General features: G+C 36.8%; 4 protein-coding genes across 4 annotated transcripts; 2 read left to right on the top strand and 2 right to left on the bottom strand.

Moving 5' to 3' along the window:
• LOC109834478 (guanylate kinase 1-like) lies at positions 3,758 to 7,416 on the bottom strand. Its single transcript, XM_020402501.1, has 11 exons — positions 7,136 to 7,416; positions 6,746 to 6,792; positions 6,574 to 6,648; positions 6,403 to 6,479; positions 6,186 to 6,315; positions 5,366 to 5,728; positions 5,153 to 5,274; positions 4,928 to 5,063; positions 4,778 to 4,823; positions 4,165 to 4,270; positions 3,758 to 4,075 (listed from the first exon to the last, which is right to left on the bottom strand). The coding sequence occupies exons 2-11, from the start codon at positions 6,746 to 6,748 to the stop codon at positions 3,991 to 3,993; spliced, it is 1,143 nt and encodes a 380-aa protein (XP_020258090.1). The 5' UTR covers positions 6,749 to 6,792; positions 7,136 to 7,416; the 3' UTR covers positions 3,758 to 3,990.
• LOC109835436 lies at positions 20,999 to 22,663 on the top strand. Its single transcript, XM_020403418.1, has one exon. It carries the CDS (start codon positions 20,999 to 21,001, stop codon positions 22,661 to 22,663), a length of 1,665 nt encoding a protein of 554 aa, XP_020259007.1.
• On the top strand, positions 28,502 to 30,000 carry LOC109835435. The gene is made up of 3 exons (XM_020403417.1): positions 28,502 to 28,791; positions 29,132 to 29,196; positions 29,615 to 30,000. Exons 1-3 carry the CDS (start codon positions 28,502 to 28,504, stop codon positions 29,782 to 29,784), a joined length of 525 nt encoding a protein of 174 aa, XP_020259006.1. The 3' UTR covers positions 29,785 to 30,000.
• On the bottom strand, positions 51,259 to 53,402 carry LOC109832387 (cytokinin riboside 5'-monophosphate phosphoribohydrolase LOG1-like). Its single transcript, XM_020399768.1, has 7 exons — positions 53,052 to 53,402; positions 52,861 to 52,958; positions 52,728 to 52,758; positions 52,261 to 52,360; positions 52,129 to 52,199; positions 51,862 to 52,005; positions 51,259 to 51,523 (listed from the first exon to the last, which is right to left on the bottom strand). The coding sequence occupies exons 1-7, from the start codon at positions 53,184 to 53,186 to the stop codon at positions 51,407 to 51,409; spliced, it is 696 nt and encodes a 231-aa protein (XP_020255357.1). The 5' UTR covers positions 53,187 to 53,402; the 3' UTR covers positions 51,259 to 51,406.

The raw sequence follows: 53,921 nt of genomic DNA, 5'->3' as shown, positions 1-53,921 counted from the left end.
ATGGCAAAACATTGGTGACGGCCATTACTCATCGCCAATGTTTGTATTGGTGACGGATGCTAAATCCGTCGCCAATACCCCGTTGCCAATGCTCTGTTTTCTACTAGTGAATGTAAAAATAGGACCAATTATAATGTTAAAAGTACATTAATTATTAGTTACATAGTCATTTTAGAGGACTGTAATCTCTTCTTAAATTTGGGATATCCGAAATTTGAAGGTTAAACAAAAGTTACTGGCACTTCACAAACACCGTGATTTTTTTTTTTTTAACATTTAATTTAGATGCTGGAACATTAGGTCATGTGGATCAACCTTTTATGTTTACATCTTACTGAAAACATTCCTGATGTTTGTGTGCATATAAGATAAATCTTTTAGTAGTGAACATGATTCGTAATGCACGTGCAGTTCTGGACAGTTATGTATCGGCGATATATCAGGAATATTTAGTGGATTTGCTCTTTGTTACTGTTTTCTTGCAGGAAGAAGTAAAATTGAATATGAGTACTGCAGGATGACAGTAGTCAGTAGCCAGGAACAAATCTGCTGCTATAAGGTATACTTAATGTGTAAAATGGTCTTCAAATTCACCAGATGATCTCGAGTAAAAGCAAGAAACATGTTTGACCGTCGGTTGACCATTTTCGTCACTCAAGGATGCAGAAAGGACAGCTAGTGATTACATTAGATTAGATCAAATTAAGATACAGTTAGTATTGGAATAAGATGGAGAAAGGGCGCGACATTATTATGATAGAATTAAACCTCCCTTTTTCTTTTGAATTTTGAGAGACAAAAGGAATAGAAGTGCATATTCACTCAAGGGCATCTATCTGTGAAAATAAAATTAGGTGTAGCAAATTCAAAAGAGGGATATTACCTGCACTTAAATAATAAAAGTATTAGCTATTAGGGAGTACTAGCTAATTACATGCGACACTTAGCTATGCATAGGTGAGAAGTTTAAACCCTGATTGCACCCTATCAAACTTAGAATGTGCAGTGATAGATTCAAACATAATCATCATCGATGCTACTAACAGCTTGCGCGTGACTATGAAATGATATAGAACGTGAAGATGCAAATCGTGCTCTTGTAATTAACCGCTACATATGATGGTAGCTGAGCATGTTAGTTGTTAGCGGTAGTAATTATAAAGACCCTACTCTACTCCTGTGTACTATCACTATTGTAGCATTATGTACCATTATGTATGATGGTAACTGAACATGTTAGTTGTTAGCGGTAGCAATGCACCGGTAGATGGTATACAAGTGCTGTTTACACTAGAGCCACATTTTAATGTGTATCGTCACCAAAATGTTCTCACGCGAAAAAGACCGACGCTGACACTGCTAACTCTAACCCTGATCCTCAAAAGGGCCAGTCCAGATGCATCCAACGACATGAACAATCAGCGGGCTCTTACGATTTTTGAAGCTCTACCATCTTTATGAATCAGGAAACACAGGCTCAATGACGATGCAGAACACGTATAAAACCTCTCTAACACCGAAGCAACGATCACGAGGCACATCAACAACAACAGAAACAGTTAGGCTTTCAGTTGCCGTTATTCCGTTTAGAAAGGGCCGTTGCAAATTGCAAGTTTCTACTACAACCACAATAAATGTTTAGTATTCTCTACCATTTGGGTTATATGGGTCGGGGAACCCGTTTAATAAACGGGTCGGATCGCATTGACCCATTTATTAAACGGGTCGGGTCAAATTTTATATGGGTCGGGTCGGGTCGGGTCGACCCATTTGCCACCCCAAGCTGCAATGCAGTAAGAAATTACACTGGTGTTTCAAAGACAAATTTATTCTTGGCCCTGAGATCCAGTTAGTCTTTGTTCTGATGTCTTCTCTTCTCTGTCTGTTAAATACTGAGAGTGACACAGAAATACTGAGAGTGACACAGGAGATTGAGGTCTTTCTAGCTGTGACCCCAATTATCTCAACAAAATAGCATCTAGATGATTGATTGACTTTGTTAGATGATTGTAAATTACATTACTGGCAACGTCACTATATTGATTATTTTGAAAGTGCAAAGTTTATAAACTATTCAAGAAAACTTGCACATTATTCCAAGAGGGATCTGGTCTTCAATCAATTATTTTGAAAGTGCAAAGTTTATAAACTATTCAAGAAACCTTGCACATTATTCCAAGAGGGATCTGGTCTTCAATCATTGAGTGTCTCTGGTTGGCTTATCCGTCACTATATACCAAAACAACCTTGCAGAATTTACAGGTGACGATTGTTTTATCAATTTCGTTATATTTGCGCTCGATAGGAACTTATTGGCATTTGAAAGTTTTGTTTCGGAAGTCTTTAATATTGCAAATAAATAAAAGAGGCAAACAATAATTGACATGGAATTGTGATACTAGTCTTCAGAGGCATTGAATATTTGCTCCATCTTTGACCCTTTTAGCTCTTTATCATGAGACAACAGCCCCTGTGCGCTCATGTGAGCTAAAAGCTGCTCATCTATAGAATCTTGAAGGAGCTGCCAAGCTGCCTAGACAAAATGAGTCTACGTCATAGAACAAGGAATCTACCTCAGCTTCATTGTGACTTTAGATGAAACTTGAAAGACAATTTGTATACATTTCTTTTAAATGCAGCCTTTAAATCATCATAATTTCTCTTTTAAGATTCAAGTTATACATACTCATCCCTCATTTTACCTGTTGTGATCTTTAAAAAAAGTTGAATTTTTATAGCACGTCAAAATAATTTTTTTTTTATAGATGATTGAACTATCCCTAGTTTAGTTGATTATTAAAATATTGTTATATTATTAAAATAATTAATAATCATTTTAACTTAATTAAGTTAACTAAGAGTAGTTTAGGACTTGATCATTTCTCTAAAAAGCAATCATTTTAATAAAATATTCAATTTTAATCTTTAAAACTAGGAGTAGTTTAGGACTTGGTCATTTCTTTAAAAAAAAGGAATCATTTTAATAAAATATTTAATTTCAATATTTAGAAGTTAAGGTAAGGGGTAAAACTAAATGGTGACTAGTTGACTACAATTCACGGATCCATAGAACTATGGTGATTTGGAAGGTCGTTTAAAAAAAAAAAAAATCCACAAGCGTCTCGCTACAAAAGAGATGAAACTTCATCGTAGATTTCCTTATAACCTACCCCAAAAATTATTGTCTCCTGTTGGTTTCAATATAATTGACATTAAGTTTATTTATTTATTTATTTAATATCCACATTCGGAAAGTTTCTTAGGAGCCTCCCTTTCTATTATCACATTGTTAGTGCCCCATGGTCTGCAGCCACCATTTGAGACGTTGGTCCATGATAATGACAGTGAACCTATCGACTAGCATCAGCAAAATACATACACAGACAAATCAACAAATGAGCAACACACGCTATTTGGTGCATTCCCATTCCCATACCGAACTTTTCCTGGGATAACGCCAGAACCCCCAACAAGTGCTGTGCTTTCTCACACAAATAGGATTCAAAAGCTTAGGTAGGCACTTAAAGTTTAGGTAAAATTCACAAAGCCCCAAAATTCAGGTAAATTTCACAAAGCCCCACAAATTTTTGGGGGCTTTGCAGTTCATAAAGGCAATTACTAAATACTAGTAGTGTTCAGCAATAGCTGCAGGCATCACAAAGTTATAAAGTCAGTTAAAACAAATTTGCCAAAAAAAACTGTACATTCCAATTCGATCATTTAACTTGCGGACAGTGGATACGCAATAAAGAGAATGTGTTAAAAAAATGGAGAAATTTTATTTAGAACACTAAAGATCCATCTGAATTACATGAACCTCAATGCGATTTTCATCATCAAACAAAAGAATTATCGATCACAATGTCTCACTTGAACTTTGAGGATCTCTTTGGTGTTTAGAGTGTGATCTCGATCATCTCAAGGTCAATCTAAAACATAACGTGTCAGTGACATTCAAGAAATCTTGGCCAATTGCTTGATACACGGATGTTAAAGTCGTTTGATCGAAGATATAAGCAGTCCTCTTGTTCGGCCAGGAGCACCTCCTTTGAGTGAGGATACATCAAGTTCAAACCTATGGGTAGATAAAATCATGGATGAGTTTGAAAATTCTTAATTATAAACTAATGAAATTGTTAATGGTACAAAATTAGAATGTATTACATATCAGGCGTCGAATTTTTGGATTGGCTACCATTGCAGTTGATTTGAATCATCGCATCTTTCCTGGATATCGAGTGATTGAGAGGAACTATGAAGTTCTCAATAACTGCATGATATTAAGAAATTTTCAGTCCAAAATAAAGGAGAAAGTGTATAAATATTGATCGTCTTGCAATTGAAATAAGGGTTAATTGCGAATAGACACCCTATATTATCGTCAAATGCGCTCTATATTATCGTCAAATGCATATAGTCCCCCTATTTCTATTGTTGCAGACAGACGCCTGGATTATCAATGTCGTTAGTCTTCTCGTTTGAACTAGTTCTATGTAATGACATTATGCAAGTTAATAGTAAGTAAATCAGTTTATGAAGCTCATATGTTTCAGATCATGAAGCCTAATCTTAACGTCAAACTAATGGAGTTGAGAATGTAAGGGGTATATTTGCAACAACAGATGGTACAGGGATTATATACGCAATTAACGCTTTGAAAAAAATGGAAGAAATGATGAATCATACTCCACTTGAAGGTAACTGACATGGGAGAAATTTATTTATTAATTTTTTCCCCAAACATAGACTCAACGAAATTTTCAGGAGTACAAGTTACCTGGTTCATAAGAAGCATCAGGGATCTCATCTAGAGCAAGTAACTTCTGCATGAAATATAAGTTCTATTAGACCATGTTTTGCAATATAACTAGTATTTAGTTAGGAAACGGCTGCTGTTTTTTGTATATAAATAACCAAAAAAAGGCACCTTCAGATTCTGATAGCATGTTTCGAGATCATCATTAACCAAAATATGATCAAAAAGGCCAGGAGTTCTCCCTTGCTCAATTTCAGCTTTTGCATTTCTCAACCTCTTCTGAACTTGTTCCTCAGTCTCTGTTCCCCTACATAAAGCAAGTAACATATGCTTCTTTAACACTTATAAAAACAAAGGCATCCCATATTGCATAGTATTAAAAAAATGCTTATATACCGAGCACGAAGGCGTTTCTCAAGCTCATCAAATGATGGGGGAGAGATAAAGATAAAAATCGCTTCAAGAGAGCTAGCCCTCACTGATCTAGCACCCTGAACATCTATGTCGAGAATACATCTCTACAATAAACAAGTTGAAGATAAAATCTTCAATCTAGCAATTTTTCTACTACACAAAATTCTTATAGAAATAGAGCATATTTGAATTTACCTTCCCAACATCTGTTACAGTTTCAACTGCCTCAATGCTCGTTCCATAAAGATTTCCATGAACCGATGCCGATTCAAGAAATTTCCCCTCCCTTATATCTTTCTCCATTAGGCTTCGTTCAGTGAAGTAGTAGTGAACTCCATTAAGCTCCTTCTCTCTTGGAGCTCTGGTAGTGTGGCTTATTGAAAAGCCAAAGGCTGAGGGGTACTCCTTCATTAGTTTGGATATAAGAGTTCCCTTGCCAACTCCAGAGGGACCACTAATTACTATTGGCTTTAGGCCATGTTCTCTCACTCCTTTACTCCAAGCTACCACCTCGGTGCCAAGTAGCTTCTTTTGATCTTTTACATAAGGAGTATCCACCTAAAAAAATAACCCCAGTGTAAGAGTCAGGCATAAGAGGTAAGAAATCTTAATAAGAATCAGATCTAAACCCTACTAAATATGCAAACTTAACATTGTCAAGTGAATAATTAGCTGACTATATTTTTTGCGTAGGGTTAGTTGAACATAGACCCCCTGTAGTATCACAGTTTTGAACTTACGACCCCTATAGTTTCATTTTTGCAGATAGACTTCATCTATGTTATTTCATATGTTACATATTATGCATCAGATGAATAACTCTTGAACCCATGCCCTTAAGACCCTTTAGGACTCATCTTCGACATACCCGCTTTAAAGTATATTCACAAATCATATATTCTCATTATGACCAATTTGTCCTGGTGTAAATCAGATCAAGCAAATAACTAAAAAAGATGATCACTCTTTGGCTTATATTGTAATTCAAGATGAAAATATGATGAAGACTAAAAACCTCAAGAAACCAGGCACCGTCGCTCGCAGAGGACTCCCTCTTAAGGATCAAGATCTGATTTTTTTTAAGAAGAACAGCTGAGTGGCCTTTAGATAGAATGGGTTTGGTACCCAATACAGTAGGAACAGACCTGCCAATTTCAATGAAAAGTAAATAAACAAACACTAATCGCTAACTAGTAAAGGAGCAGCAGAGAGTATGGCAACGAATCTCTCACCATTTGCCCGTCAACTTATCAAAGATTTTGACACCAACCAATGAGTCAGCAGATTTCTCAGATCCTCCAACTACATACTGAACAAAAAGCGTATAATCAGTTAGATCTTGCGAAATATTTGTTTACATAATGTAGCATAACAATAGAGTTATATCTATCACATGAACTTACAATCTTATCACCGATATCGGTCGCTGACTGATATCTATCTCTGCTATCTACAAGATATTCTGGAGCTTCTTCCCCCTAGAGATAATCAATTTAGGAAAAATCATTAGAATAAACCCACCCATCATATTAATCTTAACAAAAATACAGCCATATTTCTCAAGGATCAACTTACCATGAAGCTATAAAAGATTCCTGCCTGTCTTAATCAAGCTCCAAATTCTGAACATGAAAAAATTGTGTAAAATACAATTAATACAAAGAATCAAAAGCAATGGCTTTAAAAAAAAGCAGGGTAAAATCTCAGATACCAAATTAATAAATGTATTCTACTACAGTATAAAATCTTCAACCAAGATCCAATGCAAACGTTGTAAATCTCTCTAATCTACATCTTTTTAAGTACCAATCAAAATCCCATGTCTAAACGTAGATGGCATCGACATAACAAAAACCCATCAGCAAAATCCCCACAAAAAAATCACCTATTTATGTTAAAAACAAAATGAACCACACCAAAGATGCAATTTTCACTACAGGAACAAGAATCAAAAGGGAAACCCACCTCAATTCCCGTAAAAACTCTGGCCTCCAATACACGTTTCAACGCTGAAATATGAAATCAATGGAATAACGGCAAGAAAATTGCCAAAATGATGAGGGTCCCCAGAGGAGAGAACTTAAGATAGTAAACCCTTTTTGGGTCTTTATAATAGAAACCCAGGTATATAAAAATAAGAACAAAGTAGATCAGATCAAATCAATGAAATAGAAAGAGCTAGATTTCTATTGGGTTTTATTGTTGATTTGCACTCGAAAGGCCTTACCCTTTTTTATAGAGGAGGAAGGCTCTTTACTGAATCGGAGAAATAAACCCTAAAATTGAACCGGTCTCGTTGTTTCAAGGTTTGGTGGGCAAGCGGTAGGGGTGTCCAAAAAGCCCGGAGCACGGGCCCGGCCCGATCGTGCCCGGGCCCGGGCCCGGCCCGGGCCCGGAAACCCGGGCAAAACCCGGGTCCGGGCCCGGGCCCGGGTCGCCGTACCGTTTTGCCCCTTAAAACGGTCAAAAAACGGCTATTTTTCGAGGGTTTTTTGGTCATTTACCTAGGGGGCTGCTTCTATAAATAGAGGGGGGGTTTCAATTCATTTTCTCACAACAAAACTCATCTATTTCTCTCTCTACTACTCTCTTATACAATCTTATACTATCTCATACTAATATACTATCCTATAATCTTTTGTATTTTCTAATACTTCCAACAAATGGCTTCTGGGTCTGATTATGAAGAGCAACATGCAACTCCTACCGATCCAGAGATGAGTCCTCCTACAACAACTCCTCATCCTACCGGTGTTAATCCTGAATCTGGTGGCGACGAATCTACGGCACCAAGAGCTCCAAAAAGGCCGAGGTCTGATGTATGGAATTTTTTTGAGAAGATAGACGTCACCAAGGATGAACACGGTAGGATCATCTCTCAGAATGCGAAATGTGCGTTGTGCGGCCAGATATTCAAAGCTCATCATAAGAGCGGCACCAACCATCTCAAACGGCATATTGAAAAACACAACAAAGGCCAAAATCTACAAGGTGATATCCGGCAGTCTATGCTTTCCCAATCATCCTCTTCAGGTACCCTCGGCAGTTGGAATTATGACGCTGCCCGAGCCCGGAAATGCGTAATCAGGTTTATTGTTCTTAAAAACCTTCCTTTTAAATTAGTAGAAGATGATGAATTTGAAGATTTATTTAGAGATGGTTTTTATCCTGCATTTACAAAATTTTCTCGTCAAACCTGTCAACGTGATATTTTAAAATATTATGTTGAGGAACAGGGAAAAATAATTTCTTATTTTAAAAATTTAAACTGCAAATTTTCTTTAACTTCTGATATTTGGTCATCTAGAGTGCAAACTGGTTATTTATGTATAACAGCACACTGGATTGATGAAAGTTGGAAAATGTTTAAAAGAGTTGTTTCTTTTATTGCAATTGAAGAGTCACACACTGGTATTAATGTTGCAAATTTAATTGTTGAAGAACTTATGAAACTAGAAATTGATCAAAGAATATTTACTCTTTCACTAGATAATGCAAGTAATAATAATGTAGCTGTTGATTTTCTGAAAATAACTTTGTCATTGCCATGTCATGGTGAGCTTTTTCATGTTAGATGTATCTGTCATATTTTAAATTTAATTGTTCAAAGTGCATTTTCTGAAATTAAACCCATGATAGAAAAAGTTAGAACAGTTACTAATATGCATAATGCTTCTGAAATGAGAATTAAAAGATGGAAACAATGTTGTAAAAGAAAAAATTATAAGCCTAGACTAATTCCAAAAGATGTTGACCATAGGTGGAATTCCACCTATGCAATGTTATCTGTAGCAATAGAATATAAAGAAATTATAAATGATTTTATAAATTTTTATGCTTCTAGTTCTAGCTCTGGTAGTGCTTATGGAATAACTGAAGATGAATGGACAGTTATATGTAAATTAAATGAGATGTTACAAGTTTTTTATGATGCTACTATGTTATTATCTGGTTGTTATTATCCAACTATTACTTTAGCTGCTTTACAAATTTTAAATATTCAAAATTTTTTTACAAAATATCGTATGGATGATATTTTTGGAAGTATAATTTTTGAAATGGAGAGTAAATTTAATAAGTATTTTAGGCCTATTCCTCATATTTTTGGTATTGGTGTTCTTATTGATCCATGCTTGAAGGAAATTGGCCTTCGAAGTTTGTTACAATCATTGTATGGTGGACAGATTATAGACTTAGATGATGGATCCACCCTTACTGCTACTACTCATTATTTAGCTATTAGAAATTATTTTCAAACCTTATATGATGAGTATGCAGCTAGATATGGTGTAGCTACACAACAGTCTTCAGCTTCGGCACCTTCAGCTTCGAGCACAGGTCGAGGTAAAAGTGTAAGTTTTGATAGGTATGCAATGGTAGCTGAACTAACTGGTGGATCTGGAACTTCATCAGGATTAGATGTTTCTGAAATAGATGAATATTTTTCTGCTTCTTTAGTTAGATGTCAAGGAAATGCTTTAGATATTTTGCAATGGTGGAAAGTATATGGATCAGTTTCATATCCTATACTTTCCACCATGGTTCGTGACTTACTATCAGTGCAGGTTTCGACTGTAGCCTCGGAATCCGCTTTCAGCACAGCAGGACGTTTGATCGACGACCACAGGACATGCTTAGATCCGTATACTGTACAAGCGGTGATGTGCTTACAGGATTGGTGGAGATACGAGAAGCGAACACAAGGCATCGAACGGATTGCTATGATTGAAGATAAATTTGAAGAGTTAGGACTAGCAGATAGATATAATGATTAGATAATATTCATAAAATTGTAATTTTGTTTTCTTAGCTTTAAATTTGAATTAAATTATTTCGAAAAAAGTTGCAAATGATAGTGATATGGGTGAGTAGGTGCCAACCTAGTTGGGATGTACTCATCTATTGTGATGCGACGAATTTCGAAATAAATTTATACTTGTAAAGGATTTGTAAAGGATTTACCGATTATTAATAAAGAAATTATTTTTATCATTTTTTGTACTTGTAATTTATGTCATTTCATTTCAAGCTATTAATTAAATTTATGACATTTTTTATAATAATTTATGGTTTATGGTTTTGTTAAAATTTAAAAAAAAATTTCTAAAAAAAAAATCAAACCGGGCCGGCCCGGATGGACAGCCCTAGCAAGCGGTCTATTATTTATTTTTTTATTTTCATTTGCCTTTTTTTATGACTAATTAAAGAAAGTGTACCCATATTTCTTGTATGATATTCATTTGTAGACAAATCCTTGTAGAAGTAGTATTTAGTTATGATTACATGAATTTTAGTTTTTGTCTTTATCTAGTTATGCAAATTTAGTATACTATGGATTGTTTTTAAAAAAAGGAAAATAAAACTAAAACGGTGATTAAAGACCACATGAAATTAATGTATATTTTTTAAAGAAATAAAAATGAATACAATAATTTGAACAATTTTTCGCAGTTTGGATGATAGAAAATTCCTGCAAAAGTTTAGTTGGAGCATATCATAAAATACATAAATTCTAATGATCTAGAAAAACTAAGATAACATGAGAGAATATGCAATCCATGTTAGCATGTGTTGTGCACTAGAATATAAGATAATTAGAAGGAAAAAAAATTTGGGTTAATATACCTATATCATGGATACCGAAAGAATAAATGAAACAGTTAAGCGGCATTTCCATCCTGAATATGTCTTGGAATGGATAAATGCAACAAATAAAAACCTAGGGAGGAGACACCTAGAAACCATAAAGCCTTTTCCAGTTATCATATGCGGTATTGCAACGCTAGTGTCATGCATATTTGTGTCGACAAAATAGTATACCAATACAACTTGAAGAAGAGGGAGAGTTGGAAACAGATCTAGGAATAGAAAGAGACATAAGGGTACATTTACAAATACAATTCATACCTCTTTAGTATTAACTATTTTGTGTACATCAATCAAAACCTCGTAAAAGTTAGAGGGGAGACTGAATTAACATTCGAAATGTGAGTATGTAGCTAAAATCACAATGGAGTCTTTGTTTACATGCAGTTAGACCCACCTCTTTGTTTTCTTTCTTTCTCGGTTGTTTAATAGAGTGGTGGATGAAAGAGGAGAGTTTGACGGGGCAAGCTTTTAGCCGACGTCCTTGGACCGCACGCTCAGTGGACCCGGCCCAAGTTGGAGCATGGGCAAGGAAAAGTCCACCTCGAATTCAAGTGGAAGTGATTGGAACAGTACTAATTGAAAGGACTTTTTGGTATTTTCTACAGAAAAAAATTAATGAAGGACAAGCGCAGAGATTTTTATTTTTAGGAAAAAAATATGTAAGGCCCTAAAAACAAAGATGTCATATGGCCCTCCAAAAATATATGTAAGCAGTCATTTATGATGCAGCCGATTTGATGAATAGATATTGATATTTGGTTGCTCTGGTATCGGCTCAGTTTTGAGGAAACTTCACCGAGGTGGAGAATTGTGAACGTGAGGGGGGGGGACCACGTGAATGAAGGACGTGGTTTTGTTTCCGCGTGAGGATTTGTTTCCGCGTGAGAAGATTGCGGGCCAAACAGACTATAAATATCATTGAATTTTTTAGGGCTTTGTGCAAAAGGGTTTGGATGCAAGTACGAAAGCGTGCAAGGATTTTTGAGGTTGTGGAGAAAAAGCAAAAGGAGAGTTTGTCCAGGAGTAAGTCGGCGGAGAAACAGAGACTCCTTTTGCTGTTTTGAGAGAAAAATTGAGATCTTGTTTGAGGGTTTAATTTGTGAGACTTTGTGTGATTGTAAACCCTATTTGTATTCTCTTTGTCTCTAGTAGTAGATCTCCCCCTTCCTTACCCTTTGGATGTAGGCAAATTGCCGAACCATGTAAAATTGGTTGTCTCGCTTTTGTGTGATTTGTAATAGCTTATTTAGGTTCCCTCGATAGGTCAGTCCTAGAACTGATGAGAGGAAGAGCCGATATCCCACTTTGTTGAGATATTTTGCTTAAGGTTCTTGTTTCCTTTGTGAAACATGAATTCCTATTGCGACCTGACTCTCTTGTTGTGCTGTCGAGGTGCTGCCGAAATTTTCGCTGCGCGCAATAATTATCATAGCGAAAATAATGAGAAAATAGGTTATGAAATTAAGAGCCTTCATACTCCATAATCATAATCATAAAAACCATTTTAACTAATTCATCTTCCTAATACCATTATAGATCACAATTAATCTCTTACAAAATGAATACAACCAATCTCTTAGAAGCTAACTTGACATATGTACATGTAGTATACAAAGTGAACGCTTGGAAAGTATTCCAATTTTTCAAGGTCAGTGTTTACTCTAGTAGATTTTTTAGTTATTAATCCATGCAATAATTGAAACAAGTTTTTAAATGATTTCTTGTAGTCCGTGAATGATTTGCTTGCTCTCACAAGTCCAGCTCCTGGAGGAAATCCTCTTCCTTCATATTACTGGGAAAGGTAAACTGGTCTCTTTATCTCATATATCCAAATGTTGGTTTACGCTAGTAATTTCACATTTTGATTTTTTTTTTTTTTGTAGCCAAGAATAATTTATAATAAATTTTCCTATTCGTGTATCAAATTGTGTGTGCATGCAGATCCTACATATACAAGATCAAAATCATTGTGTTACATTTTGATTAAGTAAAACAAAATTAAAATGTGGATTTAATGGAAAAAGGTGTTTTATGTACCCTAATGCTATTCTATATCCAAATTTGCGCATGAAATCCCAAATGTTTATAAAATCATTCATACAATACATTATCTTTTTTTTTTTGAGCTGAAAAACGGGGACTAAGCCCTGCTCATATATTATAAAAGCACTAAGCAAACTTACAAGGTGGACATACGAGAGTATACCCAACAAAATAAAAATAAAAAAAATAATAATAAAATAAAATAAAATAAAATAAAATAAAATAAAATAAAATTAAAAAAAAAGAGAGAGCCTTCACCAAACAACCAAAAGCCTACCAGAGTTTTACCAAAACATCAAAATCAACTACCCTAACTGCCCATCAGAGGCCTAGAAAAATGTACATCAAAAGTAAAGAGGCTAGAAAATTTAGATAAGTATCTTGACAACAAGAATTGATCTTGAGATCCAGAGGTGGTAGCAATCCAGTTACTTCTTTCTCTTACTGGAAGTTGTCTCCAACATCATCTTCAGCTCTCTTTTTAGCTATTTCGTCGAACTTGAGTTTGATGGCTGCTTTGTGGATTCTTCTTGCCATCCGATCTTCCTCCGCACCTGTCCATAGTAGGGTGTATCTCGCTATATTAGCGACAAGCTTATTAGGGTTAGGCATAATATCTCTAAAAATAAGATGATTACGACAGTTCCATATCCACCAGCAGCAACAAGGAAGAAGCACTTTCCACACTTTCCTAATATCAAAAGAGATTTCTTGATAATCATTAAGGAGGATCAGGTCGTCAAAATGATGGTACCGAGAGACTGGGTTACTGTTAGGAAGAAGGGCGGCCCAAACTGATGAAGCAAAAGGGCATTTAATGAAAAGGTGGTCCATATCCTCAAGACATGAAGAACAAAATGGACATCGAGGGTCACCATTCCATCCTTTAGAGACCAAGTTTGCCCTGGTGTTAAGCCTCTGCTTACTAGCAATCCAAAAGAAGACCTTAGTTTTAAGAGGGATCGGGGATATCCAGATGAAGTTGTATAGAGCAGATTTGATACCCCCAGAGGTCAGGGCAGAATAAAAAGATTTGACAGTGAAAATCCCAGAAGAATGTAGGGGCCACCACAAACTATCAGAAGCCAGGCTATCGTAGACAGAGAAGTTATCCAGAAGAGAATGAAGATTAAAAGTTTCCTGTCTATCTTCTGTCGTGATGCCTCTCCTGAGGGTGGCATGCCATTTCCACTCGTTATTGAACATAAAGCCTTGTGAGCGGATGACACAATCAGGAGAAAAAGCACGATAAAATGCTTGGGAGTAGATGCTATTAAGAGAATTTGCTCCAGACCACTTGTCTATCCAAAATCTGCATGCTCGACCATCGCCAATGTTCCATCTGGCAAAACTAAAGAACGTTTGATGGATGGAATGCAGGTCTTTGATGAATTTGGAAGCTTGTGGGGAAGGGGAGTTTCTCCTTATCTTATCTACAGCTTTGATGAGCCACCTTGGTAGCTTGAAGAATGATGAGTAATATAGGGGAATGGTAGATAGAACAGAGTTAAGGAGGGTCAATCTACCACCCAAAGATAGAGTTTTACTTTTCCAAAGGGAGAGTTTTTTAGAGAAGGAATCTAAGAGAGGTTGCCATTCTTGCTTGGTGAGTGAACCAGACTTGAGGGGGAGACCTAAATAGGAGAAAGGGAGGGACCCTAATGAACAGTTAAGGAGATTAGCAAGCTGGGAGCCCTTGAAAGGGATTCTGCCGAGGTAGAACAGATTGGATTTGATATGATTGATTCTGAGCCCAGAAACATTAGCGAAGATAAGCAAGATGGCCTTTAAGGTGATCATATCCGAGGGAAGAGCTTTAGAAAAAATAATGGTGTCGTCTGCAAATTGAAGAGATCTAATCTTATTCAGTTCTCCTCTGAGGTTAAGCTGAGATAGATCACCTGCAGCGATGTTATTGATAAGCATTCTGTTAAGAACATCCAAAACCAGAAGAAAGAGCAATGGGGAAAGAGGATCTCCTTGTTTCAGGCCCCTATGGCAATTGAAAAAATTTGTGGGAGAACCATTGACAAGGACTGCCGATTTGGAGGAGGATAAGATGTGTTTGATGATAAGGCACCATCTAGAGCTGAAACCTCTAGCTTTTAGAAGGGATAAGAGGAAGTTCCAGTTTACACAATCGAAGGCCTTAAAGAAATCAACTTTTATGGTACATATTTCCTTTTTACCCGAGGAGCAATGATTGATCATCTCGTGAGCTAAAAGAATAGAATCTAAACTAGATTTTCCTTTTTGAAAGGCTGATTGAGAGCCATCCACGAGAAGGTGAAGGAAATTACTTAATCTATTAGCCAAAATTTTAGAGAAGATTTTGCAAGTGTTGTTAATCAAGCTAATAGGTCTAAAGTCCTCGGGAGAGCAAGCCCCTTCTTTTTTGGGGATGAGACAAAGATAAGAATAATTAATGTTGTGAAGAGACTGAGGATGGGTGAAAAGATTTAGATAGAAAGAAGTAAGATCTGATTCAATGGTGTTCCAAAATCTGTGAAAAAACAGGAGGGGAAGACCGTCTGGTCCTGGTGACTTTTCGGGATGAAGCTGAAAGACTGCAGTTTTGATTTCCTCTGGAGAGAAAGGGAGGTCAAGGGATGAAAGATCAACATTACTGTCAGGATAGAGGGACTGCCAATCAATACTAAGTTTTGAGTCCGCTTGGCTATTGAACAGATTAGAGAAGTAATCAAAGAAAGACCTCTTCATATCTGACTCGTCCGATATGATAGAATTGTTGATCATGAGATGGGGGATGAAGTTCTTTTTCCTGCGGTAAGAAGCAAATCTATGAAAGAATTTAGTATTATTGTCACCTTCTTTAAGCCACTGAATCCTAGATCTTTGTTTCCACTTTATCTCCTCTGAGTTAGCAATAGATAAGAGCTGATCTTTGAGATGACTTCTAGTATCCAATTCAGAGAGGGTTAAGCTTCTAGATTCCTCAAGGAGGTTAAGAGAATCTGATCTTTGAGATGACTTCTAGTATCCAATTCAGAGAGGGTTAAGCTTCTAGATTCCTCAAGGAGGTTAAGAGAATCCAACTGCGCCATGGCTGAAGAATAAAGTTGGTGAGAAGAGCCGAGGCAAGACCTCTTCCACCACTTGATTCTTCTTTTAATGAGCTTCAACTTGAGAAGGAAAGGAGGGGAGGAGGAGTTATGGTAGTTGAAAGAAGACCAACTGGAGATAATGAAATCTGAAAAGGAAGGGAAGGATAACCAGGATTTTTCAAATCTGAAAAGAGGAATGGGTTTTGGTACATTTGTATCTAGAATGATAGGACAGTGATCAGAACAAGGAGCTGTGAAAGCATATTGAATGAGAAAGGGGAACTTAAGATCAAATTCAGAGGATATCAGGAACCTATATATCCAACCTAGCCATGACTGGATTGGATCTACAATTTGACCAAGTAAATTTTTTGCCGCTAAGGGGAAGGTCAGAGAGGAGGAGGGAGTCAATGAGATTTCTAAAAACTGACATATCTCTGAGAGAACCCGTTCTCCCACTTCTTTCGGAAGAATGAAAAGTCATGTTAAAATCTCCAAAGACTATCCACGGGAGAGAGAATGAATTTCTGAGTCTCTTAAGTTCCCACCAGCAGACTTCCTTGTCGGCAGGATCACAAGGAGCGTAAACTGATGTGACGACAAAAGACCAGTTAGAAGGCTTGTGAGTGAGAAAAGCTGAAACAGAGAAAATATCTGAAGAAGAGGAAGAGCAGGAGAAGAGGTCGTCGTTCCAACCCAAGAGGACACCTCCCCTAGATTCAGAAGCCTCTAGAGAAATCCATGAAGAAATAGAACCCCCACCTAAGGATTTCAAGATGTTGGGTCTAGAAGAGTTTAACTTTGTTTCCTGCAGACCCACAATGTCCACCTTAGCCAACTTAATGCAATCCCTGACAAGACGACGCTTGGCAGGGTTATTAATTCCTCTTACATTCCATGAACCAAAAATCATTATAACATGGAATAAAGGGAGACAACTGAGGAAGAAAGGAAGCACTATTTCTAGGAATTGTTCCCTAGATGTTCCATATTAAGAATGTCTTCTATATCTGAAGGATCGATCGGTTCCTTAATACCACAATTGATAGATATTTCACCCAACTTAGCTAAATTCATGGAATTGATAGGTAAAGTAGAAGCAGAAGTTGATGAGGAAGATCTGCTCTTGGAGATACCTGGATGCTTGCTGATTCTCTGAAGGGCTAAATGTCTCTTGAAGGGATGAATTGATAACGATCTTTTGGAGGCTTTCTTCTGAGCATTCTTTGAACTAGCCTTGACTTTCCCAAAGCCTGGAGGGGGACCAGAAGAGGAGATGTTGTCCATAGAGTCGGATGTGCTGATATCAATTGACTTATCTTGGTTAGGGGGAGCTCGAGGAGGATCTTGCACACTATCCTCTTCAGGAGATAGAACCAATTGCAGTTTCTCCCAGGAGGACTTAGCTATTTGAAGCTTAACACCTTTATATGAGACTTCCATCAGGTCTGGAATAACAGCAGTCTTAATTGCAGAGGGGTGAACTTGAGGGAGGTCACAAGACTGCATCATCGGCATTTTGCCTTTGGGATCCTGAGTAGGAGGAAAGTTGCTCTGAACTGGCTGGACGACCTCGTCGTATCGAGGAGGGGGTGGCGGTGGAGGTGGCAGGTCCTCTGAAGGGGAAGAAGGAGCCCCTTCTTTTCTGATGAAACTTTCGTAATACTCCCTGCATCTGGCTTTGGAATCTGACAACGCTATACCAACTACTCTCAGACGAACGGTGCCTTCCATGATATGGATATTATCAGGAGATTCGTATCGGAACTTGACGACACGAGGGATCTCTGAGGCATCTCTAACATGCAGCATGGCTGAACACTTTGAGGCTTCCTTTTAAAACATGATATCATCAGAAACGGTAATAACTTCACCCACATCTCCCAGTAACGAGGTAATAAAGGCCGAATCCCAAAGATGGATGGGTAGATCTAGAATATCTACCCACACATATACAAACTTGGGAAGAGCTTTGAGGCCAATGTTTTCCGACCAAGGCGAGAAGACACCACCAAAATTACCCATACTAAAGAAGGGTTTGGAGCAGGCATAATCCATCGTTTCCGTATCAGGAAACTGGATGAAAAAAGAAGAAGGGGAAGCTCTCCTCACAGTCGTTTTCCACTCATCAACTTTTAAATGGAATTCTAGATTCTCAATAAGTTCTGCATATGTGGGGTTCCCCACATGGAGCTGAAAGAAGGCATAGAGGATGAAATCGTCCATACTGGATACCATTGTTTCAGGAAGAGGAATGTTGGGGATGAAAAGGGGGGGCGGGGGGGGGGGTTTGGGTGGTTTGGCCTTGGAGGTAGGGACGATGCTGTCGGGTAGGGGATGGTTACTATTAGGGCAGAAAAGAGAATACAATACATTATCTTAAATTATGAAATAAATAGAATTGTGTCTTTTAGATTTAAAAAATAGAATTGCGTATTTTTGTTATTCTAAAAAAATTGCAAATTTTCATAGAGAATTCTGCAGTTTATAAAAACTCCAAAGTTAATAAATTTTATAGAATAAACCTTGAAATTTTGCAAAAAAAACCATGAAGTTTCATAATTATATAAAATAAATATGAATTTTTATAAAAAAAGCCTAAAATTTTATATATTACAAACAGAATCACAAAACTATATAAGCTTTATAGATTAACCTTTAGACTTCAAAAATAAACCTAATAAAAAATTGAGTGAAGTACCGCTTGTGTTTTAATGATGAGAAAATTACAAATAAATCCTCAAGAATTGCTATGATTATATTTAAAATCAAACTTTTGGATAAATTTTATAAAAAAATTGCATAAAATATATCCGTGTGCAATGAACGCGCACTATACTAGCGTCTATATATACTAGCATCTATATAATAGCAAAATATTAGTCGCCCAAGTCTTGATATTTTGAATTATAGTCATCCAAATTTGATATTTTGAAATTAGTGGCAAAATTTGAAACTAGCTGCCACAATATTTTAAAAATCAGTCCTCCAAATCTGCTAAAAGTTTTGAAATTGGCCTTTCTAGCTAGTAGCTGATTGAAAGATTTCGAGACTAATTTCTTTAAAAATAATATTTAACGGACTAATTTTAAAACTTTTAATAATTTCAGCGACTGATTAAACATCAAGATTGCAACACCGTAAATTTGAGCGTGTAGACGAGTGAATACCGGTCGAACACGTAAACTTTTGCAGCGGTATATCAATTACTGACACGTTTTTCAGCCCAACAAATTTGGGCCTACGAGCTACAAATGGGCTTTCGCTGGTTAGCACATTTGTATTGTGGTACGCTATATAGCCGAACTAGGCCCACTTGGTCCATGACGCAGTTGTGTTTGTTGTTGGGAGTACAAGTGTTCTGGTTCCATTTGTAATTTACTAATTTTTGGCCAACCCAAATTAGGACTATGGAGGCCCAAATAAGAAGTTCGTCTTGTCCATTTTCAGACCATACATTTCAATGGGCTTGGGCGTTAAGCAGGCCTCCACTTTAAAGTAATAACTGGTGACCAGATCTATTTTCTCTCCCAGTCAAACACGCTTCCGGTGTTCCCAAGTTTTGCGAGCAGTTACTCACTCACCGTAATTTCTCGCTTCCACCGTTTTTAATTTACCTTCACACCGTTTTCAACGTATCCATGGAATTATCAGGAATTTTCGCTGATATCTGTCTGACAGGAAGGAGAAAAATATGAAAATATTTTGTTATATTTTCAGAATTAAGCATATTCTACTCGTTTGTATCGGCGACATACACTAGTAGAAAATCGCGTATCCTAGACGGAATATTCTAGACGGAAAATTTTCTGTCTAGTTTGATATTAAATTAGACGGAAAAATTCCGTCTAGAATATTCTGTCTAGGATAAAACATCATAGACGGAAATTTTCGTCTATGATAATATTCCAGAGAACAAATTTTCACTGTAGCCACTTTTTAAATTTTTATTATCAAAATCGACTGTGTATCGTTTTATTTACTGAAATCGACCGGTTTTCTCGCCACGTCAGCGTCGTGGCGAGAAAACTGGTCGATTAATTTTTAATCGTCTTCGTAAACAGTCGGGGTTGGCAACCCCGACTGTTTAGTTCAGCGCCCGCTAACAGCTTCTCTAAATGGTCGGGGTTGGGAACCCCGACCAATTCGTAATAGGACTATTACGAATTGGTCGGGGTTCCCAACCCCGACCATTTAGAGAAGCTGTTAGCGGGCGCTGAACTAAACAGTCGGGGTTGCCAACCCCGACTGTTTACGAAGACGATTAAAAATTAATCGACCAGCTTTCTCGCCACGACGCTGACGTGGCGAGAAAACCGGTCGATTTCAGTAAATAAAAGGATACACAGTCGATTTTGATAATAAAAAATTAAAATCAGGCTACAGTGAAAATTTGTTCATTTTTTTCTTAAAAATAATTTGCTAGGGTTTTCATTCATAAATGAATTTCGTGGGCTAGATTTATCTGTGAAATTCGTTTGTATGATGATTATTATCGATGTAATTAACTTTTAGGGCATATAATGTTCAATTGTTCAATTTTAGGGTTTAGGATTTACAATTTGGGAATTAGGGTTTTTGGTTGAAATTATGTGAGATTATTTGCATATTAATTTAATTTTTTATATTTAAATGATATAATTTTCTTTTGAATAGGTTGAACAATATGATGTTTATTGTTTGTTCTTATGGTGGGCAAATTAATTATGGGATGAATAATATGCCAATGTACGTCGGAGGGGTAACGACGCCATTAATGATCTCGGAATCATATAGTTACTACGACTTGGTTATGGAATTACACCGAGTTACGGAAATTGACCCACGAGAATACCGACTGAAAATTATATGCAATTGGCCCATAGCTATTGATAGAACATCCGCAGTGGAGATCTCGAACGATTATCATATGAGTATTATGTTTAAATTGGGCAAGTCGCAACAAACGGTAGAATTGTTTATTGAAAAGTTACCACATAATCCGTGCCAAATATTCAAACCTCCAGGAGAATTCTCACGCATGTTAGATATGAGAGTTAATTCCGATGGGTTTCTTTCTTCTTCGAATGAAATGGAGCGGGCTCAATTCGGTGGAACGTCAAATGTCATGAATAACGAAGTCTCTTATGGAAATATGGGGAGGTTAAGTGGGGCAACAATTGAAGAGGATGAAATAAGCAATGACGCGGGAGGTGAAGAACAATATAGTGCACCAGTTGATAGTATGCAATTTGTTACCCAAGATGTCGAAGATAATCCGGAATGGCCTGATGAGGCTTACGTTAATAATGACTACGTTGAGTACGAAGAACCACCCCCCGACGAGTTTGAAGATGATGAGTGGATTCGTTCTTCCGCAGTAAAAGATATGTGTATCGTTGAAAGTTCAACTCGTAGAGGAGATGATGACGCCCCCTTTAAAGTTGGTGATTTATTCGAGACTAAAGACCAATTGGTTGATGCTATTCGTGAATACTCTTTCGAAAAGAATTTCAAGTTCAAGCAAGTTAAAAGCAATCGCACAAGTTATGATGCAATATGTTTTATGAACACACAAAGAACAGGTCTGACCGAGGGAAATGAAGCTGATTACTCATGTCCTTGGAAGTTATATGCATTTGCAGGAAAGAAACACAATTTTCAATTTAGGATCAGTGAATACTGCGGTGTTCACACATGTGTCAATCCAATATTAGAGCAAGATCACAGTGGTGCATCTGCCTCTTACATAGCGCGGTTGATTATGCCAAAATTAAGGAAGAAGCTTGATCTAACACCCGATAATATAATTGAGAAAGTGCTTGATACCAAGTTCATTAAAATATCGTATATTAAAGCATGGAATGCAAGAAGAATTACGATGACAAAAATATTTGGTGATTGGGACAAGTCTTACGCGACACTAGCTCAATATCTTGATGCGATCAAAAGAAGTAATCCTGGATCTGAATACAAACTCATAACCAAAGAGATCGATCCGGGAGTTCATCAATTCACCTCTGTTTTTTGGGTATTTGGGCCTTCGATTGAGGGGTTTAAATTTTGTCGGCCTATTCTTAGCATTGATGGCACACACTTATACGGTAAATACAAGGGTGTACTGCTTGTTGCTACAGGAGTTGATGCAGATGGTGGCTTATTTCATTTGGCCTTCGCCGTTGTGGAGCTTGAGAACAGTGAAAATTGGGAGTGGTTTTTTTCTTGCATTCAATTATATATTTTTAATATATTGCCTCTTAGAAAAATTACTTTCATATCTGATAGGATGAAAGGTATTCCAAAAGCATTGTGGAGGAGATTTGGCTCTCATCACCATCATCGCTATTGCTTACGACACATTAGAGCTAACTTCAAAAAGAGCTTTAGTCAGATTCATTTACAAAACCTTCTGTGGCAAGCGGGTTGTACGCCGGAAACATATGTGTATGATCGGATACGGGATCAAATCAAGGCAACATCTCAAGCTGCACATGATTGGATTGAGAGAAGTCTGGGCAGTGATTACGTCGACCGGTGGGCACTCAGTAAAGATGGAGGGAATCGGTTCTGCATGATGACAATAAATTGTTTTGAAAGCTTCAACGGCGTACTTAAGGGGGCTCGGGCAATGCCCATACAGGCGTTGGTTGCGAGGACATTTTATAGGCTCAATTACTATTTTGTCAAGCGGCGAGAGGATGGAGCAATGTGGGCCTCGTTCTTGACACCAAAAAATGAGGCGATTTTAGGAGCTTGAGTTAATCAGGCAAGGGGCACGAAGATTGTTAGATTTGCTGTAGATGAATGGGAGGTTACAGACAAACATGGTCACAATTACACCGTCAATTTGGGAGGTGCACATTGCACATGCACCTGTAACATACCAGAATTGCAAAAATTGCCTTGTCCACATGTCATAGCGGTTACGTCCAAGCAATCGGGGGGTGCAAATATTTCATATTACACATACGCTTCTGAGTGGTATCAAGCAACTATAGAGAGGCATATAAGCAGTGTTTCCACCTCGTACATGATAGTCGTTATTGGCCACACTATAACGGGCCGCATGTGGTGCCTCCAAGCTATAAGAGACAAGCCAGACGCCCACGATCAGTACGCTTAAAAGGTACTATGGATGAAGGACGGGAAGGAGCTCTGAAAAAAAATAGATGTGGATATTGCAGACAAGCCGGGCATAGAAGATCTCATTGCCCGACCAATCCAAATAGATAGCAATTAATGGGTACAATTTTATACATTTGTAATTTCATTCTAACTCATTTATAGATCAATGCAAACAATGCTTATAAATCAATGCTTATAGTAAAATCAATTTTTTTCTAACTCAATTATAGATCAATTAATGTATCATCGTTATATGTGCAGATATTTCAGTTATGGAGGCAGGTCCATTGACACGTGATGTTCTTTATGACCAAGAGCGCCACCGATCCGCGAAGATAGACGCTGGGGAGGTAAAGTGCAATTTTATTATTTTCAATTATATATAAATTTCAATGTAGTTGATTGTTACTGAACATTTGCACTGTTTACTACATGTAGGCCCCGAGTATTACTATTGTCGATCATACCCGTGCACACTCTGGCTGGGAGTTGACGGATCCACAGATACAATATTATGTGCGTCAAGCCGGCTTTTTTGAGTGTTCACAAATTAAATGGGTAAGACTTGATTGGGCACTTTTGACGGCATTGGTTGAACGATGGAGGCCCGAGACAAATACTTTCCATCTGCGCCAAGGAGAGGCGACGATTACCTTACAGGATGTTGGGGTTATACTTGGCCTCAGAGTAGATGGTGATGCAGTGACGGGCACCGATGACTTCAATTTACTTCTAATATTGTTTGTCTAGTGTTTGTGTTTTATATTTATTCTAGGCAAACAATATGTTGGAGGTTGGATGGATTGAGCCTACACGATCATATCAAGAGGAGGTTGGCGGAATTGTGGAGTGAAGCATCGTACAATTCAAAGTTAAAGATCAAGTTCAAGCTTCATCCGCTTTCGCTCTCTTATTCTTTTTGTCCCCTTTTTGATGTTGTCAAAGGGGGAGAAATATTGTGAGTATATCTATCTTGTTTGTTTATATGCATGTGAGTTATTATCTTGTATATGTTCATTTCCTTCATGCATATATTCTTTTTTGTAAATTGTTTGTCATCATCAAAAAGGGGGAGATTGTTGGCCTTCTTGTTTTGATGATGTTTAACAAACAATTTATTACTAATGTTGTTTGTCTAGTGTTTGTGCATTCCTATGTTTTGTAGACAAACAACGTGGTTGGAGGATGGATGGAATTATGCTTCAACGATCATATCCAATGGAGGTTGGCGGAATGTCGGTGAAGCCTTGCTATTCAAAGTTCAAGATCCAAGTTCAAGCTTCATCCGCGAGATTACCAAGTCAAGCTTATTGAAGATCAAGATCAAGCTTGGGTAATTTAGTATAGGGTTTATATTATGTGTGTTTAATACGTTAAGCTCAATATCTATACACACACATTATATCGGTTTTCATATATATATATATAGTGATACATATATATATATAATATGTTTTTTGGTTTTATAGTTTTCGGGCTTATATATGAAACAAATGCATAGAATTGGAAAATACTATTTTGTTTCATGCTTATATATGATTTCATCTTTAACAAGCTTATATTTAATGAAATCATATTTAGTGTTTTGAATATATTGCATAGAATATGTAATTTTGTGAAAATATTGTATTCTTAGTTTGTAGACTTGAATATCAGTTTATACATGTTTTACTAAGTCTATAAAAACACTTTACAAAGTTTCAAAAGTTGGTTTATGTCAAAACATCAAAATTCTAAGTCAAAATATCAAAATATCAATTTTCAGGTTTTCATGTTTTGGACTATTTTGTAAAATGATGATATTTTTCATTTGAAAAGTCCTTTTAGAAAACCAGTTTTTGTAGCATGTGTATTATCATGTCTACAATCATTTCCCAAAGTTTTACATTTTTCTGAATTTATTTGATATTTTTAAACAGTGTTTTAAAATCAGCTTTGTTTTTTTTAGGATGCTGTCATATCTGTTTTCGGTCGACCGCACCGGTCGACCGAACCTGAGCGGTCGACCGACGATTGTCCAGACCGGTCCGGTCGACCGAGAGCTCAAATCGGTCGACCGACAGAATTTCCGGTCGACCGACGTTAGTCCAGAAAGTTTTCTTCGTGTTTTTGCTCTCATCGGTCGACCGACGGGATTTTCGGTCGACCGACAATGTGATCGTTGGACTTCCAACGGCTATTTCTGACCTGACTTTTCTGGGGCATTTTGGTCCTTCTGTTTTGGGGTTTTTGCTGAGATTTCTAGTGGGTATATATATACCCCATTGCTGATGTCTTTAAAACCGATTAAGATAGTTTTAAAAACAAGTTTAAGAAAGTTTTTAAACAAGGGTTTGAGTTTGTTTAGTTTGTTTTTGGGGTTTGCTGTTACAAAGAGGAGTTTGCATCACCAGTTGAGGATTTCATCCTCAAAATCTTCTCATCCTCTCTTTGTGTTTATAGAGAAGTTTTCTAACTCTTTTCCCTAGCAATTTCATTATTGATTTATCATATATTAATTATTGCTAGTTTGCTATTTGAGTTAGATTTCATTTTACTCATTGTTACACACACCCACATTGAGCTTTTAGTATTTACATACATAGTATAGTTGGGTGGTGAGAGTTTGTAACTTTGAGTTGTGCTTAATTGCGTTCTCATCCATAGTTGAGAACAATCAGTTGTTATATTGTGCTTATTGTGAGATTCACTTTGTAATACACTTGTACACCGAGTGAGGAGTGTGTGGTGAGAGTCGGGGATCGTCCCAAGAGGAGTGGCGTCGGTTGACGTGCCTAGGGAGAGGTTGTAACCGAGCACTTGAGGGAGATACGGCTAGGTCCAACACTTAGTGGGTGTAGAGTGGGATTACAATAGTGTGTTGATTGTAAAGTTTTCGGTTAGCTAGAAAACCGAGTGTGAGGTGTAAACGTTGTTCGGGTGAACGTAGAAAACCCGGTTGATAGTGGATTTCTCCCCGGGAGTGGGGAGCGGAGACGTAGGACGGAAGGTCCGAACTCCGTGATCATCTTTGTGTGTTTGTGATTGTCTTGGCGTATTTGTTTTTGCATTCATCTTATATCGCCAATTGTACATTGCTCATTTATTTCATCCACTATCTTGTTTAGATTGTTTACCCCTTGTATTAGTTTATATATCCTTGCATATATATAATTCATCATCTAGGATATATCTCATTGTTTATATTGCATATTCTTGCTCATTATTAGTAGTATATCCATCTTGCAAGAATATACTTATTAATTAGTTTTAATTGGTATTTAATCGGATTAGATTAGCATAAGACCCTAATCACCCCCCCTCTAGGGTCTAACAATTGGTATCAGAGCTTGGTGCTCTTTGATTTAAGGTCTAATCGCCTTGAGTTAAAGATCCAAGTTAGCTTATTATGCTAATCTAATTTTGAGCTTTATTTGTATCTTGCTTGCCTTTTATATTATGGATATGCATGGTTTAGGTTATGCCATTAATATTGCTCCTAGGTTAGATAATTTCCCTTATGCCCAATGGTGTGTTAGATTTAAACTATTTGTTAGATCTAAACATTTTGATTTATGGGAAATTATAGATGATACTTATATTGTGCCCACTTTGGAGAAATCCAAATGGAATAAGAATGATCATCGTATGTTTACAATGAACAATATTTTGTTAGAATATTTGCTAAATGCTTTTAATTCATCTATGTCTAACAAGTTTGTTCATTTTGATAGTGCTTACAAAGTTTGGAAATTTATAGAAGCACATCAAGGGGACTTGGAGGCGATCCGAAAAGCTTTGGAGGATCCCGCTTCAAGTTCATATGGAGCATTATGCACACGTGCACTAGGCGATAGCCCTAGTGAGGTTTGCGAGTTCGAACCCGATAATGATTTATCTAGTGATGAACTTGCTTGTGCTAGTGAAAAATTATTGCATACCTTTAATAAATTGCAAAATGATTTCATTAATTTACAATGCAAGCATGATAATTTAAAATCCGATCATGAGAAGCTAGTGTCCAAATTTGATGTCATTGAAAATGAAAATACTATGCTTAAAGAAAGCAATGACTTATTAAATTTGGAAAATAAAAATTTGATCTCATCTATTGCTAGCCTATATCATGCTAAGATTGATGCCATGTTAGAAGTAGAGAACATAAAGAATGATACAGCTTCTTTTATAAATAACTATTTATGTTCTACTTCTAAAAATGCATATGTGCCTAAAAATGAAGATTTGAATCTTATGAAAAATAGTATTTCATCTTTAGATTCAACTTTGAAAATATGCATTAATAATCATAAGAGGCTTATGGACATGTGTGCCAAGACTAAGTCAAAATCATCCACTCATTATGCACACATGTATAGCAAAACTTATAAGTGTTCTATTTGCGGCCGTCAAGGTCATTTAGCTAAGTTTTGTTATGATGCACACAAACATAAGAATTCTAATGTTCCTTGTGCATCTCATATAGCTTCTTCATCTTGTACACTTACACATTCACATGCTCATTCTCACAAAGTTCATCATAAGCATGCTAGTGTGTTCAAGTGTGATTATTGTGGTCGTTTTGGTCATTTGGCCAAATATTGCTTTGATTTGAAAAGAAAATCTCATTTGACAAATGCTTCCAATAGACCACATGTTTTTAAATGTGATGTTTGTGGTAGGTTTGGACATCTTGCTAAATTTTGTTTTGATATACAAAAAGCTTCTAAATTGCAATATGTTCCAAATAGACCATTGTTTAAGAATGTTTCTCATTTGCAAAATAATTTTAAAAGAAAATCTTTATTTGCAAATGATTCCCGTGCACGAGCTAATGGTCCACAAAAACAAATGGATCTCTTTCATTGCACAAATTGCAATCGGAAGGGTCATTTGAATGAATATTGTTTTGACCATGTTAGTGCACCATATGTGCCTAAGAGGGTTCATAACCCTAAGGCTTTGAGCTTTAATGATAGGGGTCATGTCCCTAAATCTTTTGGTACCAAGAGTTCTTGGGTACCAAAACAAATTTAAATTTTAAACCAAGAATTTTAGTATTCTTATTTTTCCTTTTTCTTGGTTATTTGAAAATTATGCTTTGAAACTTTTTATGAAAACAAATTTTCTTTGGTCAAATTCTTATGTTTTCATAATTCCTAGTTTTGATTTTGATGAGAGGTTTGTATTTATATAACCCTCCGGATTTATTGGGTGTTTATTCCCAAATCATGTTTACCGGATGCTAAAATGTTCATATGGGTTAATACTAACTCAAGAGCTAGATAGAGTTGCCTCTCTTGATTTTTAAAATTCAATGATGATTTGGTTTCATGATTTAAACTTTGATTTATGATTTCAATTGGTTGATTTGTTTTCATTTGAAAACTTTTTTACATGATTCTCATGTTTCTCTTCTTTTGATTTCATAAATCTATTTTATACATTGGCTTTTATGATATGAGACAATATGTTCATCTTGATATATTTATATATGTTCTCATTATCTCCTTCCTCCGCCGCCGCGACCGACACCGCCACCGCCACCAGAACACCGCTCTCGTTTCGTATTCCTTGGCTCTGCCATTCGCAAAGAGGAGACCGCCGCCGATGCATTCCTCCGCCGCCGCGACCGACACCGCCACCGCCACCAGAACACCGCTCTCGTTTCGTATTCCTTGGCTCTGCCATTCGCAAAGAGGAGACCGCCGCCGATGCAGCCGGCGAAGTCTCCGTTGATCCTGACATGGATGCGGTACAGAGGCGACTCATGTTTGAGGGCGAGTGAGTCGATCTTTTCTGTTCTTGTTTGATTGAGCTATGATGATTTTTAGGATTTTGTTGTTTTGAATAATTTGTGCATTCAATTTGTGCGTGTTATGTGTTCGTGATAAGGTCTGAGTGAGACTGATGAAAAAGAAGGGATTTTGGAAATAGAATAGGATCTTGAGCAGGTAAATGACACAGGGATCTCAGCCAACTCTGATAAGTTAAAGTTTTTATTGCCTGGTCAATTAAGTGTAACCCTTGCAATTGATAGAAAGAAGTTATTTTTTTATTAAATTTTTTTGGGAAATATGAGGTATTAACTTCTCTGAACTTATATTCTTTGTTTTGCTTCTAGAATTGTACATTACTACGGTGGAATTGTATGTTCCAGGTTCAGCCAATGGTTATGCTCCAATCTAGGTACTTCCCTCTTTTATATGGTTCTTGATTATTTCTCTAGTTTGCTATGTCATAGGTAAGGGATATCAATTTGCATAAAATCTGTGATAATATGTACACAATGTGTGAATTTTGGATGCAACGTTTATGGATCCTTGTCTAAGAAGGAAATGCAAGAGAATGAACCAGTCAAGTACAAGCATGAATTGGTTCTCTTGGATACATGAATATTTTTCATGAACTTCTTTGGAGTTAGGTGATTGTCTACTTTGTGACTTCTACTTATATATATGTGTTTAGACCTTTCTTTGTGGCTTTTGTTCATTCAGTAGTTAATCTACAAAAATTTGGTTCTTCTCTCTTTTGGCTACTTGTGAGGAAGTATATGCAATCAAGGATTATTTTTTCCTCACTATAACTTAGTATATTGTTCATCCAGCGCTTGACCTGATTGTGCTTCTCGTTTCACATGCTTTCCATTCTCATACTGCTCTCTGCAAGTATAATTTTTACGGGAGAAATGTTGCCAGAATTTTTAGTTTACTATTTCTTTCATTAGTCTTCTATGCAAGCTTGATTTCTATTGTGTTCTTTTATGAAGAGTACTAGCTTTGATCGGGTGCAAGGAGCAATGAAAACTTTTGTAGTAGATGAAACCAGTGTCAGCGGGTGAGCTTCATTCTATCCTCTTGAGTGAGATTCAGATAATGTTTTAATGTATTGTGGATTCGAATGTTGTTATATGAGATTCAGACAGTGTAATATTCAAATGAATGCATGTACAGATATTGAAAGAAATGACATTTGATCTCTCTCATTTATTTTGGGTTGGTATAGCATATGGCTCTTTACTTGTGTAAGTGATTTGTGTGGGTTGCTGATTAAATGTGAATGAATATGATTTTCTTTTTTCTCTTTGTAGTCTCCTTTTATGTTTACATAACATAAATAGCACCAAAAAAATGTAAAAGATGATGGAATATTGTTTCAGTTTCATTTCAGAATTTTGTATAATGACGGAATGCTCACTTTGTAACCCAATACACAAAGTAGGTTGACAAGCAAGCAAAAAAAAAAAAAAAAAAACTGTAAACTGTAGCACACATCCTAGACGGAAATACCGTCTAGGATGCTATATCCTAGGCGGAATTTTCGTCTAGGATATCCTAGACGAAAATTCCGTCTAGGATCTCCTAGACGGAAATAAAATCTGTCTAGGAAGTTTCCTAGACGGATTTTATTTCCGTCTGGAACGTATACTAGACGGAAATTCCGTCTAGGATACCGCATCCTAGACGGAAATAAATTCGACTCACATTCTAGACGGAAATGGGAGTATCCTAGACGGAATTTTCCGTCTAGGATGCCTCATTTTGTACTAGTGATAATTTGTTTTTTTTTCTTTTTTTTTTGAGCGGATCATGTGAGCCCACACCGTTTAATTTGGTCTCCCGGCCAAATTCTGTTTGGTCTAACTTGTCCCATTTCATTTGTTTTCATTTTAATGAAATATATGGTGATCATATTCAATCTTTTAATATAAGGTAGAAGGAAATAAATCTCGAATATTCCAGTGTCTAAGACTCATGTACATATTTTTTTTTGGGTTTCTGTTGACACGCTCATTGATCTTTGTTTTCTTTGTAAATGCTCCAACCGATTCAATTCTAGCTGATTTTATACACCATTTTGTTCGGTTGGATCTACCTTTTGACTCTCCTGACAAGGGGCTTATCGCTTGTTCTTTTGTTTCTGTGTTCTCACTATGCATCTTAATGTTATTTTTGTTCTGATCCATGGAACAAGACTTGATTGTGTAACTAAAATCTACTATAGTCAATTGCGAGGGAGATTTCTAGGCTACAATATTACTTTCTGATAACTGGACTACTCTTTCTAAAATATTCTTACACTACAATTCTATACTATATATTCTGGCGCTACAAGAAAGAAAAGTATGGGGTCCATCCTCTTCAACTTCTTTCGGAATTGATGATTATCAAAATAGCTTGTACTCTTATCTCTTGTAGTGTGGGAGTAGTTTAAGGGAGTGTCTATCTTAGCATTATTCTTATTTCTACGCTTATCATTATTGTTATTATTATTGGTCTAAATTAACCATCAATTGCACATCATGATGCACATCGTATTGTGCAGGTCAAAACGAAGGGAAATATGCTTTCCTCGTTATTATATGGTTGTTTTCCATGTATGTTTGAACACTTACAAGTGCTTTAACTTCTATATCAAATGACTATCATACTATACTTGCCTAAAAATATTTATGGTCGACAATCCCGGTTAACAATTCAAAGTATCCATTGTGATTTATAGATCTACGGAGCTGAGAGGAGAAAAATTAAAATGGGGGTGATGTATAATTTCAGCCTCAACTAGAAAGTATTATTTGTTAAAAATTATACGAGATATCGGCTCTGAATTAAACATGTACACATCTCAACCCGTAAACACTGATGAACATCTTCATGTTCACAAAAATTATAACAAATAAAATTATCTCACTAAATTTATAACATCTATTTTACAGGATACATTCGTCTCACAGAATTTATATGAGAACTAATAATTATCTGATCAAGAATCTCGAATAAAAGTTTATAACTCGTTAAACTGTTTCAATTGAGAAGAGCATTGCGGCGCTCTCGACATCAAAAACAGCACACCATCATTTTGTTGCACCTTGATTAAGAAATCAAGTGAGGTATTATTATTGAAGAAAACAATGAAAAACTGAGACTATATATCTATAAATATCACTTCGGAACCCCAGAGTCAATAGGACAGTGGCTTAATTTGGGGACTTTAGTTTTCCCTTTTTTTCAAATAGGTTTTGGAGATGCGATGCAAGCGATTCAGGCCACTTGAAAATGAGATATTTATTTTTATATAATAACTTTAAGCAATTTTTAACTTAGTTTCTCTTCACATGGTCTCTTCTCTATTGTGTGCTTGCGTATGTGGGACTTAGAATCAATAGAGAGAAGGATTTCCAATCTAAGATGTATCCAGCTACTAATTGAAGTAGGTGAACCGAGGAAATTGTGCAGTGCTCTTGAGTTGTCTCTAGACTTGTCTCACAAAAGTATCAACCATGAAAAATGAAAAGTAACAATATATAAGGAGTACATTTGAACGATCATATTAAATATTTGACGATAATTTATGAAACATATTACGTGTCAACCTAGAAAGTCCAACAAACATCTTCATGAAATCTAACTACTTGCAACACAATTGGTCTATCACCACAATCACACGAATATTAATACCAATAAAAAACACAAACTAAATACTCACTAAAAACTGCCAACTGAAAAATCAAGTGACCTTGGCAAACATATGATTTTAGTGCCTCGAAGTCATTTCATCGCGCTTCCAAAAGACTGTCTAGAAAAAAAAATAATAAAAGCAGAAAAGAAATTCCGTAAAAGCTATAGCCTCATTGTATCCAGGTTTTCAAGTATTGATTATGTAGTCTCACTGGTTGATTTCTTCAATAACAATCTCACTCGATATTTGATATTTGATATTTTCAAAAGAGCAATAACGCTCTTCTCAAATGACGAGTTACCTGCTGCAACATTTGCGGTGGTTTTTCTAGAAATTACGTGGGATGCAGACATATATTTACATTGCTGGGTGTCCACTTTTATGTTCCCCACCAAAACCATGACAAACACTACCCATACCAACCTGTGGCTCACACTTTATTTTCAGATCGTTTACTATTTTAGGTTTCTACTCATTTCATTCTCTTAACAATCCAATACATTTATGTTGGAAATTGTGTTTAAATCTAGAATGAAACAGAGAAATTTTGACGTGTTATAATTTTAAACTTTTTCAGTTCACTGCTGTGCGTTTGTGAAAGATGTGCTTAAAGCAATATTTGGCCTACTCCGGTGCAAAGATCCTAAGGTCAAACCGCTACCAGGAACAACAGTACAGTACTCTGGTATGCATCAACCAGTACTGTTAAGATCTCCTTGATCTATAATAGACCTTTCAGTTAAGGCAAAGATCTCCTCGATTTCAAAACTTTTTGGTTCAAAACCTTTCGGTTTCAGGGCAAGTTTCTTCGGGCATAGTTTCTGCAGCAACAGCACAACAACAACAACGTCAAGATATCCTCGATTCGACGTTTGTATTTCAAGTTCGCACCAAAAGCTGCCCAAGAGGCGCTATTTATAGGCCTCTAAGGCCAGCTCAAGAGTCACCCTCAATTAATGTGGCTGTTACAAATCATTATGCCCTCCATTAAATTGATCTAAATGTTGTTGTAACTGCTGCATACAGTAACTCCATAATACGAGACAATCAATGGACGTGTTATAAGGCAATAATTGTGCAATAAAAAATGAGACAAACAATACACCACAAAATGAACAACCAAAGTAAATGAGATAGAGTTAGAAATCGTTATCCTAGTGACGCGCGATGTGTTAACGATGTTCGGCCCGCTGACCTACGTCCCCGCTCCCCACTCTCGAGGAGAATCCACTACATAACCCGGTTTGGAAGCCGGAACTTCTTCTACACAACGATCTCCACAAGATCTCACAACTACACAGTTGATCAACACAAGATCTTACTCCCACACAGTTGATCTCCACAAGATCAAGCTCACAATAGTAGTAAATGGTATAAAATCTCTCTCTTTACAGCGTCCCTATGGCAAGGAGAAAGTTTACACTGAAGCTTGGGATGTGAACTTGAAAACAGAGAAAACAGGATTGAAAGTTTGGCTCTCAGAAAAACAAAACTCTGGTTTTTCAAAATATTTGGGACAGGTTGAAGAAGAGGGGTAGAGGGGTTTAAATAGGAGAAAACACTACAGCCAAAGCCCATACCCAAATCCCACACAATCCCGTAAAAATCGTTTCTCAAATCTGTACCAAAAAATCCGTTGGGGGTGAACGACGGTCGACAGTGAAATTTTCACGGTCGACCGCGAGCCTCTTTCGAATCTGAGAAAAATTCCAGAGACTTTTACGGTCGACCGTGGCAGTCGAACGTGGAAATTTTCAGATCGACGGTCGACCGTCACGATCGACCGTGAAAGTTTCTGCTGCCTACTCAGAGAAAAAACATAGGCACGGTCGACCGTGGCGGCCGACCGCAAACTAACACAAAGGATATCTGTTTTAAAACCTGTTTTTGACTCTTTAAAAATCTGTAAAAATACTGAAATAACTTCTAAAAATTGTGTAACTTTGTGAATTGTTTTTAATATTAAAAAGAAACTGTTTAGAAAAAGAATTTTACGAATAGGTCTTCATACTTGTGAAAAAAGATATTTTGTCAAAACGCTCAAAAATATAAGTATGAAAACGTGTGTGTGTGATATCCCAATAGCTTCAAATAAAATCTACAACTACTTGCCTACATTCTAGCACTAGAGAGAATATAAAAACTAGCTAATATCCTCACATATAATTATATTTCTTTGAGTCTTGATATAGCTTTGAGTTGATAAAGCTTTCACTTGTATATGTTGTTCTTGATTAACATTTGCTTCATCACTATGCCTCCTCCTCCTTTGGGTATCATCGTTGTAGCTCATATTCCATCTAATCCTCCATATTCCTTCATGCATATATTCATTTTTGTAAATTGTTTGTCATCATCAAAAAGGGGGAGATTGTTGGCCTTCTTGTTTTGATGATGATTTACAAACAATTTACTACTAATGTTGTTTGTCTAGTGTTTGTGTATTCCTATGTATTATAGACAAACAACGTTGTTGGAGGTTGGATGGATTGAGCCTACACGATCATATCAAGAGGAGGTTGGCGGAATTGTGGAGTGAAGCATCGTACAATTCAAGTTCAAGATCTAAGTTTAAGCTTTATCCGCGAGATTACCAAGTCAAGCTTATTGAAGATCAAGATCATTGATTGGGTAATTTAGTTTAGGAATGAGATTACCAAGTCAAGCTTATTGAAGATCAAGATCATTGATTGGGTAATTTAGTTTAGGAATTTATATTATGTGTGTTAGTACTTTAAGCTCAATCATATACACACATACACGTTTTGGTTTTTGTATATATATAGTTATATATATACATATATGTTTTGGTTTGATAGTTTTTAAGTTTTACTATGAAACAATTGAATATAATTAGAAAACATATTTTTGTTTCATACTCATATGCATATATATGATTTCATCAGTATCAATTTTAGTTAATTAAATGAAATCATATTTTAGTGCATTATATGTGTATTTTTATAAAATACTACATTCATTGTTTATAGACTTCATAACAATAGTTACATCTTTCTTCAAGTCTATAAAATCATTTTGTAAAGTTTCAAAAGTTGGTTTAGTCAAAATGTCAAAATTCACATGTTCACATTTTCGTGTTTTGGACTATTTTACAAAATGATGATATTTTTCATTTGGGAAGTCCTTTTTCGAAACCAGTCATTGTAGCATATTTATTATCATGTCTACAATCATTCCCCAAAGTTTTACATTTTTTGGAATTTATTTGATATTTTTAAACAGGGTTTTAATATCAGAAAAACAGTTTTCAAAAAAAGATTTCCAGTATCAGTTATCGGTCGACCGATCCGGTCGACCGCTCATATTTTTAGCTGTCACTGGGCTCCAGAGAGTTTGTCGGTCGAGACGAAATTTCCGGTCGACCGACAATAGATCCGTTAGACACTAACGGCTATTTTTCTGAGCTGTCTTCTGGGGTCTGTTTTGTCATTTTGTTTGGGGTTTTTGTTTAGATCTTGAGTGGGTATAAATACCCAATTGCTGATCTCTTTTCAAGTATCTAAGAAGTTTTTAAAATAAGTTTTAAACAAGGGTTTAAAGTGTGTTTAAGGGTTTGTTTTGTTTGTGAAGAAGTTTTCACAAGTGGAGGAGATCATCTTCTTGTTTGGGCTTCAATCTCCATCTCTCCATCTTGTTATTCAGAGAAGAATCTCTAAACTCATTTCTAGCTATTTATTATTTTGTTTATAATTTCTATATGCTAGATTTTAATTGAGTTTAGTTTTGATTTATTGAATCTCATTGTTACACACACCCACTTGAGCTTATTGTATTTACATACATAGTGTATTAGGGTTGTGAGAGATTGTAACATTGAGTTGTGCTTTATTGTGTTCTCATCTATTATAGAGAACAAATTTATATTTGTTACATTGTGAGTGTTGTAAGGTTTTCGGTGAGCTAGAAAACCGAGAGTGTGTTGTGAAGTTTTCGGTGAACTAGAAAACCGATTGTGAGGAGTGACGTTGATCGGAGCGTTAAAAACCGATACTGTGAGGTATAAACGTTATTCGGGTGAACGTAGAAAACCCGGTTGTGATAGTGGATTTCTCCCCGGGAGTGGGGAGCGGAGACGTAGGACGGAAGGTCCGAACTCCGTGATCATATCTTGTGTTTGAGTGTGCTTTGACGTTTATTTATACTTGTGTTTATAATTCTTGTCGCCATTGTCATTAGCTCATTATTTATATGATCCACTATCTAGTTCATATTGTTTACCCTTGTGTTAGTTTATATATCCTTGCATATATATTTCATCATATAGGATATATCTCATTATTTACATTGCTTATCCTAGCTCATATATCTTGTGGTATTTCATACTTGCTAGGATAACTTATTAATTAGTTTTTAATTGGCATTTAATCGGATTAGATTAGCATAAGACCCTAATCACCCTCCCTCTAGGGTCTAACAAACCAACCATTATATTGGAGCGAAGAAAGAAAAATAAATAAATATAGCTTATAGATAGTAGCTCCCCCTATCTATGAGCTCCCCCTAATTATATGCAACAAATGAGGAGATTTCTCTCCCTCTTTGTCATCATAAAAATGGGGTAAATAAAATGGTAAACAAAAAATGCATATGATATGCAACTAACCAAGCAAACAAAGAAAACTTTTACATAGTTCATAAACCCAAACCATTTCTTATGCGACAAAAATCATCTACACTAAGAGGTTTGGTGAAGATGTCCGCTGATTGAGATTTAGTGTCAATATAAACAAGGGATGCATCTTGCCTCTCTACATGATCGCGTAAGAAATGATGGCGCACATCAATATACTTGGTTCTAGAGTGTAAAACAGAATTTTTTTAAATATTTATAGCAATAGTGTTATCACAAAAGATCTTTATATTTTGAAAATTCAAATCATAGTCAACTAAACTTTGTTTCATCCACAAAACTTGGGCATAACAAAAGCCGGCGGTAATGTATTCCGCTTCTGTAGTGGACAATGCAACATAATTTTATTTCTTGGAAGCCCAAGAGACAAGAGAATTTCCCAATAATTGGCAAGTACCACTCGTACTCTTACGATCTACCTTACATCCGACAAAGTCGGCATCACAAAAACCATAAAGATCAAAAGAGGTGCTTTTTTGGTAAAATAAACCAAGATCAATTGTTCCATTGACATATTTAATAATTCTTTTAACCATAATTAAATGAGATGTTTTAGGAGAAGCTTGAAAACGTGCACATGACATATTTAATAATTCTTTTAACCATAATTAAATGAGATGTTTTAGGAGAAGCTTGAAAACGTGCACATGCACACACACTAAACATGATATCGGGGAGAAGCTTGAAAACGTGCACATGCACACACACTAAACATGATATCGGGTCTACTAGCTGTGAGATAAATAAGACTACCTATCATACCTCGGTATAGTTTTTGGTATACATCCTCACCACTATCATCCGCATCAAGCTTGACACTTATAATCATGGGAGTTGGTGCATGCTTAGAATTTTCCAAATTGAATTTCTTCACCAATTCTCTAGTATACTTGCTTTAAGAAATGAATATCACATCCTTAGTTTGCTTGACTTCGAGTCCGAGAAAGAATATGAGCTCTCCCATCATGCTCATATCAAAATGATCTTGCATAACTTTAGAAAAATCATGGCATAGAGATTCATTAGTAGCACTAAAAATGATATCATCAACATATATTTGAACTAAAATAAAATCATTTTTCCTTTTTCTCACAAAAAGAGTATTATCGATTCTCCCTTTAGAAAAACCATTTTTAAGAAGAAACTAGAGAGGCGAGCATACCAAGCTCTAGGAGCTTGTTTCAACCCATATAAATCTTTTTGAACCCGGTAAACATGATTAGAAAATAAATGATCCATAAAACCAGGGGGTTGCTCAACATATACTTCCTCTTTAATAAAACCATTTAAAAAAGCACTTTTAACATCTATTTGAAATAATTTGAAATTCTTAAAACTTGCAAATGTCAAAAACATCCTAATAGATCTTAACATTGCAACCGGTGCAAATGTTTCATCATAGTCTATGTCCTCTTCTTGATTGTATCCTTGGGCAACCAAACGAGCTTTATTTTTTGTTACTATGCCATGTTTATCAAGCTTGTTTCTAAAAACCCGTTTTGTTCTAGTCACACTAGCATTATTAGGTCTAGGAACTAGTTTCCAAACATTATTTCTTTGAAAGTTGTTTAGTTCATCATGCATAGCTAAAACCCAAAACTCATCTTTTAAAGCATCATTAATCTTTTTAGGTTTCTATTTGAGAAGGCAACATTACCACACTCACTCGAAGCTTTTGAGCGAGTTAGAATCCCTTGTGAAGGATTCCCTATTATTTGCTCTTTTGGATGATTTGGTGCAAATTTCCATGCTTTGAAGAGTTCTTCTTGCTCTTGCACTTGAATGTTGTTGCTTTCTCCATCCTTTTGAGAATCTATTGAGGGTGTTTCATTTAGTTGCAAGAATTCCAATCCTCCCTCAACATCATCATCATCTTTCCTAGACAAACCAACTTGTAAACCAATATTAGTCTCATCAAAAGTAACGTTTATAGATTACTCAACAACAAGAGTTCGTTTGTTGAAGATCGTATAAGCCTTACTTCGAGGTGCATATCCTAGGAAAATGATAACATTAATTTTTGAATCAAATTTGTCATGGTGATCTTTGGTATTCAAGATAAAATATTTACAACCAAAAATACGAAAATATCCAATAAAAGGAGTTTTGCCATAAAATAGTTCATAAGGAGTTTTCTTAAGCTTTGGTCTAATCAAAACACGATTCAAAACATGGCAAGCCGTATTGACGGCTTCCGCCCAAAAATACTTAGGCAAATCAAAAGAGTTTAACATAGTTCGTGACATCTCTTGTATGGTGCGATTTTTCCGTTCAATAATATCATTTTGTTGTGGTGTTCTTGAAGCGGAAAACATATGAGTTATACCACGATGTGCACAAAAATCAATAAAAAAATATTTTAAAATTCACCACCATGATCACTTCTAATTTTAACAACTTTTAACTCTTTTTTATTTTCAATTCTTTTGACATGATTCGAAAATTCTTCAAAACATTCATCTTTACTACCAAGAAAGATTGTCCATGTAAAACGAGAGAAATCATCAATGATAATAAAAACGTAGTGTTTGCCTCATAGAGGGGTAACACGCATAGGACCAAATAAATCAAGATGAAGTAATTGCAAGGGTTTAGAAGTTGATACCTCATTGATGGATTTGAAGGTAGACTTAGTTTGTTTACCTTTAGCACAATCTTCACAAATAGTATCTTTGATGAAATACAAGTTTGGTAAACCTTTTACAAGATTCCTCTTGGATAATTTTGATATCAACTCCATGTTAGAATGTCCAAGCCTCTTATGCCAAATCCAAGGGTTTTCATCAACCGCCGCAAGTAGGGGTGTTATCAAAGCGGATACGGTTCAGATATGATACTTACCATATCCATATCCGCTTTTTATAAACGGATACGAATACGGATACCGATCATCTTCGGTAAGAAAAAACCTTAACCATATCCACACTTATCGGAAACGGATACGGTTCGGATATTTGAGAATCGGATCGGATATGATCACGGATATAAACGGATATATGACATAAATCTATTAGACATATAATCTTCATCCAAAACCATCAGTTGAAAACTAAAAAATTGAGTACAAATCTATTAGACTAAACATGTACTAGAAAAAAACATTCAACAGCAGACAACATTTCCATAACCATTTATTTATCAAATGAGAAGGCAAAGTGCATGAAAAATCAATCACTAAATTCAGATACCTTCTCCATCAATATGTCGTTTTAACTAAAGTAGCTCCACCTCTTTTTGACGCCAATCAAATTCAGCACAAAAACATTAGCTCATTGCAGAAACTAACAATAATCTTCAAGCACAAATTACAAGAAAAAGAAAGGAGAGGGGGGGAGATTGGAATACCAGCATGGCCTTTAAATGGTCGATTTCAGCTCGGTTGATCCTTTCACTATACTAAACAATAAAAATAGATCAACAAATAACTCGCCGCAAAATAAATCCCAGCCCATGTATAAAAGGAGACCTTTTTAAGTTCACCCCCCAAAGATAACTTAGGCTCTGGGGCTAATTTGTTCAAAAATGAAACCAAGCCCATCCTATTCATTCTCCCAACGAGCTCCCGTACTGGCACACGGCTCAACTCTCTCTCGTGAGCTCATCATGTTTATCTAGACATAGGGGTAATTTCGTCAATCTGTAGCTTCGAGATCTGTGATTTTGAGAGGGGTCATGAAAAGGAGGTATCTTGCTGCTTCTGGAGGTCGATCCATGGCGACGTCTTGGTGGTCCAAGGTGGAGGCAGCTCCGAAGGATCCGATCCTTGGGGTTACTGAGGCTTTTCTTGTAGAAATTGAGTGAGGGCTGGAGTGGAGGCAGAATGATGTCACAGATTCACAAAGCTAGGGTTTTTTAGTTGTCTATTGGGTTTTGGGTTAGCGGTTACGGGTTTGTTATTTTAACTTTGGGACGTGAAACATTATTACATTGCGGATATCCGTATCCACAACCCTCATATTCGTTTTTGAATTCGTATCTGAAAAAAATCTGAAACCAGATCCGTATCCGTTACGCTCGGTTTTAAAATTAGCTTACCATATCCGCATCCTTTCGGATACGGATGCGGATCGGTTCGGATATATCCGAACCGTTTGGCACCCCTAGCCGCAAGGCATTTAACATCTTGATCTATTAGCTCATTCATCTAAAAAATGTATACATTAGATTTTCTATTAGCAACAAAAATAGATTTTCCATTTGAGCTAACAATGCATTTATCCGGTTTGAAAGAAATATAAAAACCTTTATTACTCAATTGGCTAATGCTAAGAAGATTATGATTCAAGCCACTAACCAAATAAACATCTTCTATTACGGGAGAATGTTTCTTACCAATGCATCCAATACCTATGATTTTACCTTTCTCACCACCACCGAAGGAGACACTACCTCCTTCAATCCTTGATAGGGTTGCAAATAGCTCTTTATTGCCCGTCATATGATGTGAGCAACCACTATCAAGGTACCACATCTCTTTACGTCATGTTCGTGATGTTCCCTATAAGAGATGAAGATGTAGTAACTTTAGGTACCCAAATCTTGGGTCCTTGGTGGTTAGTAAGCTTAGTACCTTTGGGTACCCATGTCATTCCATAAAAATCATGATTATCTTTAATCCTACAATATGTGCACACAAAATTTCTCTTATGTGTAGAAGCATGAGATCTATGAAATCTATTTCTCTCATGGTGATGATGACTAGCATATGCATGAGTAGGTCTAATTCTGCCACTTTTAATTTTAAGTCTTTCAATCTTAGATCTTAATTGTTTGTTTTTAAAATCAAGATCCCCTAGCGATTCATCTTTTAAAGCAAGAGATGATTGTAGTTGTTCAAGTTGGGAATCACAAGAAGTATGCAATTTTTAAAGGAAGAATATTCTTTTGACATCCTTTTAAACTCAATGTTTAACTCTTCTAATGCGATTGCTAGATCACATTGCATGTAAAAGGATTCACTTTCGGTATCGGAAACTACCTCCTTTTCATAAGCCATAAAACAAATGTTAGGATCATGAAGAGCAATCTTTGCTCCTTCTTCATTACTATCTGAATCACTTGGTTCAGATTCTTCCCATCTAGCATACATGGCTTTCTTCTTCTTGTATTTCAAATATTTTCCCTGAGCTTAGGGCAATCTTTGGCAATATGACCCAGTTTTTTGCATTCAAAGCATTTTCCTACACGTGAAGAAAATTTATTGTTAGATCGAGGATTAAACTTCTTATTCATTTTAATGAGTCTTGATATTCTTCTAGAGAGGTGAGCCACTTCTCTAGAAAAATTAACTTTACTATCCGACGATGATGAGAAGTTATCACTAGCTCCCTTAAGAGCTATGGTCTTCATTTTTAGTGATGGCTCCTCAATTTTCCGTGGGGGCACTTCCTCCTTTTCCTTTCCCTTAAGCTTCTTCTCATGAACCTTAAGCTTGCCAATGAGGCCATCGAGAGTTAGAGTAGTAAGATCATGAGCTTTCTCTATGGCCGTAGCTTTGGGCTCCCACGCCGGAGTCAATGAACGAAGGATCTTGTAGTTCATCTCTTGGATAGTCAATTGCTTGTCAAGACCATGCAATTCATTGATTATATTAGTGAAGCGAGAAAACATAGCATTAATGGATTCATTTGGAAGTATTTTAAACAACTCATAGTCATGCATGAGCCCACTAATCTTAGATTCCTTAACTTGGGGGTTTCTTCATGTGTAATACATAATTTCACCAAAATTTCATATGCGGTTGCACACGTAGAAACCCTATTATACTCATTGGGGGAAAGACCGCAAATTAAGGCGTTCATGGCCTTTGCATTGAGATTAGCTTGGTGCCTTTCTCCATCGGTCATGTTCCTGACTTTGGGCTTTTCTACATATTTCTTCTCTATGAGTTCTAGAATGTCAAGATCAATGCAACGAAGGTAAATCCTCAATCTAGCCTTCCAATAGGCAAAAGTGCTACCGGTGAAAAGTAGGGGTCTAGTGGTGGATTGTCCCTCTAACATATGCACATTCATTGAAGCCTCCATAAGATCTTTTCTCTAAGGTGGTTAGACCAAAAACTAATATAGAGACCAAGCTCTAATACCAATTGTTAGACCCTAGAGGAGGGTGATTAGGGTCTTAAGGTAATAATTATGTAATAAAAAAATGAGACAGGCAATACACCATAAAATGAACAACCAAAGTAAATGAGATAGAGTTAGAAATCGTTATCCAAGTGACACACGATGTGTTAACGAGGTTCAGCCCGCTGACCTACATCCCCGCTCCCCACTCTCGAGGAGAATCCACTACACAACCCGGTTTAGAACCCGAAACTTCTTCTATACAACGATCTTCACAATATCTCACAACTACATAGTTGATCAACACAAGATCTTACTTCCACACAGTTAATCTCCATAAGATCAAGCTCACAACAATAGTAAATGGTGTAAAATCTCTCTCTTTATAATGTCCCTATGGCAAGGAGAAAGATGACACTGAAGCTTGGGATGTGAACTTAAAAACAGAGAAAACATGATTGAAAGTTTGGCTCCCAGTAAAATAAAAGTCTGGTTTTTCAAAATGCTTGGGACAGGTTGAAGAAGAGGGGTAGAAGGGTTTAAACAGGAGAAAACACTGCAGCCAAAGACCATACCCAAATCCCACACAATCCCGTAAAAATCGTTTCTCAAATCTGTACCAAAAAATCCGTTGGGATGAACGGCGATCGACCGTGAAATTTTCGCGGTCAACTGCGAGCCTCTTTCGAATTTGAGAAAAATTCTAGAGATTTTTACGGTCGACCGTGGTGGTTGATCGTGACGGTCGACCGTGGGAATTTTCAGATTAACAGTCGACCATGAAAGTTTCTGCTGCCCACTCAAAGAAAAAATATAGGCGCGGTTGACCATGACGGTCGACCGCAAACTGACACAAAGGATATCTGTTTTAAAACCTGTTTTTGACTCTTTAAAAATCTGTAAAAATACCAAAATGACTTCTAAAATTTGTGTAACTTTGTGAATTGTTTTTAATATTAAAAACAAACTGTTTAGAAAAAGAATTTTGTGAATAGGTCCTCATACTTGTGAAAAAAGATATTTTGTCAAAATGTTTAAAAATATAAGTATGAAAACGTGTGTGTGATATCCCAATAGCTTCAAATAAAATCTATAACTACTTGCCTATATTCTAGCACTAGAGAGAAAATAAAAACTAGCTAATATCATCACATAGAATTATATTTCTTTGAGTCTTGATATAACTTTGAGTTGATGAAGCTTTAACTTGTATATATTGTTCTTGATTAACATTTGCTTCATCACTATGCCTCCTCCTCCTTTGGGTATTATCGTTGTAGCTCATATTCCATCCAATCCTCCATACGTGGTACTAACAAGCTTAATATATATATATATATATATATATATTAACTATAATATCACTCAACAAGCAATTAGTACCGATAATGATGGTTGTAATTCATCATCAAAACATAAGGGCTAACAGTTACTACAAAACGTGAGGGTCACATCTCAGCAAATCAGACGAACATCATCTGTAGGACGAACCTCGTCAAACGGGCGAACCTCGTCGAATGGGCGAACCTCGTCAAATAAGCGAACATTGTTGAACGAGCGAACCTTGTCAAACAGGCAAACCTCGTCGAACGAGCGAACCTCGTCAAACAGGCAAACCTCGTCGAACGAGCGAACCTCGTCAAACAAGCGAACCTCGTCGAATGAGCGACCTCATCAAACATGCGAACCTCGTCGAACGAGCGAACCTTGTCAAACAGGCGAACCTGGTCAACTAATTGACGAACCTCATCTAATTACGAGAACGCTAGGGTCTCACTCTCATGCGAATGCGTAGCTCGTCCGCATGCTGCAAAGCAGCATGCGAGGACACCTTCGTAGCAGCCAACGTGGTGCCAAAGAGCGTCACCTCACCCCGATGCATCCGTGAGAAGTGCAAAATGTGCTTAACAAAGCGTCACTTAGCGCCTCAGCCCGATTAGTCCCGATCCCCGGCCCATTGGCCACTAGAACTTATAAGGGATATATATATATATATATATATAGTTTTAAAACTCACTTTGGAAAGCGGTTTTGACCAAAAAAATCCAACAATCCACCACAAGTTTTTAAACTAGTGTCGTGTAATGGTGATGTTGTTTCAATCATTATGCATAAGGTAGATATCGCAAGGACTTGAATACTCTTTAGACCAACTGAATAAAAGATAGATGCATGGTGTCGCAGAGATTTGAACCAGCACATGTCTAAAACCCAGCGATTACACAAGATCAAATTCATCTGTGGTAGTTTTTACTTTGAACCATACTAGTCTTTGCTTTGTACATATATGGCCTTGTGCATATCCTGGTTTCTGCTAGGGATCTAGGTATCTTTTCGCAAGACACCATAGGAGATGACCAAATCTCCACCCATGTATAGGTGAGTTTTTCAGGCATGTTTCCTATCAAACATACCACATCCGAAATGCTTTGAACTCATTAAGGCTTAAGAGTCATCCTCTTTCATGATAGGATTCTAGGTGAGTCCTTTAGGCGTGTTTCCTATCTAACACCCCATCTGAAATGCTTTAGACTCATTAAGGTTTAATAGCCAACCCCTTTACATGATAGGATTATCGATGAGTTCTTTAGGCATGTTACTTATCCAACATCCCGCATCCGAAATGCTTTGGACTCATTAAGGGTTAACAGCCATCCTCTTTACCATGATAGAATTTCACTTGTAAATCTTACTTAACTTTTGATCCAATCATCTTGTCATTAGTAGCGTAAGCTTTGAACTAATAACTTGATGTAAATGGTAAGTGTTTGTAAGACTTACCAAACTTTACAAATCTTACTTGACTTTTAAACCAATTATCTTATTATTAGTAGCATAGGCTTTGAGCTAATAATTTGACAAACATAGTAAGTATTTGTAAAACTCACAAAACTTTGAGACCTATTGCAGCAGACGTCCTTTCGACTATGTCCTTTTTCAGACCTTTAGTTAAATGATCAGCCACATTCTCTGAAGACCGGACGTCAATCACCAAGATGACTTCTTGGCAAATGAGTTCTCTCAAATAGCCATGCTTCGGACGAACGATCCGATTCTTTCCACTGAACAACGAGATCGCTGCTATAGCACCCGTCGCCTGATTATCATAATAGATAGTAATTTCACCTTGAAATTCTATCAATAGAAGGTCTCAGAGAATACAACTGAGCCACTCAGCTTCATTTCCTGAAGCACAGAGTGCGAAGAACTCAGATTTCATCAATGACTGTGCAATCATAGTTTACTTCTTAGATTTCCACGAGATTACAGATCCACTCATGGTGAAGACAAAACCTCTAGTAGGATCTACACTCATCTGGTTCTGAGCACCAACTCGTATCTGAATAGCCTTTGATTACAACCGAATATCCAGTGTAGAATAGGCCCATACTTGTAGTTCCTTTCAAGTATCTCATCAATCTCTGGACATCATCCCAATAAAGCTTTTCAGGATTACTTGTGAACCTACTAAGCATTCCTACAGCGAATTCTATATCTGGCCTTGTGCAGCTCATCACATACATAAGACTTCTAATTATCTTTGAGTATCTTAGCTGCTTTATTGGTTTTCCAGTGTTCGGTCGAAGCTTCTTGTTATAATCATACGACACTGATAGTTCTGGCAGGTCGTATTAGCTATACTTTCTTAGCATGCTCTCGATATAATAAGATTGGGACAATCCAATATCCTCTTCAGAGTATATGATTTTGATTCCGAATCACGTTCGTAGTTCCTAGGTCCTTCATGCTGAACTATGTCGAGAGAAATTTCTTGGTAGATATTACTATCTCCAAATCACTCCCGATGATGAGCATATCATCCATATAGAGGTAGATAACCACCACCTTTCCTTTAGCGACCTTGATGTATAGGCACTTGTCAGATTCGCTGACTTGACACCATTGTTGTAAACAACCCAATAGAACTTCTCATGCCAGAGTTTCGGTGCTTGCTTAAGTCCATAGAGACTTAACAAGTTTATAAACTTTACCAGCTGGAGCATCAAGCCCTTCTGGTTTCTCCATGTAGATCTCTTCTGTGAGGTCTCCATTGAGAAATACAGTCTTCACATCCATCTAATGTATGACGATGCTTTTTATAGCCGCCCATGCGATAAGCACTCTGATGGTAGTGATCCTACAAACTGGTGCATAGATATCAAAGAAGGCCATTCCTTCTCTCTGAGAGAACACTTTCGCCACCAGTCATACTTTGTACTTCTCAATAGTACCATCAGGACGAAGCTTCTTCTTAAAGATCCACTTGCAACTGATAGGCTTAGCACCTTCAGGTACATCCACTAGTTCCTACATGTGATTTTGGATCAATGAATCCATCTCATCATCTATACATTCTTTCCACAGGAGAGCGTCTGTTGACTATATTACTTCTTAGAAAGTCTATGGGCCTCTTTCCACATTATAGGTGATGAAATCATCTTTAAAATCTTTCTGTCTCCTGACACGATTGGAAGGTGGTTTGGTAACTCCTTCATCATTAATATTTTTAGTTTCTGGTGAAACTGCCTCTTCTGGTGTATCTGACATACTAGCATTCTCTGCTATATCTTTGAGCAATAAGCCTTTATTTTTGATAAACTTATTCTCAAAGAATTCTACATCCTGAGCTTCAATGATGGAGTTGGTTCCAAGGTCCAAGAACCTACAAGCATCGCTATTTTCAGCAAAGCCAAGAAATACACATTTGTTTGCCTTTGGTCCGAGCTTAGACCTTCTGATATCTAAAACTCGAACATATGCGAGACACCCCCACACTAATGAGGATTACTATCAGTTTTAGAATAAGGTACTCTATTCAGAATCCAGTTTGCCATTAACAAAGCATCTTCCTAATAGAAGGTAGGTAGTCCAGATGTGATTAGCATGAAATTCACCATCTCGGTTAATGTATGATTCTTCCTTTCTGTAATTCCATTAGATTGCGGAGAATACATAGTCGTAGTTTTAGCAATGATTCTATGCTCTTTAAAGTATGCTTCGACTCCTTAGATCAGTACTCTCCTCCTCTATTGCTCCTGAGTCTTTTACCTGAAGTCCAAGATGCTTCTCCACACGAGTTCGAAACTCGATAAACTTGCTGAAGGCTTCATATTTAGATATTAGCAGGTAGACGTGGCAGACGCGTGAATGATCACCAATGAAGGTGACGAAATACTTCATGCCGCCTCGAGTAACGAAGCTCTTGAAATCACAAGTATCTGAGTGAATCAGATCCAATAGGTTGGTGCTCCTTGTGACACTTGGAAAGGACTTCCTTATCAGCTTCGCTTGCATGCAGACTTTACATTTATCAGGTTTGTTGCCCTCATATTTTTGAAGTAATCCTAATATCTCCATGCTAGACAACTTTCTATAATTTATATGTCCTAGCCTATTATGCCATAATACAGAAGAGTAATCTGAAGAGTATACTTCATTTACAACTGAGATGAGTACAATAGTATTGATTTTATACATGCCATTAGTACGATATGTATTGCCAAAATATATTTTCTTAAATGATAACATAACCTTTCCTCCTTAGAAATCTAACCTCATACCTGCATCACACAACAAGCTTTCAGAGACTAAGTTTTTAGCAATTGAGGGGACATGTTTCATATTTTTCAATGTGAGAGTCTTTCCTGAAAAGAGAGTCAGCACCACAGTCCCAGTTCTAAGAATAGAAACTATAAAATGATCAGCCATTGGTACGTTCTCTTTGATAGCAACATAAAAAGAGAACAAATCTCTGTTGGAGCAGACATGATAGGTAGCACCTATATCGAACCACCAACCAGAGACATTGTTGGGAGTTATCACTTGAAAGAGCATAGCCACACAATTGTCAAGTTGATTAATATTGTGTGTTGTTCTCTTCTTTGGTGCTTTGCAATCCTTGGCAATATGTCATTGCTTCCCACAGTTGAAGCATTTGCCGCTCTTCTTAAAATCTTTCTTTTGAACATTCAGGTTCTTCGGATTTTAGTTCTTCTTTTTGTTAAATGGCTTCTTCTTCTTTTTGAAAGAAGAATTAGTATTCTTCTCAGAGTTAGGCAACCACCATGTTAGCAGATGCCTTCTGCTTAGCTAGGAGCTCGTTCTTCGTGCGAGTCCGAATCTCATCCTTGATCCGAATGAACCTCTTCAAATTAGACAGAGTCACCTATCTTTTCCTTCTTCGAATATCCGTGGAGAATGATATCCAAGATAGAGGAATCTTGTTGATAATTGCTCTAAAAATAAAGGTTTGACAAAGATTAATCTTTTCATCATTTAGCTTCATAACAAGCTTTTCGAGTTCTTTGACTTGAGGCAAAACCTCAGTATCATCTTTGAATTTAAAGTCCAGAAATTTGTCAATGAGGTGAGACTTGGAAAGCTTCTCCTCATCTATGTTTTACTCCTCCAGAGTATTCCAGATTTCCTTTGTAGGGGTCTTGTTGGTGTAAGCATTTGCCAGATGATCAGCCAAGTAGTTAAGGAGATAACTCTTGCAGAAATAATCATCTTTAGCCCAAGAGGCTTCAGACTCAAAGTCTTCTTCAAAGTCAGGTTTCTCCTCAGAAACCATATAGTAGAGTTTCGGGAGTTGCATCCCAAAAATCATATTCCGACGCCATGCATTAAAGTTGGATCCATCCAAATTCTCTAACTTGAGACAGTCCACTCCAAGAGTCCTCGCAGGATCCATTATAGATCAAAAATATTGCTTTAAGATTGTTAGAAATTATGATTAAATCTGGAATGAAATAGCGAAATTTTGATATGCTGTAATTTAAACTTTTTCAGTTCACTACTGTGCGTATGTGAAACGTTGTGCTTAAAGCAATATTTGGCCTACTCTGGTGTAAGGATCCTAAGGCCAAACTGCTTTCAGGAATAGTAGTACAGTACTCTGGTGTATGCCAACCCAGTACTGTTAATATCTCCTTGATCTATAAGACCTTTCGATCAAGGCAAAGATCTCCTCGATCTCAGAACCTTTCGGTTCAAAACCTTTCAGTTTCAGGGAAGTTCCTGCGGGAATAGTTTCTGCAGTAGCATCACAACAGCAACAACGTCAAGATATCCACGATCCGACGTTCGTATTTCAAGTTCGCACCAAGAGCTGCCCAAAGGGCGCTTTTTATAGGCCTCTGAGGCCATCTCAAGAGTCTCCCTCAATTAATATGGCTGTTACAAAATCAATAGCAATTATGATTGTAACAACAATCAATTAAATTGATGTAAATGATGTTGTAACTGCTACATGTAGTAACTCTTGAATATGAGGCAATCAATGGACGTATTACTACGAAACGCGAGGGTCGCGTCTCAGCAAATCAGACGAACATCGTCTGTAGAACGAACCTCATCAAACGGGCGACCTTGTCGAATGGGCAAACCTAGTCAAATAGGCGAACCTCGTCAAACAGGCAAACATCGTCGAACAAGCGAACCTCGTCAAACAGGAGAATCTCGTCGAACGAGCGAACCTCGTCAAACAGGAGAACCTCGTCTGATTGTGAGAACGCTAGGGTCACACCCTCCTACGAATGCGTAGCTCATCCGCATGCTGCGAAGCAGCTTGCGAGGCAACCTTCGTGACAGCCAACGTGGCGCCAAATAGCGCCGATTAGCCTCGATCCCCGGCCCATTAGCCCACGGCCCACGACCCACGACCCACGATCCACTAGAACTTATGAGGGATTAATTAAAATAAAGCACTTCTCGGCTTGCCGTTGGCAAGCCTCGAATAGATGACCTTTTGAAACACCAAAACTTTAACTTTTCACTAGGCTACTAAGCATTTATGAAAAGTACTTGTAGTTAATATATATATAGTTTGAAAACTCATTTTGGAAAGCGGTTGTGACCAAAAAATGCAACATGATATAGTTCAAGTTACGTTACAGCTCTACTCTTTTTTTTGTGATTATTGTAGATGTTTCTTAGTTTTGCATCGCGCTTGACTAGCTTTCTCATTTACTGGCAATTTCTCGATCATATAAATATGTCATAGCCTAATTATTGGGATGATTTTCTTTGCATAGTATGATTTTCTTTCTTTAAAAAAGGGTTGAAAATCCACAAGCAACAAAATGATTAGCAACAACCATCTGAAATAAAAAAGGATAGATGAGAGTAATCTAAAAATTTCTCTCACCATTAAATGAGAAAGCAATAATCTAGAATTATATTCTCACACAAAGTACACGTAAGACACAAAATGCAGTAGGTTTTATTCAAGAACTATGAGTGTGACCACTTGCATTGGACTCTTCCAGTAATTTGTCCACTTCCCTGTTTCGTGTGGGTGCAGTGCAAGTGCAACCCTGTCATGATCTGGTGCGTACTCCTGCAAAACGTCAATGTATCATTCTCTTACCTCCCGTGCAAAATTTTAAGTGTAACTTTCGCAAAACGCCCCTTGAACTTTAGGTAATTTCACAAAACCCCCCTGAACTTTCTGAAAGTTTCCACCTAAATTCCGTTCTCAGGGTTTCTTTTTAGGGAAGGGAGGATAGAGGGAAATGAGAAAAGACTAACATGTAGGGGGGTTTTGTGAAACTTACACTTAATAAATCCTAGCCAATAATTCTTCTTTCAATCCAAGGAAAAAAGTAAAAAATAAAGAAAGGGGGAGACTAAGAGAACAAGATATGCAAAATGGCTATATCTCTTTTTTTTATTTACCTCCATTTTGATGATGAGTTCCTCTGCAGTTTCTGCTGAGACAACAATGTGCCTTGCTGAGTCCTCAATGAAGCCTTCCTCCACACCTTGGTCAAATAGTGCCAACAAGTTGTTATAGTATCCATCCACATTCAACAGCCCCACCTGCCCAAAGTTTTTATAACATCATATGAAAATAAAATATATTTTAAAAATGAAAAAAAACCCAAAAGAAGTAAACAAACAATCTGCCAAATATGGAAAGAAAGTTTTGAAGGTACAACTCACAGGTTTCTCATGTATCCCAAGCTGAGCCCATGTTATCATCTCTAACAACTCCTCCATAGTTCCATACCCTCCTAAAGATTTTAGAAACTCAGAAAGAGTTTATTTTGTTTAGTTTACGGGCTGAGAACTCACCTGGAAGTGCAATGAATGCATCGGCATGTTTAGCCATTTCTGACTTCCTTTCGTGCATGTCAGAGACTATCTTCACTTCTCCAATGCTTTTCCCTGAAATCTGCACAACATCTGCTACTATAGTTTCTGATTTTGAAGTTGTTAGAGTATACTATCATAATCCTCAACCCTCACTATAAAGTCAATTTTTTATATACGGGAACGGGTCTTTAAGTTGGTGGGAGAGCAACTCAAGTTTAAATCCCACCCGTCACATATCTATAGTAAGTTAAAAGTTGTTGCTATGTATGCCACAGGGCGCTCAACCTGCGGGAGAATATTCGAGTATAAAATTATAACTCTCAATCCTCTCCGCAACTTTTGAATTTTGGTGCAGTAAAGGGGACTTGAACGGAAGAAATGTTGTAAAAAGTGCACTTATTTGAATTGCAGATAGAGAAGAGAGGAGAGATGCTGAATCTTGTTACCTCATGTGGCAGCAAAGTTTTAGGAATAACCCTGATGAGAGAAGAATTACTAATCATCAACTTGTGTTTAACCCGAGGAGTTTTTATGCTAACTATTCAGCTGGAGTAGATTATTATAGAGATCTTGGCTTACCCAAGAACATGGCATCCACCATCAAGAACTGTTTGGGATATCAATCCCATCAAACCTACACTCCCACCTCCATAAACAAGGTCTACTTTCCTCTGAACCTGATGGAAAACAAAATGATCCTAAGCTGATTCATGATGGTCTAATTGAGTCGATATTATTGATTCGTTTATGTTTAAAAAAAAAAATCTTACCAGTACCTTTCCGAGCTCAAGAGTTGCATGGCTGAATGAAACCTTGTTCCCTGGCTTGCTCCCGGAAAAGACACAAATCTTCTTGAACTTTCTTTTGCTTGCACTCCCTTCACTCTTCTGCTTGGCTTCTTCCATTTGAAAAGAAAGAAAACGGAGAAAGAAGGAGAGGAGTAATGCAATTATAGAAGGACGAGAGTAATTAAATCCCTGTTACGAAACAGCGATGCACACACCTTCACTATTGAGTCTGCCCCTCTATCTCCTAAAACCTCCTTTTGTCTTCTTAAGTAAGTACTTGGTGTTGGAGACGAACCTAGCAAAGACCATCTTTTATTTCCCCACTTAACCTTATGATTTTCTTTCATGAGTCTTGATAGAATAGTCCAAACCAATATCTTTCCTTTTATGCTATCCAATCAATGCTTTTTTACTGGATTTTCCTACTATAAAATCCACAATACTTTATGGATCAGAATGCTAGATAAATAAGAAACATGAAAATGAGTGCTGTAGAATTAGAATAATACAATGCAAAAGTGGATACACACTAACAGGTAGGATAATAAACGAGTGCATTTGTAGGGAGTTAAGAAGCTAGTCGATAAAATGAGAAAGAATTGTTTAAAGAGTCAAGTCATTTTAACAGACCATTAAATGCATCAATTATTAGAAGTAATAGAATTATAGTTAACGGAGGTCCAAGAAAACTTGGTTAGAAGCGGTTTATTAGGACATAATAATGGTTAAATTAGTAGAAGTGATAGCCCTCAACATAATCGAGTGGTAAGAGTAGGGTTAATATAGTCGAACCTTAAAAATTTGGGATATAGGATTTTTTTTTGGTGTGTGTATATATATATATATATATAT

The sequence above is a fragment of the Asparagus officinalis genome, chromosome 3 (genome assembly GCF_001876935.1).
Source record: "Asparagus officinalis chromosome 3, Aspof.V1, whole genome shotgun sequence".
Lineage (NCBI taxonomy): Eukaryota > Viridiplantae > Streptophyta > Magnoliopsida > Asparagales > Asparagaceae > Asparagus > Asparagus officinalis.
This window is presented reverse-complemented; position numbering and strand designations above follow the sequence as displayed.

What these genes read in the sequence shown, in the direction of transcription:
- LOC109835436 (XM_020403418.1), top strand. Translation starts at nt 20,999, where the DNA reads ATGGAGCGGGCTCAATTCGGTGGAACGTCAAATGTCATGAATAACGAA.
- LOC109832387 (XM_020399768.1), bottom strand. Translation starts at nt 53,186, where the DNA reads ATGGAAGAAGCCAAGCAGAAGAGTGAAGGGAGTGCAAGCAAAAGAAAG. An exon ending in GGTGGATGCCATGTTCTTGG is followed by an intron (nt 52,759 to 52,860) that starts GTAAGCCAAGAT and finishes TTCTCTCATCAG; the next exon opens with GGTTATTCCTAAAACTTTGC. An exon ending in TTGGGATACATGAGAAACCT is followed by an intron (nt 52,006 to 52,128) that starts GTGAGTTGTACC and finishes AACTTTGGGCAG; the next exon opens with GTGGGGCTGTTGAATGTGGA.
- LOC109835435 (XM_020403417.1), top strand. Translation starts at nt 28,502, where the DNA reads ATGTTCTCATTATCTCCTTCCTCCGCCGCCGCGACCGACACCGCCACC. An exon ending in CGACTCATGTTTGAGGGCGA is followed by an intron (nt 28,792 to 29,131) that starts GTGAGTCGATCT and finishes TTTTGCTTCTAG; the next exon opens with AATTGTACATTACTACGGTG. An exon ending in ATGGTTATGCTCCAATCTAG is followed by an intron (nt 29,197 to 29,614) that starts GTACTTCCCTCT and finishes TTGTTCATCCAG; the next exon opens with CGCTTGACCTGATTGTGCTT.
- LOC109834478 (XM_020402501.1), bottom strand. An exon ending in ACGGTGCCTGGTTTCTTGAG is followed by an intron (nt 5,729 to 6,185) that starts GTTTTTAGTCTT and finishes TTATTTTTTTAG; the next exon opens with GTGGATACTCCTTATGTAAA. An exon ending in CTGTAACAGATGTTGGGAAG is followed by an intron (nt 5,275 to 5,365) that starts GTAAATTCAAAT and finishes TGTTTATTGTAG; the next exon opens with AGATGTATTCTCGACATAGA.